General features: G+C 34.9%; 2 protein-coding genes across 4 annotated transcripts; both read left to right on the top strand.

Annotated features, from left to right (window-relative positions):
• Positions 1-1,158: 1,158 nt before the first annotated feature.
• On the top strand, positions 1,159-1,839 carry LOC113750542 (monodehydroascorbate reductase 4, peroxisomal-like). The gene has a single exon (XM_027294504.1). It carries the CDS (start codon positions 1,159-1,161, stop codon positions 1,837-1,839), a length of 681 nt encoding a protein of 226 aa, XP_027150305.1.
• Positions 1,840-30,938: 29,099 nt separating this feature from the next.
• On the top strand, positions 30,939-38,824 carry LOC113748586 (urease accessory protein G-like). Of its 3 annotated transcripts, none has more exons than XM_027292057.1 (7): positions 30,939-31,076; positions 31,175-31,363; positions 32,326-32,386; positions 33,702-33,903; positions 34,217-34,338; positions 34,488-34,561; positions 38,376-38,824. In XM_027292057.1, exons 1-7 carry the CDS (start codon positions 30,997-30,999, stop codon positions 38,389-38,391), a joined length of 744 nt encoding a protein of 247 aa, XP_027147858.1. In that variant the 5' UTR covers positions 30,939-30,996; the 3' UTR covers positions 38,392-38,824. The 3 variants fall into 3 exon arrangements, with proteins under 3 accessions (XP_027147858.1, XP_027147857.1, XP_027147856.1); XM_027292056.1 differs by having other exon boundaries at positions 34,485-34,561; XM_027292055.1 differs by having other exon boundaries at positions 30,944-31,076; positions 34,457-34,561.
• The last annotated feature ends 33,265 nt before the right edge of the window (positions 38,825-72,089 follow it).

Raw genomic sequence — 72,089 nt, 5'->3', positions numbered from 1 at the left:
CATAAGCATGCAAAACACACAAAGCAAATAAAGACCTAACTATTACATTTGGGGGCCCTAACTACAATCTAAAAGGGGAAAGGATGAAATGAAATGAAATAATAACCTAACTATTACAATTTGGCATTTAAATGCCTCTCAAATAACTAAATTAAATTAAAATGAATATACAAAATGAAAACAAGTGAAATGAATAAATAAATAGATGAAATAAAATAAAAAAACATTCAAAAAACATGTAATTACACACATAAAGTCACATAGGAGCACATAGGATCAAGTAAAATCAAAATAAAGGGTAGAGTATACCTCTCTTGAATTGGTGATCTAATGAAATGAACTTTCCCTTATTTACCCTCCAAAACAATAAAAAGGTCAAGACATCACTTTAATTAACAAATAATCACAAGAAAATGAAAATAGACACGAAATTGAATCAATCAAATCATTCAAATAAAAATAAACAACCCATATTCAACAAATTAAAACAAACAAGGATCCAATTGAAAGAATTAAAGAAGTTTGAGGGGTCAAATCATTATTATGACAAGTATTAAGGGTCTAAATTAAAATAAAATAAAATTAATGGCTTAAGATGGAACCTACCAAAACAAAATTAAAATTCACAAAAAATAAATGAAAAACCGTTCGTTACAATTAAACAACAAAAATACCCAAAATTTCACTAAAAATCCAAATCAAAATCATAAATCTCTCAAAAACTATTAAACCTCAAATTTCATCCTAAAATTCACTAAAAATCTATCCAAAAATCACATTAAATCATATCAAAGAAAAATAACATGTTAAAAGGATAAAATTGATTAATTTTCCAATTTTCTGGGTCATAGTGGCATTATAGGGAACTTGAGGGGTTAAAGTGCAATTTTTGGGAAAATCCCATGCAAAGCCACGAGCTTTCTTGTTCTTATTTCTAGGGGTGAGCAATTACGGTAAATACCGATTTACCGACCGAAATCGATTTCAATTTGGTAAATCGAATTTGGTAATTCGGTAATTCGGTCGGTAAATCGGGAATATAGTACTAGTTAAAATCGAATTAGGTTCGAAAACGGTTTTATAGTTTTTGAATTCGGATATACCGAATTCGAATTAATTTCGGAATTCGAGAAAGGTGGGATTAAGGTGAATGGGAAGATGCAATCTAGCAACACTTCAGTCTATGCAGTTGGGGATGTTGCCGCTTTTCCAGTAAAAATGTTTGCTGAAACACGCAGACTTGAGCATGTAGATTCTGCGAGGAAGTCAGCAAGGCGTGCTGTTGCTGCTATCATGGAGCCAGAAAAGACGGGTGAATTCGACTACCTGCCATTCTTCTACTCCCGCGTCTTCACATTGTCTTGGCAGTTTTATGGAGACAACGCAGGGGAAGTAATTCATTTTGGGGATTTCTCGGGAAAGACTTTTGGGGCTTATTGGATTAATAAGGGTCATCTTGTTGGTTCTTTTCTGGAGGGTGGAACCAAAGAGCAGTACGAAGCTATAGCCAAGGCCACGAGGCTTAAACCGGCAATTGAAGACCTGGGTGAGCTTGAGAGGCAGGGACTGGGATTTGCTTTGACAGCAAGCCAGAAACCATCATCATCATCACCTCCTCTTGTTGCTGGCAGTTCTAATCTCGTTATCGAGAAACCATTACACGCTTGGTACGCAACTGCGGGTGTGATTGTGGCTGCATCAGTAGCAACCTTTGCATACTGGTATGGCAGGAGGCGACGAAGCAAAACAGGCTGCGATTGCTTCAGGAATTCGGACAATTCGGTCAATTTGTGTTTACCGAATTCAATCCGAATTGAATTCGAATTCGAAATTTGGTAATTCGAATACGAATTAGGTCGAAATATCTCAACACCATTTACCGAAAATTACCGATTTCAACCTACCGAATTACCGAATTCGAATTCGATGCTCACCCCTACTTATTTCTGCAACTTCAAGCCATTTAGTAACCCAGGCAACTTACAAAAATTTGAAACAAAGCTTCAAATCCAACACATTAGATTCCATAGACCCTCATCAAACACAAGATTAAACATGCAAACAAAGGAAATCTAAGATGAGAAAACTGGCAAGTTCCGAATTCATTCACAGGTTTCCTTCTGCAATTTTTCTGCTGCAAACTTGCAGCTCAAACCCACGTAGATTTCATACAAAAAATCCAACAAAACTCATTATTTATCAATTTATCAACCAAACTCACATAAATCCCGAATCATCAATTTTAACATAACCCAAGCATGGTTGTCTATCTTTAGCAAATCCAACAGAGAGAATCTAGGCAAAGAAAGCAAGAAAAATAGACTAAAAAGGTCATGCAAATCCGAAGAGAAAAAAAAATCTGCGATCTGCTGAGTTCGCTTGTTACAAGTGTCAGCCATAAACTTCAACTGAAATTCATAGATTCACCAAATAATATCCTATAGGAGACACAAACTCCTGCCCCCCAAAACCCAAGCCAAACTCATGAAATCTTCAACCAAGACCAGAACAGAACTCAATCTTTAACAAAATCTCATGTATCAATCCGAAGCAATCTTCAAGGAGGGTATTAATCTAACGAAACTAGAAGCCATCATTACCTGTAAGCGATTGGAGACTGAACCCACGTGCGAAATCTGGAGAAATGCGTTTGGATGATAAATTTGGAGCTTCAAAATTTCCTTCAGGGGCTGACAATACCACAACTTGAAGTGTCAATTCAAATGGTTTGGAACTGTTTTCCCCAAATTTTCCCTGAAAAAAAAACTCCTCCATAGCAGTTCCAGATATTGTAGAAACGAAGAAAACTTCCTATTAGTCCGAAGCAGGGGCGGAGCCAGAAAAAAATCTTAGTGGGGGCAAAAATAACACTAAAATTTTTTATCTACTCTTTTTCTAATTTTTTAAGCAAAAAAAAAAGTCTCATGCATAAAATCACCATTTCACAAGTTAAAATATTTATCAAATAACCCATTTATTAGTTATTACATTAACTAATCAATTTTCAAATTTCTTTAAAACAGTAATAGTCTCATGCTCTAGAAATATATTTGCAAACAAATTTAAATAATAATAATAAGAAGTAATTGTTTAGAACCTGATTTTGATGGTCTCCTAAAGTTGGTGAAAAGAGCTGCAAAATGTGGCGGACCCAGGTTCTAGAAGATCAATTGATTCTGGTGCGATCTCTAAATCGGATGAAGTAATCAATAGAAAGAGTAACAAGCTTTGGTTGTGGAAGAAAAAATGGCTCTCGTATGTATGTTGGGGAGTGGCGACAACCGAGAGCCAGAGGAGAAAAGGGAAATTGGGGAGTGAGGACAAAGAAAGTAAATGATAATTGGATAAAGTGATAAAAAGAAAGAGTAGTTGGCTTGGGTGTGGAAGAAAAGGAGCCGGTTGTGAAGGGAAATGGGGGACCACAGGAGTAAAGGGAACTTGGGGAGTGGGGACCAGAAGGAATGACTGATATAATTGGTACTTGGCCCTGTTGGAGGGAAAATGGGGACTAGAGGAGGAAAGTGAATGATATAAATTTTGTGACCCATTCTTTCACATTTTTTCTAAAAAAAATTCTGGGGGCACATCTAAAATTATGTCAAAATTGTAGGTGTATTATAGGAATTTAAGGGGGGCAGTGGGGGCCCGTGCCCCTAGTGCCCCCCCTTTAAATCCGCCCCTGGTCCGAAGTATGATCGGAAATAGGAGATGAAGCGGGCTGATGAATCAGCCTGAACTCGAAATTTTTCTTGGCAAAAACCTTTCCCTTCCCTCTCTGATTTCCTCTCTCTTCCTTTCTAATTTTCTTCCTTTTTCCCTTTGATCTTTCCCAGATCCTTTCTCAGATTCCCCCTTCCTTCTTTTTCCTTCCCTTTTCCTCTTTTCTTCTTCCCCAAACCCTCTCTCGGCTTCCTTTTGGTTTCTTACTCGCAGCTTTTCTTCCTCAGCCTCCTCTTTGTTTTCCAAATTTTCTTATGCTCCCTTGATTCCTTTTCCTACCCAACCCTCCTGTTTTCTCTCCCAAAAACCTTCTCCTTTCCCCCAGCCGACCACCCCTTTCTCCTTTTTCCTCTCTTCCTATTCTCTCCACTTTTCCCTTTCTCTCTTACTCAGCCTCTCCCTCTCAATTTCCTCCCTTGCTTTTCCTTTTTCTTCCTTTTTGCTTTTGATCCCCCGTAGCCTCATCTTGCTTTCTTCCTATTTGTTTTCAGTTTTTTCCTCCCAATTTTCCTAGTCTTCCAAGTGCCCTACCACCTCACCCTCTAGAAGTTATGGTGTCAAAGGAACAAAGAAACACTTGTCCATCGTCACCCCCCCACCTAGCTAGCTTGCATGGTCTCCACTTGGCCCTATTGCATGCGTGTCACATATTATTTTGTATTTTGTATTTTTCTTTTCAAAACCAATTTATGATAAATAAAACGCTAATTTCTAATTACCTTACAAAATGTCATTTTATTTAGAAAAAACTGAGTTTGAAAAAGATAAAAATGGATTTTTATTGGGAATTTTCTTCTTCTTCTTCTTTTTTAGAAATTTGATAATAATAATAATAGTAATAATAAATAATAATAATAATAATAATAATAATGTTTTAAAAAAGAATGATGAACGTAATTTGCTTCCACCAATTTTAATCAACTAAAATAAAATAAAATAAACACAAGAGTAAATAATAATAATAAAACTAAAATTTTGGTGTCTACAACTGTAGGCCATTTTTTGTTGTCGAAAGCTAAAATAGGGGAATTGACTAGTCAAGGGTATTTTGGTCATTTATTAGACTATAGAGCTCCAAGTCAGGTGATTCTTGATGAATTGAAATGCTAACTCAAAGGGCTACAATTTTCATGTTTTGTATAAGAGTTAGTTCAGCGTCCATCATCGAGAAAATAATAGTTAAATTTGGTACAAAAACAGAGCAAAGTTGAAAATTGACAAGAAATGAAAAAACCTGCAAAGGAGGAAAACATGAGGTAAATACGCGATCTCAGCTCGCATTTTCTTCAATTGCAACTGCAACTTGTGCTCTATTCACACAAGTTTTTTGATCAATTCATCTGCAACAATTTCGGCTGGATATGAGCAAGCAAACGTAGAAACTTGTAGAAACAACCTTTGAAGATTTCAATAGGCAAATTTTCCACTAGAAACAACTCATTTTAAGCTTTAATTCCTCTATAAATAGGGCCTTTGGAGAGCTTGTTTCATACCCTTGGAAGGCTAGAGACACTATCAAAAATATAGTTTTCATTAGTTTTTCTTAATTCATTAGTATAGTATAGTTAGTATAGTTTTTCCATCTTATACTTGTAGATAGATTTGGATGAAGATTTGAATATCAAAGATGGAGAGTTGGACCTCATGTGACAACAGTGACCTCTCTCCTATCACTTTCTTTTTTGTATTTGATTTCATGTTTAGTTATAATACAAGTTTGGATTTTATCATGTATTGCTAAAGTTTATGCCTGGAGTTATGGATGAACTTTCTATATTTTGTTTGTGATATTTATTTGATTATTTGATAATATTATTTTGAACAAGTTATTTATCACTTTTGCTTTTCTAATTATGATTAACCAGCCATTAATTATGATAATCTTAAGATGTTAAGTTTGCAATGAGAATTGGAATTTAACACTAATTTAAGGAAGTGCTAAATCTACAAAGTACACTCATGAGAGTAGAGGTGCACCTTTGTGACTTTAGTGATTTATTTTATATAATTTCATAGAAGAAATGAGCTTATAGTTAATTTTGCTTATAGTTAATTTCATAACCACGAGAGTAGGTATGACTTAATTACAAGTATAGTTGATTCACTATGAGAGTAGGTTTCATGTATATTAGGAAATTACGCCATAACTAGCTAAGATAGTAATATTCAAGTAACCGGTAATTTCATTTGCAAGAGTAGTAAGGAATTTCATACCTCTAGGAGCTTTCTATTGTTATTTGTATTACTTTTATTTGATGTTCATTGTGTAGATTTAATTTCTTGTACTTGTAATAGTCTAACTAATAAAAAAGTTTGAAAACTATTGGTAATTGACAATTTTTCCTGTAGGTTTGACCCTTAATGGTACTATACTCAATCTTGACTTATATACTTATAGAAAATCGCGTGTAGGGTATTTAGGATTTTATAAATATAAAATTTGACTATGAAATGAGTTTAATTGTTATATGTATACCCCGCGCTTATCAAATTTTTGGCGCCGTTGTCGGGGAAGATTGGTTTAATATTAGTGCTAAGAACAACTTTATTAATTTAGATATTTTTATTTGCTTTTCTTGTATTTGTTGTATCAAGTGTCTCGCTTGTTGAGTTTAGTGTCTTGTTGAGTCATGTGTTTTCTGTTTAGTGTCTTGTTTTTGGTTTGTGTCTTTTAAACTATTTTTCTTGACTAATCTTGCTTTTGAAATTATTTGAAAGCATTTTTAGGTTATAAGGAGGATAGTAAACAAAAGGGGATAAAAAACTTAAGAGAAGGAAGTTCAGCAATGGACTGCAATTTTTAAAGCTTCTATAATGGAGGTAACCAAGGAAAACCCGCATGTATATATGAAAATGATGGTAGTAGTGCATTAAATTCTCAATTGGACATGTTCACATCTATGTTTGAACAAAAGAGGAATGTTAATGTTTTTCAATCTAATCATATGATTCGTGACTTGTGTGGAGATTATCATGTTACTTATGAATGTATGCAAGTACAAAATGGGGATTATTATGATGAATTTGGGCATTACAATTCTTGTTTTGATCAATAGAACCCTAGTTGGGATAGTTGTTAAATTATGGTTGGAATAATCATTGTGTATATAGTGAATCTTCAAATTCTTATGATTACCAATTCGAATGTATCCAATATGAATCTAAACCATCTTGGGTATAGAAAAGTTAGCTAATGCACCTTTATCTTTGGAGCAAACTAGTGAAAGATTAGCTAATGAATCTAAACCAACTTGGTAGATAGCTATCGAAAGGTTAACTAATCAAATTGATTCAAATTTAAAAAAAAACTAACTAATGCGACTTTCGGTCATTTTGATAGGATCGAGGAAAGATTAGATGAACTAGCTTCTCACTTTGGGATAATTCAAGATCAATTGCATGTATTGTGTGAAGTTATTTCTTCTAATAATATGCAAATTAACCCTAACATGAGTGGTAGGGATGTTGCATATAAAAGTGGATGCCTTTTTTTATGACAATGATGACTTTGGTTGTTGTTTTAATGAAAAAATATCAATTTCACAGAATAATGTCTTTGGAACTAAGCTTGAACCTCAAGAGGCAAGCATGAATGATTCATATATAACCCCTCTTAAGGATTGTGTTAAGAATGTAGGTTCCAAAATCATAGTCACCAAAAAAAGGCAAGTGGATGTTCCTTTGGTGAGTACTCAAATGATGTACATTTAAGGTAACATTTATGAATCACTTAAGATTGGTAAGCTACTTCTATCTCTCTTATCATTAGAATATGTGACTTTTACTATAGAGCAACCATTTGTTGATCTACCACGTCCAAAATTGATGGATTATTCATTAACAAAATCTCCTTGAAAAATGAGGTTAAATAATCAAACTAATGAATATAAAGAAGCGCTTATTGGGAGGCAACCTAATATTTTGGTGATTTCTATTAATTTGGTATGCTTTTATATTTAAATCATGTGTTTAAGTTGTTTTGTTGTTTTTCATTTGTACGAACGGAAAATAGAAGCAAATGTGGCCAAATGAGATGAAAAAAGTGAAGTTTGATCAAGGATCCTTGTTTTTCAGGTTGTATAATTGATTTGGTTCAACTAAAGTATGAATTCTTTTTTGCTTTCTTCAATTGTGATACCAGAGACGGTTGAACATTGCCTCTACTTCTCTCTTGACCTTAGTTTGTCTGCTACACTACTAATCTCTTGTCACATGTACATTGGCTCTGACTGTGAAATTTGTTCATTTGTAATGAAATTCTATGTGCAGGTTCATTATAAAGTATCGGTGTTAAATTTGTTGATCTGTCCGTAGAAAAGCAATTGGATTTATTTGTCTAGATTAGAGGGCAAGCTTCTGTTCAAATCTAATTTGTAGAGGTAGCAATGAATGTAGGTGGGTTATAGTTAAATGGTTAATTGCTCTTTTTGCCTGGAGTCTACTTCAGTTATGACATAAAAGCTACTTTTCGTAGGAGTCTACTTCAGTTATGAAGTAAAAGCTACATTTCGTAATCTTAGGGAGGAAAAAAACATGTGAAAGGATGTTTGTAGCATCCATCAAGATGAATTTGTAGGTTGATTTCCTTCATAAAAAGTTATTGAAAAAAGGGATTGGCTATAGATTTACTTTTATAGATGCATAGGTTGCTGAAATTAGGAAAATAAATTAATATTGTATTATCCATAGTTGTAAGCATTTTTTTCATAGTTTTTTGTAAGAGGTTGTTTTGCATAGTGGAGCTCTGAATGTATACAAAAGACAAAACTTATACAAAATCAAAAGATACACATTTCTTTCAAAAATCTTTTGGAACTTTTTGTAAGGTTTGCATTTTCCTGTTTCTTAGTCCAATGCTATCGTATAAAAACTTTGTTTGTCTTGATTGCTGATCTGTTTGAAAAAGTTCAAGCTTTTAAAGCCTAAGAGTTGCCAATCTATACCAGTTCTTGCCTCTAAGGACAAGCACTGAGCTAAGCATGAAAAATATTGGCTGGTTACGTAAACAATCAACTCTGTTGAATTGGAAGATAATACTAATCATAATTATTCAATAAGAAAGAAAGCATTAAGGCTGACAGTTACATTATTTAACAAAGGGTTACAGTTAGTTTATCTTTATTATTCTAGCAAACAATCTCGTTGCATTGATTCTTAGATCATTGATAATTTATTGTACCTATTAAATACTAATATATCGTATCGATATCTCACATTAAATAAATTAGTAGTCCAAGTCCAATAGGTACAAAAATCTCTTCAGCTTGGTAAATAATTTGAATAGGTACAAAAACAGAGGATGCCAATGGAATCCTTATAGTTGGTTAGCATCTCTATTGATGATGGACTAATTAAAGGCAACCTTGAGCCTTATTCACAGTCTGTATTCTATTCCAAGCAGTGTTTGTGGCGAGTAATGATCGCCTTTGGCATCTAATTCATTTCTTTGAGATGATTAGGCATCTGTTGTGATGCTTTCCTTTAGATAATTCTTTCGTGGTTACCTAAGAAAGCTTCCTTTTTACCTTCTAACAATGAGAATTGTGTCAGGAAAAAAAGGAACCGTGTCAGAGGGTTGAGTTGATCCAATTACTTGTACTGCTCTCACCAATTGATTTTGGAAGTTAGGTGTGTGGCTACAGTAGAGGAATTTCTTCATGAATTGGTCAAGAACTTATGCAATACTGATTCATTGATATTCTAGAAATGGGTGTTTGGAGGGACAGGCATTTAGGTTGTGCAATACTATAGTCAATTGAAAGTTGTATGGAAGAATTTTGTCAAACATGTTTGTTTGCCCACTAAACTCATCAGTTTTTTTTTTTTTTGTAGAACCAAGAATATATAAATTTACAATGTAATGTGTTTGTCAATGGACTAATTCCAGTCTGCGTAGTTATGATTCATGATTGACAGGTATTGCAAGCAAGAAAACATGGAAAATACCGTTAGAATCTTCAATGATATGAGAAAGATAGAGATAAATCCCAGTTTGGTCATTTAAATCAATATTGGATGGTCCATACTAAGACCAATCTGCAGATGCAAGGATACTATTGCTTCGCACTAGCGGGAATAGGAATAATACAATGCAGTGAATCTAAGTGTGATATATTTCTCCAGATTGTTCCTATCTATTTTTTAGTACTTCCTAAGTAATTGTCCTATTAATGCATTCCCACAAATGTATAGTAATTCTCCTGTGGAAAAACTGGTTGTTTTTTGGGCTGATCTTGTTCCCCCTTCTCAATAAAATCTTGCATTTTCTTCTATTTTTTGAAGGAATTAATCGTTTGACTTCTAAATTATCCATATTACATTCTTTTGACCTCTGAATAATATATTATTGCAAACAAACTTCTCAATTTAAAAAAAAATTATTCTGTCAAATTTAGCTATTAGTGTTAACGGAACGAGAGCTAAAAGTGTATAGAATGCCCTTAAACTATTTTCATTGTGAGGTTTTGACCCCTAATCTAAATTTTGTCTCAGAGTAACCCCTGAATATTTAGAAGCGTTTAATTGGAAGGGAGATAAAAACTAAAACGAGGAAACAGAGCAGAAATTAGCGTTTACAGCTCTTGAATAGTTATGTAGACATCTGATCTTTGCGGTGAGAATGTAAGTCTCTTTACTTCCATGTATGAATTTACATGTATCATTGATGAAATTCAAGTAGTATAATTGATTTCGTTCAACTAGAGCATGAAGTCTTTTTTTCTTTTCTTCAATTGTGATACCAGAAACGGTTGAACATTGCCTCTACTTCTCTCTTGACTTTAATTTGTCTGCTGCATTGTTGTTCTCTTGCCACATGTACATTGGCTCTAGCTATGAAATTTGTTCATTTGTATTGAGATTCTGTGTGGGGAGGGGGGTTCATTATAAACGATCGGTTAAATTTGTTGATCTGTCCTTAGAAAATCAATTGGATTTATTTGTCTGGATTAGAGGGCAAGCTTCTGTTCAAATCTAATTTGCAGACGACCCAGAGATAGCAGTGAATGTAGGTGGGTAATAGTAAAACGTTTAATTGCTCCTTTTGCCTGGAGTCTACTTCAATTATGGCATAAAAGCTACTTTTCATAATCTTAGAGGAAAAAAAACATGTGAACGGATGTTTGTAGCATCTATCAAGATGAACTTGTAGGTTTATTTCCTTCATAAAAAGTTGTAGAAAAAGGGATTGGCTATAAATTTACTTTTATGGATGCATAGGTTGCTGAAATTAATAAAATAAATTAGTATTGTATTATCCATAGTAGTAAGCATTTTTTCATAGTATTTTTAGGAGGTTTTTTTGCATAATGGAGCTTTGAATGTAAACAGAAGACACAACAAATACAAAATGAAAAGATACACATTTCTTTCAAAATCTTTTGGAACGTTTGTAAGGTTTGCGTTTTCCCATTTTTTAGTCCAACGCTATGGTAGCCTTTCTCATTCAAAGAGAGATTCAGAGAAACACTATTAGAATTCAAGTTCTACGAAGATCAGGAAGAAATGAAGAATTTCTTCAACATTACAAAGATCAAAATAAACAATTATCTAACCAACTTAAAGATGTTGTTTATTGATTTTGCAGGAATATGGATTCAAAAGCAGGAAATACTAGACCTAAGACTCCTCAAGATTATGAGATGAGTCTTACTCCTGTAACTCAAAATAGATTTCAAATATTACAAGATTTTCCAGCCTTAACTTACAGTCAAGCTATCTGCACGCCAACCTCATCTCAAATAAGACCAATTCAACAAAAGCCAAAACCCCCAGAAAAATCCATTGAAAATACATATTTTACAAAACCATTTCATCAGCATATTACCCTAACTATAATTTATAACTAATCTTGGAACTCCTCTCTTTTTCAGCTTGATTCATTACATAAAATGCAGCACAACTCCAAGGTGATTTTGAAGGTGTTATTAATCCTTTATCTATTAATGTCTTTATTTCTTTTTTACAAAATTCTAATAAATCAGAATTCATTTGTATTGGTCTTGCCTTAGTTGGAATGATTCAAATATAATACTTTCAAAGTTCTTTTTCATTTATTAATAAATTTATTAATTTATTTTTAATGTCTTCTTTTTCTGCACAAATCTCCGTAATTTTTTCTTTTAACTTACATTTGTTTGCTTTATGACCTATTTTTCCACATTTATAACAGACAATTTTAGTTTTAATAAATTTTCTCTTGTTTTCTGGTTTATCTTCTTTAGATCTTTTATATCTTATTTTCTTATTATATTTTTTAACTTTCTTTTTATATGCTGATGGTGATTTAATTCTTTTAATTCCAAATGCATCACAAAATGATCCTACTTCTTTTGTTTTAGAACCATATTTTATTTGTAATTTTAATTCTGAGCATAACATTAATCCTTCTTTTTTCACAAAATCAAATAATTGTCCAAAAGTAATATTTTCAAATGAAATTACATCTGTTCCCATTTCCTTTTGTAAATTATCCATTATTCTTTGTGAAAATAAGCTTGGTAATCCTGTTATGAATCTTTCTTTCCAAAATAAAGCATTGCAATCTGGTCTTCTTAATACATTAGTTAAAAACATATTTTTATACCATCTAAAGTCTGATAATGTTGGACATCTTAAATTTGTTAAAAATGTTTTATTAGAATTTAATTTTTCTTTTGGATTTCCTATAAAATACATTACTATTGTTACGATTAAAAATTCTGTAGCATCTGATTGTATTTGAATATTTCCTTGATCATCTTCAATTTCTTGCGTATGATCTAATATTGATAATTTATCTTGTAATGTTAAAGCATTATTCCACCAATTTTTCAATTGTCCAGTAAATCCTGAAACTAATAATGTTGTAATATTTCTTTCTTGAATATTTTTAATTTTATAAGCTAGTCTAGTTATTCCCATTTCTTGTAAATTATTTAATACTTCATATTCTGCTTTACCATCTATATTCCATTCATATATTGAATCTCCATCATATTTAGTGGTACGAAATTTTGATCTTTCTTCATATTGAATATCTGGAGAGCTGGGTCTTGAATAATAATTCTTTGTACTTACCATTTTCCATTTTCCATTCTCTATTATTATTTTTATTATAAATTCTTCTTCTTATTTTATTTATTTGATTATTTTCTTTTTCTTCAAATTGTTTTTCTATTGGTAAAATTATATCTTCTTCGATTTCTGAATTTATTGATTCTTCGGATGAATTATTTAATTCTTCAGATGAATTTTCTTCTATTATTTGGTCTAATGTATTTATCCTAGGAGTTGGAGGTTTTACTTATGTAGTTAAGTTTTGTAATGCCTGCGATATTTTATTTAATATATTATCTGTATTATTTATTTTTTGATTATTAATGTTTTGAACTAAATCTGCTTCTTTTTCTCTTGTCAAGCTTCTAGGTTGAAAATGAGGTGCTGAAATATCATTAGGGAATTTTAATTCTGGTTTTTTTATGGTATCTATTTTTGTATTTAGTACTTCCATATGTTGAGATATTGTATGAAGAATTTGATTTGTATAATTATTTTGTTGATAAATCTTTTTGATATCTTCTAAATTTATTGTATTATTATTTGTACTTGATTCAGTTTCTCTACCCTTTTTAAAAGGTGAGATTATTATTTCTCCTTGACTTATATTTATTTTTACTTCTTGTAATGGAGGATGTATAGATGTTATTATTTGATGATCTTTTAATTTTCATTTTTTGTATAAATTAGTTTGAACATTTATTTGAGGTGTATCATATATATTATTTATTCCTAATTTTGAAGTATAGAATGATAACCAAGTAAAGAAAGGAAAATCAAATTTTTGCTTTTCTAATTCATTTTTTCATTCTATAATTAATTTTCTTTTATATTCAGATTTCAATTGAAAAAATCAAATTCTTTTTTCAGTGTTTTCTTCATCTTCAAAATCTTCTTGTAAATATTTATGATTTATTTGATATGGTTTGTTTATTACATTTATTTCTCCTTTCATTTGTGAATGGGTTGGAAAATATTCTGATTGATTCTGATTTATGACTTCTGGAATAGGAGTTTTATATTTAAAATTTGAGGTACTTTCTAAGGAAAAATTAATTTCAGTTGCTTCATAATTAGAATGCCTTGCTGGTAGCCAAGAGTAATTTGAATCAGGTTTTTCTCTTAATGATGAAAATCTTATTAGAGTATTTCCATTAGGTTTTTCTATAATATCTTCTGCAGTAGTTTGTTCTATATTTCTTGTTATTTGTGGATTTTTAATTTCAAATTCACTAGGTATAGTTATTTCATTCCATTTTAGTCTTTTTGGAATATAAGTCGTTGGTCTATCTGCATCTACTTGTAGTAAGGTTGTTTCTTCTTTAAGAGTTGGAGTCATTATAGATTTAGGATTTAAGTGTGAAAATAGGGGTCTATAATATATTCTATGTATTACTGCAAAATTCTTTGTATGTTTTTCAAATTCATTTCCCTGTAGGTGAATATCTAATATGACTGAATTCAGAATGTGTGGGTCTGTTAGATCTATCGAAAAGTTTGGAGCACAGTTAAAATATATGGGTCCATTACATACATTTGTTTGAATCATAGAAAGTAAAGAAGTTTTATATCTTTTGAGTCTAGTATCTCTTAATGCTAAATATATAGGAGCATCTACTCCCAAATGGAATAAGGGTTTTACTGCAATTTGTATTAAACCTATATGAATATATCTATATCCTTTACTTAAATATCTTTGAATTGTACTATGATTTAATAATGGAATGGATTGATATTCTTTTTGAATAGATATTGTTTCTTCATGGGTTTTAACTGATAAGGCTGTTTTGAAATCTAAAGGGCCTATTATGTAAATATGTTCTATTTTTTCCTCTGGAATTGTCCAATCTGAATTGTTTATAGGCATATGATATTCATGACTTTGTACTATATTAGCTTGCTTTGAATTAGATCCTTTTTTTAATTGTCTAAAAAATGCAGCCATGTTTATTATTTAATTAAATTTTTACTTAATCAGGAACAACTGAGCGCTATGCCGGGAACATCCTACCCTGGACTTACCAACGGTCTAACAAGGCATCAAAGTCTTACCAATGATTTCAGCAAAAGTTTAATAAAATATGTAAACATAAATGCATGAATTAGCCAAATCAAAATAGAAAGTAATTCAAATAAGGTAATAGTAATTCAAAGTCTTAAATATGCATGCTATAGGTGAATGTGGCTCTGATACCACTTCTACCCAGGCTACTTCTTTCTATTGAGATGTTCATAGAAATAGAAAATTGGACTTGCTGAAAATTTAGAGTTGCCTTTGATAACGGAAGCTTGTTGATTGTTGAATTCTTGTACTTCTTATTAAAATATTTTGAGAAGGAAACAAAAGTAGTTGAATAAAGAGGGATTGAGAGATTTTTTCTAAGGAATTTTACATGAGAAGGTGTTTTCTGTTTCTTTTCACCGATGATTTGTCTTTTGATCTGGGTTCTATTTATAGAATCGTCCCGTCTTGCATTTCATCTTCATTTGAATTTCATTTGCTTTCTTTTGAGAGGTGGCCGACATCTTTCTTCAAAAGTCATTTGGGTCTTGTCCGCATGGTCCCCCGAAGGGATCAAAAGTAGATTCGGATGATCCAGCTGACTCTTCAATTTTGTCAGTTTCTTCGTTCTTATCCTGCTTTTGCAAATAGTCCAAATATTCTTTGAGCATTTCTGGATCATGCATCATCTTCTTTATCAAAAAGTAATTTGTAATTGCCTCGGATGCCATAACTTTTTCTTTGTCTTTCTTTTTTGGAGTGGTTGGCATTTGTGTGGTTGTTGGAGTGGTTGAAGTGGTTGGCTGACTTGTCCACTTGAGTTTGTCTCCGGTTGTTAGAAATCTTATCACATTTGTTTGATCTCCAAATTCTTGATTGAATCATGTCCATCATTTGATCTTGAATTCTCTGACTAATGACATTGGGAGTGGTTTTTCTAATTCTTGATGAATTTTGAAACTCCAGCAAAAAATCCATGGTACTTTGAATTCCATATGGAATAATATTGGCCTTGTATACTCTTCCCCCTTTGTTTTTTTGAGGTAAGTTTGAAATCCCATGGCCACATTTGGAGGTAGAATTTCTTTTTGAGGGCCGAACCATTGCCACCAATGATTAAACCAAATTGGAAATTCCCGGTTACAACTTTCTTTGAATGTGAAGAACCATGAATGGTTGAATGGTCTGTATAAAAAAGCACGATACCATGCCATTTTATAATCTTGATATGTAAATCCATCTGGAATGAATCTGACTGAGAACGATTTTTTAGAATAAAGAGAAGTCCATTCATTAGGTGAACAAACTTTCTTTATTATACACTTTGAATGACTAATTATATTTGGATTCTTTTTGTCTGGAATAGGGAATATTTCTACAGATTGAGTATCTGTAAGAATTAATTCATAATAATCCAAATTTTTTGAAGGATCATCAGGTTGCCAATAACACTTTTGAGGCAAGCTATTTTATCTGTTTTTGATTTTGATATAGAATTTATTAAAGGAGAAAACAATTCATTACCAGATTTTCTTACTAGAGAATTTTTACAAGGACATGGATCGTGAAATGATGGCCCAAAGAACTGATCGAGAATATACAAATTACCTAAGAACCCAAAGAGATTCTCCTAAACTCTTAAACAAAGAAGCAGTTCTTCAATCCAGAGGATATCAATATTTTATTCAGACCAGAAATGGAAGACAAAGTATTCCAACCTATCAAATTTCCAAACATGATACAGTATATATTCAGCAAAGCCATTTCACAACCCTTACACCAAAGGAGAGAGCCTTTCTCATTCAAAGAGAGATTCAGAGAAACACTATTAGAATTCAAGTTCTACGAAGATCAGGAAGAAATGAAGAATTTCTTCAACATTACAAAGATCAAAATAAACAATTATCTAACCAACTTAAAGATGTTGTTTATTGATTTTGCAGGAATATGGATTCAAAAGCAGGAAATACTAGACCTAAGACTCCTCAAGATTATGAGATGAGTCTTACTCCTGTAACTCAAAATAGATTTCAAATATTACAAGATTTTCCAGCCTTAACTTACAGTCAAGCTATCTGCACGCCAACCTCATCTCAAATAAGACCAATTCAACAAAAGCCAAACCCCCAGAAAAATCCATTGAAAATACATATTTTACAAAACCATTTCATAAGCATATTACCCTAACTAGATTCCAAGAAGTACCATTATATTCTATACTCAATCAGCTTACTCAAAGAATCTTTCCTTCATAAAAAGTTGTTGAAAAAGGGATTGGCTATAAATTTACTTTTATGGATGCATAGGTTGCTGAAATTAATAAAATAAATTAGTATTGTATTATCCATAGTAGTAAGCATTTTTTCATAGTTTTTTTAGGAGGTTTTTTTGCATAATGGAGCTTTGAATGTAAACAGAAGACACAACAAATACAAAATGAAAAGATACACATTTCTTTCAAAATCTTTTGGAACGTTTGTAAGGTTTGCGTTTTCCCATTTTTTAGTCCAACGCTATGGTATAAAAATTTTCTTTGTCTTGATTGCTAATCTATATGAAAAAGTTCAAGCTTTGCATAGTGGAGCTTTGAATGTATATAAAAGACAAAACTAATACAAAATGAAAAGATACACATTTCTTTCAAAATCTTTTGGAACGCTTGTGAGGTTTCCATTTTCCCATCTTTTAGTCCAACGCTATGGTACAAAAACTTTCTTTATCTTGATTGTTGATCTGTTTGAAAAAATTCAAGTTTTTAAAGCCTAAAAGTTGTCAATCTATCCCAATTCTTGCCTCTAAGGACAAGCACTGAGCTAAGCATGAAAAATGGTGGCTGGTTACATAAATAATCACCTCTGTTGAATTGGAAGATAATATAATTATAATTATTCGATAAGAAAGAGAACATTAAGGCTGATAGTTACATTATTTAGCAAAGGGTTATGGTTAGTTTATCTTTATTATTCTAGCAAAAAATCTCATTGCATTGATTGTTAGATCATTGATAATTTACTACAGCTATTAAATACTAATATATTGTATCAATATCTCACGTTAAGTAAACTAGTAGTCCAAGTCTCTTCAGCTTGGTAAATAAATTGAATAAACTTAAAACAGAGGATGCTAATGGAATCCTTATAGTTGGTTAGCATCTCTATTGAGATGGACTATTTAAAGGCAACATTAAGCCTTATTCACAGTTTGTATTCTATTCCAAGCAGTGTTTGTGGTAAGTAATGATCGCCTTTGGCATCTAATTCATTCCTTTGCGATCAATTATGTAAGGATCGAAGACAATCTAAGAGGGGGGTGAATTAGGTAAATTAAACATTAATCAGGTTATGAGACACTTTTTGGCTCAATATGAAATTCATCCTCTTTTTTAGATGACCACTCAATGAAACAGTTAATAAGAAAGCAAGATTGCTTATGAGTAGAAGAGATGAGCAATTTATGTTTGTAAGATAATAAGTAAAAGGGAAAAGATAGCAAACCAAATTCCAAACTCCTCTTGAGCTTGAATATTACTTTATAGAGTAAGTTTTTTCAAGTTGATCAAATACAACCAATCTTTATATACAAAAGAAGGATCACTTCCTCCTTGCCCCAAGCCACACTTGATCAAGTTAGGAAGTTTTACAATCACTCGAATAACCCTCACAAAGTTACACTATTGAAGTATTTTTCTCCCACAAGAAAAGTTTATACAAGATTTACACAACTAAGAGTACAAAAATTCCTTATAGAGTATTTTCTCACTAAAATCACTCTTGATTTTTTGTAGTCTCAATGTGCAAAAGTTATTTTTAAATTTCTGACAATGTGCTATTTATATGAGCCTAGAAAAGTGTTCATTATGACTTCCAACAGATAGAAAGTAGTTGAAGAGTCAATTAACCGTTGGGGGTGTCGGACGTCCGATACAACAATTTTCACGTCCAACAGCAGGCAGTGAGTTTAAGAAAATTTCTATAAATCTTTCGAACGTCTGGTGTCTCTGATGCTTGTGTCTGAAACCAGATGATAAATATGAGAAATCTTCTTCAATTCTTTCGGACGTCCGGTACCTCCAATGTTTTGCGTCTGAAGTTCCGCATTGATTATCGGACGTCCGGTGCTCTAATGTTTTGCGTCCGATCGAAATCAGTGAGCTAGAAGAAATGACTTAATTCCTTCGGACATCTGGTGATGGAGTTTTTCATGTGTCCGAAGTTGCGCAATGTTTATCGGACGTCCAGTCCTATCCTTACAAGCGTCCGACAGCTTTCAGCAACCTTTGACTCTTTCAATTTGCACTTGATCTTTGAATCTGATTTACTTCATAGTTGAAAGTATTTCTTGAAGAGATATTAGTATCATCCATTTGTTTTGTAATCATTAAAAGCTTGGGACTAAGATTCACAATCTCTCTCTTTTTGATGATGACAAAATAATGGATGGAAAAAAGAAAAAATGAGCAAAAACTCCCAAAAACTCATTGCATCAAAGATTTTAAGTGCCAAAATTTTTAAATGCCCCTCAGAATAACTCCCCCGTATACATTAACCATTTATACGACATCCACAAAAACCCATGGGATCCCAATATCCATTTCTCCCCTTTTTTGTCATCATAAGATGAGTGTAACAACCAACACAGTAATATCAGCAATCCAGCATCATTAATCAGTATCAATATCCAATATTCAATACACTAGAAATGCAATCCACAAACTCAGAGAATTTATACCAGAAATCAGCAATCACAAGTATACCAATCATTCAACACTCATTAGCCAAAAAATATACCAAAAGAAGTTAACCAGAAACCATCAAAGTGATATATTAGCAAATAAACTAAAAACCAACAAAGTTAACCAGAATTCAGTAGTACAGAGTACTTGAATCAACAAAAAACAGGAAGTACAAAAGATACAAATGCCTAATATGAAGTGCCATCCTAAAATGAAGTGCAGGTGCCTAAGAGTGCCTAAATGGTGATCTTGGTCGATCCAGGCCTTCTCTTGCAAGGCGAAACTGAGCAGGATCCACTTCTTCAGTTTTCTCATCATCATCATCACTAGTTTCAGTTGCTGGAGCTTTGCCCTTATGTTGTGGCTGAGAACTTGAGGCATGAACTTTAGGAGTGGACTCAGTATGGGGTCCTTTGTCTTGTGAAACAGGAGTTGACTCAGTTGGCTCAGTCTGAGACACCTTTTGATGCACATTTTCATCTTCTTGAAGGACAGAAGGCACAAGCAAATTTCTTTTGTCAATGAAAGTGGCTTATTGCTCAGGTGACATGGTCATCATCAGACCATTTTTAAGAAGGAGAATGTATTGTTTGAGTTCCTCAAGTAAGGAGATGACTTCATGAGTGGATGAGAAAGGTTGAATGGATGATTTTTTGGGATGGATGGTAAAGGGTGAAACATATTGAAACTGATCTCTGCGAGGTCTAGGGATGACAAGAGTTTCATGACGGCTCTTTGTCCTAAACTCCAAAAGATGGTGGATGTGGAGACACTCCAGTGAAAGGTATTTTGAAGTGAGCAAAGATTGGAGTTTTTTTCATAGGAGAGTTTTTTACGACTATCAGTGCTAATTTTGAGCAAAATCTTGCACATAACAAAATCGAAATCAATTCAGATCTTTTCAAGAAAACAATAAAACAAGTAAAGCTCCATTTAGTTGGTATCAGTCATATGACTATCAGTAGGAACCAACAGATTTGAAATTATTGAAAAAATAATCAAATTTTGAGGACTAAGATCTTCCAATTTTACCTCAACAGGAGTATTAAAGTGTGTTCGAAAATAGGTCATCAGTTTTGCGACATAAAAATGATAATAGGCAGAAGGAAACTCTTCATAAGAGAAAAAGTTTGCAATTTTTCCTTTAAAACCATCTTCAATTTTGGTCTTTAAGACCGTATTAACAATGTCATGATTGAATGCAATATCAACTTAATTGACACGAGAAACAAGGTCAGTGTGCGAACTACCCTTCCTAAGGTTAGCAAAAAACTGATAAAGCATATCAGGATAATAAGTGTTGAGTAAGTTCAGAATGTGAGACCATTTTGGGAATTCAAAGAGCTTAAGAACTGGTTCAAGGTCAAGTTTACGGAATTCATGGGGACAATGGTCCTTTGAATGATGAAACCTTTCTGTGAAATCCATTCAAACCTCTTCCTGGCATCATCATCAATAAACTTGGGCAATGGAGTTGGCTCTTCCTAAGTTTGAGCAGCAGGTTGCTTTCTGGCAGGACGTTTCTTTTTCCACCGCGTTGAGCATTAGTTGACACATCGGTCCTTTTTCTTGATGATTTTCTGGTAGAAGGCTCAGCAGTTGGCTGTTCATCATCACTGATATGAGGCAATACAGTTGACTATTTCTTAGTTTGAGCAGTTTGTTTCTCTTTGGCAGAATCTTTCCTTTTTCACTTCGTGTTTTAGTCCCTTTTCTGGGCGATTTCGTGGTGGAAGGTTCGACAATTTCAATGTCTTCATCTCTTAGTCTGGTAGTGTGTCCGGCACAAGCAGATCCACCTCACTCTTACCATGATGAAATGCAGAATGATTTTTTGCAGAAAGTGGTGAATGTGTGAATGAGATGGACTAAGATTGCAGTAGAGACTACAATGTATGATTGAATCTTTCAAAAAGAGTGAATTTTGAGTGACTAGGGTTTTTGCTGAGAATTGGGATCGATGGAGTGGTTGGCAGTTAGAGGAAGTTATGAGTGCTAATGAATGCGCAAAAGGGGTGTGATGGTATTAGAGAACTCAATTTCTTGGAACTTGTTCAGAGGAAAGATGAATTTGAAATTTTGAAAGTGGGAGAAAAGGAAGAGTGCGTCCGAAACAGCGGTTGAAAAATGAACTAAATGAAGGAGATGATTGCTTTATAATATGCCTCTTTTGAGTGTTGGACGGCCGAACGAAAAGAAGTGTCCGACACTAGTGTCCGACACTACTGTCCGAACCAAAATTTTCTGGAAAAATGGCTTAAAACACTGTCGGGCATCCATTCATATGGTATCAGACGTCCGATAAAGTGTGACCAGAGAATTTTTAGAAATTCTTTTTCAAAACGTCAAATTTTGTTCTAAAAAATACAAACTGATCCAGTGGTAGGGCTTTTGTAAGAATATCAGCAATTTGATCTTTTGAGCAAACATATTGTACACAAATTTCATCCTTTTGGACAAGATCACGAATAAAATGATGCTTTATGTCTATATGCTTTCTCCTAGAATATTGAATGAGATGTTTTGTCAAATTTATGGCACTTGTATTATTATAATACATAGGCACACATTCATACATTAAACCAAAATCATTCAGGGTACTTTTCATTCACAACAATTGAGTATAAATGCTCCGGCGGCAACATATTCCGCTTCGACAGTAGACAAGGAGATAGCATTTTGTTTCTTACTAAGTCATGACACTAAGCAATTATCAAGAAAGTGACATGTACCACTTGTACTTTTTCTATTTATCTTATAGCCACTAAAATCAGCATCCGAAAAGCCACATAAAGGGAATTCATGACACTTTAGATACCAAAGACCATAATTCAAGATTCCTTTTAGGTATCTAAATTCACAGCAATTAAGTGAGATTCCTTTGGACAAGATTGGAAATGAGCACACAAGCAAACAACAAATACAATATCAGGTCTACTTGCGGTTAAGTAAAACAAACTACCAATCATACCTTTAAACTTCTTCTCATCAACTTTTATACCTTCTTCATCCTTGTCAAGCTTGGTAGATATGCACATAGGTGTTCCAACTTGCTTTTAATCCTTCATTCCAAATCTTTTGAACAGCTCATTGGTGTATTTACCTTGATTGATGAACGTACCTTCTCGAATTTGAACCACTTGGAGCCCAAGGAAGAAATTCAATTCTCCCATCATACTCATCTCAAACTCTTTTTGCATAATAGTGAAAAAATCCTTGCACAAAAACTCATTAGTGGCACCAAAGATAATATCATCAATATATATTTATACAACTAGGAGATCATTGGAGATTTGTTTAGCAAAAAGAGTGGTATCCACAATATCTCTTTTAAAACCATTCTCAACCAAAAAATCACTTAACCGTTCATACCATACTCTTAGAACTTGTTTCAATCCGTACAAAATTTTTAAAAGTTTAAACACATGATTTGAAAATGTCTCATTTTCAAAACGGGGAGGTTGGTTAACATAAATCTCTTGATCAATAAAACCATTTAAGAAAACACTTTTAACATTCATTTGAAACAATTTAAAATCCTTGAAATATGCAAATGCTAAGAACATTCTAATTAATTCTAACCTAGTTACGGGAGCATATTTTTGATTAAAATCTATCCTTTCTTCTTGAGTATACCCCTTAGCAACAAGTCTAACCTTGTTTCTCACAACTTCATCTTTGTCATTCATTTTATTTCTAAAAATCCATTTTGTGCCAATAATAGGATGATTTTGAGGCTTTTCAACTAGTGTCAAAACCTTGTTCCTTTCAAATTGATTTAGTTCCTCTTCCATGGCCAAAATCTAGTTTTCATCTTTCAAAGTATCAACAATATTTTGGGTTCAAAATGAGAGAGGAGGGCAAAATTATCCATCAATTGTTTAGAGGAGAAACGAGTTTTTACCTTTTCAGATGGATCACCAATAATGAGCTCCTCGGGATGATTTTGAGTGAACTTCCAAGCTCTTGGAAGATCCTTAGGAGTGCCAACATCCTTGTCATTTTCTTCTAATGCTTGATTCTCTTGAGAATCATCTTCCTTTGAAATTCTTTCTAGTGGAGCATTGTCTTGATTATGAATTATGAGTTTTTTAAGTCCTTCTTGAACACCTACATCATCATCCTCACAACAACTCTTGAAAATATCATCATTAGATTCATCAAATGTAACATGAATAGTTTTTTCTATAACAAGAGTCCTTCTATTGTAGACTTTAAAACCTCTTTTGTTTTTACAATATCCCGAGAAAACGCCTTCGTCGAATTTCTTATCAAATTTTTCAAGATATTTCTTGATATTTAAAATAAAATGCTTGCAACAAAAATTTTTGAAATATCCAACATTGGCTTTTTATCAAAAATCAACTCATAAGAGATTTTATTCAAAATTGATCTCAAAAGAACTTTATTCATTGCATAACAAGCCGTATTTACAGTTTCGGCCCACAAATTTTTTGACAAATTGCATTCACTTAACATGGTTCTTGCGGCTTCTTAAAGAGTTCTATTTTTTCTTTCAATAATACCATTTTGTTGTAGAGTTCTTGTAATAGAAAATTCATGAGTAATTCCATTATGATCACAAAATTTCAAAAAATCACAAAATTTAAATTTCGAGCCATTATCACTTCTAATTTTAATAATTTTCAACCCAATCAGATTTTGAACATTTACAAATAGGGAAACAAAATATTTGAAAAAATCATCTTGGCGGGCAAGAAACATCACCCAAATGTATTTAGAATAATCATCAACAATAATTAAGTAATATCTTTTACCACCCAAACTAGCAATTTGTGTTGGACCAAATAAATCAAGGTGTAAAAGTTTCAAAGGTTTTGAAATAGAAACACATTTTTTGGGTTTGAAAGAAACTTTAACTTGTTTTTCAAATTGACAAGCATCACAAATCTTGTCCTTTTCAAACTTAATTTTTGGCAAATCTCTAACAAGTTTCTTTTTGAAAATTTCTTTTAACAAATTCATGTTGAAATGACAAAACTTTCTATGCCAAAATCAAGGGTCTTCATTTGAAACTTTAAGGCATTTAAAGTTAGAGAAATCAACATTTTCAAGAATAACCACATAGATGTCATTTATTTTATTTTTCCTTTGAAGATAATATTAAACTTTGAGTCAAGAACAAGACATTCATACTTTTTGAATACCACAAACAGATTTCTATCACACAATTGACTAACACTTAATAAGTTATAACTCAAATTATCAACTAAAAGGACATTGTGAACAAAAGTTTGACCATTCTTACCAACATCTCCTACTCCAACTGTTTTGGCTTTGTTATCATCTCCAAATGTTAATTTTCTACTTGATTTTGGCTTGAACTTGATGAATTGTGATGGATCACTGGTTATGTGCCTTGAACATCCACTATCTATGAACCATTTTGATTCCTTCATGATATTCACCAAGTTCACCTACACAAAATTTTACAAGATAATATTTGATACCCTTTACTTTTTGGATCCTTGAGAGTTAGCATTATGTCTAACTATCCACATGCATTTCATGCCATTTCTCATATTCTTCCTTACATAATAATTGCTTTTCATGTGATCAATTTGACAACAAAAATTATACATAGTCAGCGAGTTACTTGTATGAACAGGTTTAACAAATCTAATTTGCCTTCGCTTATAAATGGTAAATTCATTTGCACTAAAATTCAACCTTTTCTCATGAATGCCAAAATGATATTTTAATTCATTTCTTTGAAAACAGTTTTATTTTTTGTGTTGAATCAGCTCATTTAGACAATCCATTCTTCTTTTCAAATCACATTGTTTCTTTTTGAACAAATCACAAAGTTTTGTTTTTCTATCAAGTTCAAAATGTAAAGCAGTCTCACTCTTTTTGAAGTAATCATTTTCAGCTTTCAATTTCTTGTTTTGTTGAAAATGATTTGCATTATCTTGAAGTAAAAAACTAATTTTCTGTTTTAATTTTTTGTTTCTAACATAAGATTCTTTCAAACTATCATGCAATCTCTCAATGAACGATGCAATATCATCATCAGATTCATCATCACTAACAGGTTGAGAGTTGCAAGTAGTTATCTCATCATCACCAATGGCCATGAAAGTCATTTGAGCAGATTTTCTTCCTCTTCAACATCACCATCCGAGTTGCAATCATTCCATGTGATTTGAAAGTTGTTAAACTTTATTTTTCGTTCAACTTTTCTTTCTTTCTTCTTCTTCATTGGGGCACTCACTCATGTAGCGTCCAAATTGGACGCACTCAAAATATTTGTCAACTTGCTTTTTATTGGCCTCTTGCTTTCCTTTGTTTCTTGCATTGTTGAACTGATTTGGAAATGAATTGTTAGGTCCTCTTTTTCTGAATCTCCTTTTGTTGAGGATTCTCTTGAAACTTCTTGTGATGAGAGCAAAATCATTGTCATCAACTTCCACATCTTCTCCATCCAAGGAGGCCGAGTCATCTTCATCTTGAGATGCTTTTAGAGCAATACTCCTTCTTACCTTTGCATCCTCTTTCTTTTTGTACCTTAGACTTAAGTTTTAGCTCATAAGAGGTTAGAAAATTAATAAGAGATTCAATAGGCATAGAATTCAAATCTTTAGCCTCTTCAATGACAGTCACCTTACTCTCCCAATCTTTGGACAAGGCATTCAAGATCTTTCTGTTTTTCTCACCTAGGGAGTATTCCTTTTCCAGCACCTCTAAATTCTTAATGAGATCATTGAATTTACAATACATCTTATCAATATTTTCATGAGATTCCATCTTAAATGATTCATATTTGGTAACTAAGATAGATTTCTTTTGTTCTCTCACATTCTCACTCCCTTCATGAATTTCTCTTAGTTTATTCCAAATCTCTTTAGCAGACCTACAACTTTTGACCCTAATGGATTCATTTGAATCTAAAGCACTATACAACACATTCATAACTTTGACATTCAAAGTGAGGTGGGTTCTATCATCATCAGTCAACTCATTTCTGATTTTTGGTTTTGCTCTATAAGTGACTTTATCTATTATAGATGCATCATATGGACCTTCATTAACAATAAATCACAGTTCAATATCAATAGATTGTAAGAAGATAATCATTCTTTCCTTTCAACTCACATAATTGGATCCATTAAACATTGGTGGTCTAATGACAAATTGTCCTTAAAAAAATATGGCATTGTTGGTTATCATTTTTTCTCCAAAGCCGCTTGAGCTTAATCTCTAGGAGACCAAATTCTAATACCAATTGTAAGGATCGAAAACAACCTAAGAGGGGAGTGAATTAGGTAAATTAAAAACTAATCAGGTTATGAGACACTTTTTGGCTCAATATGAAATTTACCCTCTTTTCTAAATGACCACTTAATGAAACAGTTAATAAGAAAGCAAGATTGCTTGTGAGTAGAAGAGATTAGCAATTTATGTTTGCAAGATAGTAAGTAAAAGGAAAAAAATAGCAAACCAAATTCCAAACTCCTTTTGAATTTGAATATTATTTTATAGAGCAAACTTCTTCAAGTTGATCAAATACAACCAATCTTTGTGTACAAAGGAATGATCACTTTCTCCTTGCCTCAAACCACACTTGATCAAATTAGGAAGTTTTATAATCACTCGGATAACCCTCACAAAACTACACTATTGAAATATTTTTCTCACACAAGAAAAGCTTATACAAGATTTACACAATTAAGAGTACAAAACTTCCTTATAGAGTATTTTCTCACTAAAATCACTCTTGATTTTTTGTAGTCTCAATGTTCAAAAGTTATTTTTAAGTTTCTAACAATGTGCTATTTATATGAGCCTAGAAAAGTGCTCATTATAACTTCCAACGGATAGAAAGTAGCTAAAGAGTCAACTAGTCGTTGGGGGTGTCGGACGTCCGATACAGCAGATTTTCGCATCTGACAGTAGGCAGTGAATTTGAGGAAATTTCTATAATTCTTTCGGACATCCGGTGTCTCTGATGCTTGCGTCCGAAACCAAATGATAAATATGAGAAATCTTCTTCAGTTATATCGGACGTCCGGTACCTCTAATGCTTTGCGTCCGAAGTGCCGCATTGATTATCGGACGTCCGGTGCTCTAATTTTTTGCGTCCGATCGAAGTCAGTGAGCTAGAAAAAATGACTTAATTCCTTCGGACGTCTGGTGATGGAGTTTTTCATGCATCCGAAATTGCGCAATGTTTATCGGACGTCCAGTCCTGTCCTTACAAGCGTCCGACAGCTTTCAGCAACCTTTGACTCTTTTAATTTGCACTTGATCTTTGAATCTGATTTGCTTCATAACTAAAAGTATTTATTGAAGAGATATTAGTATCATCTATTTGTTTTGTAATCATTAAAAGCTTGGGACTAAGATTCACAAATTACTTGTACTAATGAGAATTGTGTTAGGGAAAAAGGGAACCATGTTAGAGGGTTGAGTTGATCCAATTACTTATACTACTCTCACCAGTTGATTTTGGAAGTTAGGTGTGTGGCTATAGCAGAGGAATTTCTTCATAAATTGGTCAAGAACCTATGCAGCACTAATTCATTGATATTCTAAAAATCGGTGTTTGGTGGGGCATTTGAATTGTGAAAGTCGTTTGGAAGAATTTTGTCGAACATGTTTGTTCGTCCATGAAACTCGTCAGTTATTTTTTGTAGAACCAAGAATATATAAATCAGCTTACAATGCAACGTGTTTATCAGTGGACTAATTCCAGTTTGCTTAGTTATGATTCATGATTGATAGGTATTGCAAGTAAAGAACCATGGAAAAGACCCTTAGAATCTTCACTGATAGGTATTGATGGGTATTGCAAGCAAGGAAACATGGAAAATACTATTAGAATCTTCAATGATACGAGACAGGTAGAGATAAATCCTAGTTTGGTTATTTATAAATCAATATTGGATGGTCCATACTAAGATCAATCTGTAGATGCAAGGATACTATTTCTTTGCATTTGCGGGAATAGGGATAATACAATGCAATGAATCTGGGTATGATATATTTCTCCAGGTTGTTCCTAGCTATTGTTTAGTATTTCCTAAGTAATTCCTATTAATGCATTCCCACAAATGTATAAGAAATTTGCAACAAGTTCAAGCAAAAATCCAGGCATTTCGTAGCAAACTCATAAAGAAATTTGGACATCCTCATGCGATTCAAATGGTAGTTAAGGTCCAACTAGTTATTAAGGTTATAAGATAAAATATACTACACATTGTATGTCTTGAGCTTACTATAATTTGTTCAAGTCCTTTTCAGAGAATGCTTGAAAAAAGAGTAGTTAAAGTTCATCGTCATCGACTAATGGTCTATACTTTTCATTTGTCTTTGCACCAAAAAAGAGATACAAAGAAAAATATGACAATCATGATCTATGTGCTACACTCAAAAAATGTTGCAAAGAGTGCAAGAAGTTTAAGAAGACATGTTCTATTGGAACTATTACTAAAAGAAACAACACTTATCAATATGATATTTTTTACTACAATTGCTAGAAGCATATGTGTTTTACTATACCGTGAATAATTCTCAATTTCTTGACATTTTTTATTCTGTAGAGATGTGATGATTGTTCTTTTAAATTATTGACACCACCATTGTATTTATTCACAATAGGTTTCAAGAAGACTTTTACTTGTTTAAATTTATTTTCATGTTTTACTAGATAGAAATAGTGCGAGCATAATTTTAAAAGTGATTAGTATCACCATATTTGTGATATTTGTATGTACTTGCACATTTCAAATGAATGCACCATTTGTTTATAGTATTAAGAATTTGCAAAGATCTTAAGCCAATAACTGACTATCTAGACAAAATTACAAACCAAATGAATAAACGAATAATGACAATAACCAATTTACCTAAAGTCAAATTCCCCTCAGTTACTAGTATCCATCATGTATTTAATATATAACCATTTTATATTAATTCACTTGCCTTCATTTGATCTTGTTTAACACAGACCCAAGGCATTCTCACACATCGCGTGAGGCTAAAAAAACTAGTTTAAGTTAAAATGGTCATTTTGGACTTAGTTCTCAAATCCATTGGATAATGTTTGGTTGTAAGAAAAGTGGAGGAAAATCTTAACAATATTTTTTTGAATTAGGAAAATCTTTTTTGAATTACAATGGGAAAATTTTAAGGGATAAATAGTTTTGGATAACAATATTTTTTGAATTATGATAATACCGTTGAATATTGTATCCTATCATATCTCTCTTTTTTGTTTGTTAAATGTTCAACAAATTTTATACTTAAAACTGTTAATAAAATCTCTCCTTAAATCTTCTTATCCATTTCAATCATCTATATATAACACTAATTAAAAGGCATGGAAACACCATCATAATAAAATCCTTCTTCTTTTCTCCTTTCAAAAAAATATCTTTCTTTTTCTTCTCTTCATCTTCATATCGATAAAAAATTTTGGTAAGTTATAGTTTAAATTTTTTATTTATATGATTTTATAAACAACTGTAAGAATAAGTGATAAGGATCAAAGAGCTTCATCCTCAAACACAACTGATAAGGATGAAACTCGTCGTATGAAAAATGCCAAAACTTATATTCAGACCATGAGGGTATTGCATCAAGTGTTAAGCAAATGGTAGAAACAATCGATAGAAAAAATGAACTAACATTTATCAATCCATCTACTTTGCTTAAGAATATAAAAGCAGTTGAAGGTTTGAAAGAAAATTGTATTTACAATTTTTGAGAGTCTTGTGGCATTTTTGACTTGCTCACCTGATAAGAAAATTATATATTTAAAAAGCATTGTAACATTGGCGGCTCGAGTGGGTTGATGATGATGACTATATTGAAGATTTTTTAAAATGTCCTGTGCAAACTTGAGTCTCGTTAGAATAGTAGTTAATAAGAATTTCTAGTTTTTATATATATATATATAGTTAATAAGAATTTCTAGTTTGTCGATGACAATGCATTTTTATGTTTTCTTTATTTTCATTGTATGACGCTGAATAAAATGCTTAGATGTAATAGTATAAAAGTTCATGTTGTTAGTTTCCATTTATTTTGATGAAATCAATATTTACTTTTGATTTATATATATATACATACACACGCTAAAAATCCTAACCTATTATTCTGCAACTTTTCTATTAATCAAACACAACAATTTAAATTTTTCTGCAACCAAACATGGGCAGGATACTCTTAATTTCATTTTTCTTTATCTTGTTTCACTCCACTTTTCTCACGATGCACTTTCTTGCACAGACTTTGTGATCAAACAAACAGGGCCTTGGGTTTCTTTAGATTTCCTGCTAGTTTTGGTCTGCAAGTTCAATAGCCATTTTTCCCCGGTTGCAACTGGTCAGACTAGTAAACCAGCCCGGTCCGTGTCCAAGGCACCGGGTTGACTTGTTCAACCACCGAGTCGGTCTGTCAGTCACAGCAGTCCTCTCTATTTGCTGTCTCCCGGACTTCAATTTGAACCTTCCGAAGACACTTCCAGTCTTCCACGTTCAAAATGGCTTCTCAAGACCACAATTTCCATGAGGTACATGACCACCACCACCATGACCATCACCACCATAACCCTCCCCATGAGTAATTTCTTTCTATTTTTTTCACTTAACTCAATATTCAATTCAAAGTTCGTCTAAATATTTCTTTGCTTTCTAAAATTTGATTGACACATGCAACAGGGATTCGGAAGCAACATCTTGGATAGGCCCAGATGGGAGGAAGTACCATAGCCATGACGGATTGGCACCTCATTCCCACGAACCCATTTACTCGCCTGGCTACTTTAGGCGAAGGGCACGCCCACTTTCTAACAGGGATTTCAATGAGAGAGCCTTCACTGTTGGTATTGGTGGCCCTGTTGGTACTGGGTGAGAACCCTCTAACTTTCCATCAAGTTTATTTCCACTTCTTTATCAAGCTATTGGTACTTCTTCGTTGTGTCTCTTAGAGGTCAATTCTTTCGCTCTCTGCTCTCTTTTGGGTGTTATGAGATTCTTTTGTTCAATTCAACTATGTGTTTTTCATTACTACTTGTTTAGAGTTAACAGCATATTCAACAGATTAATTAACTTCATATATGTTTTTATAGTAGGGATATATGGGAAGTATTGGACTTAGAAGATATTTAAAAAATATTGTTGTTGATTCAGTTTACAAAGATAAATGGCTTGGAAAGATTAAGGTATTTGGTAGATTAAGAAGCCAGCCAGATGGTAAAATTATGGAGCACCATTTCTTCTGGATATCTTATAGGAGTTATGCTGTCACATTTTTAGTTATTTTTTTATGATTATTAAGAGATTAAAGAGGGAGTATTTATTGTCCATGTCCTCAAACAGTTCCACAGAACTAAAGGGATCTAACCAGTTATGGATTGCATATGAACTGTCTACGTGAGTGTATGGAGCTCTAGTAGATGGGCATACAAATATTTGGTGTTCAAGTTCTTCCTTGTTCTGCGTCTCTGATAGTAATGCAAAAGTATCTTAATCACATTTGCATAGTTGCGTGTGGTTGCTGGACTATCCTTTTCAAGCTGTGGATTGATGAACTTTCTTGTATATACAATCTTCTTTTTTCGTATTCTCCATGCTTTGTGACATCTTATGAGTCCATGATGGATGTGAACCTTGGAATCCCCCAACCTTCAGTGCAATCATCCAAAGAAAAGGAAACAAGTGATGGTTCCGATATCTGAAGTGACTATTTCTATTTCTTGCAGTTTTTTGCCTGTACTAAATAGAGAGTATTGTGTTAGTTTGACCGTGATGTCTTGTTATGCTCTTTGGATTTAGTTTCAGTCTTGATGAATTTTTGCTTACTCTTTCAGGAAAACAGCTTTAATGCTGGCCCTCTGTAAGTTCTTGAGGGATAAGTACAGTCTTGCTGCTGTAAGTAACAATTCAAATTTTGGGATTTTAGTTTACTAACATGTAAATGATAAAGAATGATAAAGATCCCCTCAGCTTTCCTTGGAGCATTTTGATGACTTTTTTCCTTGTTTGTTGTGAATATCACAAGTATTATAATTCTTCCTGTACGGGAAAACTTTTTGAAACTTCTGCTTCAATATCATAGCACGGATAATGTAAATTTTTTCAGAGAACACACTTGTTTTTATTAACAGCAATGAAGATTTATTGGTTTTGTCTTGCAATAATTAGGCAAAGATATTCATGAACTGTTGGAAAATATACAAATAACATGTTGACAAGGCTGTATGCATTAAAACATCTTGGTTCTATGTTGCTATTATCTTGTCTTAATTACGAACCTTAAAAGTGTTGAGTTTTTGTTTACGGGTTTTTCCAATTGTTTCAGTTGGACGATGGAAAATTTATGTGGATTAAGTCTTCAAGTGTGAGACATCCAGAGACATGCAAATAAAGCGTTATGGGTTTCATTTCTAGTCCTGCACAGAAATTCTGGAAAAACCTAATCTTAGAATGGTGGATAGCTGACAAATTTTGTGCAAAATGTTTCAATCTTACAAATCTATTTATGTTTGAGCATTGAAGCTTATACATGTTAATGATTTTGCAACTTGCATATGGTATATATTTGACTTGACATACTGCAGTCAGTTACTAAAACTCAAGGTGCACGAGCAACTACTTTTCCCTGCTTGTTATTTGATTAGTTCATTTATTTTTTCAACTATGATAATGTCAAGGTTACTTTTGTATTTTTTACTGTGAAAAACTTTAGCAGTAACAACCATATTTGTCCTGAAGAAGAGTAAATCCAGTGAAGAACAGCCTAATGTTATTCAACCTCTTCTATTTAGAAGTCAAAAAAGTTAAAATGGCAACTTAGCATGTATTTCCTGTTATATTGTTAGTGCTGTAAAGTGTCCTTATGAACCATCCTATTTACTTTGCCAGAAACTACCTTCCATAGAATAAACTATAGAAGATTCATATTATGTATTTGACTCAGATTTGGTGTTTCCAAAAAGCTGAAAACCTTTGTCAGGTTCTATTTTTGTGAGGATGCTTATGACCAATTTGTTTAGGCTATTTCTCGAGTTTGCTTTTTTCTCCCTCCTATTGCTTGGGCAATTAGAGTTTCTGCTTCCTGTTTTGCTTTGATGCAATGTGGCACCCTTTCAACTGCATGTGAAAATTAATGCAAATGATCTTCTCTCATCCTCACTTTCTTGAACTGCACTGGGAAAAAAATGAAATATGGCTATGACACTTTTAGGTTACTAATGACATATTCACGAAAGAGGATGGGGAGTTTCTGATAAAGCATGGAGCACTTCCTGAAGATAGGATTCGTGCGGTAGAAACAGGAGGCTGCCCGCATGCTGCAATTCGGGAAGATATCAGCATTAATCTTGGTCCTCTTGAGGAGCTTTCTAACTTGTTCAAAGCAGACATTCTTCTTTGTGAATCTGGTGGAGGTAATTGGTATGCCAAATATCTATGATAGAGGTTTTTAATTTTATATATGTCATATAATCTGGGAAGTCACTTGAAACATAATGACCAGAAAGTCTGTAGGAAGAAATTTTCTAATTCAATTTTTGCTGAGTTTAGTAAACCATTGGTTGGCTATTTCTCTGTTGCGTAACCAACAGATAACAGTTCTATCAACAAGTCAAATATAGAGCATCTTGCCATAGAATCCAGTAATCTTAAACTGTCAGCTTTAATTTTTTTTTTGAAGCGGCATTAATCATGCTTTGCCAATTTTCTTTTATCTTTATGGTGCAGACAATCTGGCTGCCAACTTCAGCAGAGAACTGGCTGACTATATTATTTATATTATTGATGTATCTGGTGGTGATAAAATACCTCGAAAAGGAGGTCCAGGCATTACACAGGCCGACCTTCTTGTACGTAATTGAGGTTGCTATATTAGCAGCTTTCTCTTGCTGACGTTGTTGTAATTTTGTATGTCACTCCTTGTACAGAGTCCTTAAATTCTTTTTACTTTGTTATCACTGGTATTAGGTAATAAACAAAACTGACCTTGCATCAGCAGTTGGAGCTGATTTATCTGTCATGGAACGTGACGCGCTGCAGATGCGGGATGGTGGGCCATTTGTCTTTGCTCAGGTTTGTTTGCGATACTTTCAGTCGCATGCTTTGTGCATCCTACTGTCTAGTAACTCTCCTTTAATAAAAAATTGTAATCACAAGGCAGAAATATTTGTGCTGTATCTGACCTTTTGGTACAAAAGCTTTCTGTTTTTTCTTGTTTCTGCAATACTAGGAGGAAGCAATGTTATAAGATTGATATTCTCTCTGCTGAACTTGTTTTTTCTTGTAAGTAGTATAACCAATAAGAAATTCAAAATCTTAAATAGACAGTCGCATATTAATCCATACATTATGCTCGGTCGATATTTCATTTGCATCTTCTCTGTACCTAGATGGTTTAAGACTAGAGTTTTTTTGACATTCATGTAAATCTGTACCTAATTTTTAAAACGGATAGTAATGACATTTTAGAGAGCTAAAAATTTTATCTTTGACAAGTGTTATAAAGAATTCTTACTAGTATACACCCTTCAGGGGGCTGGATGTAAGTCTGTCATGTCAACTTTAGTTCTTCCCTCAATGTTCATTTCATTAAGTTGTCACTGATTTTTCCTTGCTGACATTATGTATGTTCTCAACTGTGGTTTTCCATTATTTAAGTCCTCTATTTACTCTTTCTGTACACATATCTAAGCACAAACGTCTTTCAATGATTTTCAGTACTTTTCACGGGGTTATTGTTTGATTTAAATAGCAGAGGGGGTTAAATGTATCATAAATGACATCTAACAATGGGGAATTATTGTAATCTGAAACAAGATTGCTTATTAACGTGGACCTCAGGGTTATTATTTTGCCCAGAAGTTGTTTTCCTAACTAAGATTCATATGGAGTTTGATGACCATTATTAGTTTCTGAAGTTGAAAGCATGATCCTGAAGTCAATGGTTGCATTTTTATTGTGAAAAGTAAAAACTGTGAAATGTGAAGTTCACCAAAGGATTCCTCTGGAAGTTTCAAATATGTCTATAAAAAGTATAAACCCTCAGGAGCCAACTTTGGCATTCGACTATTTTTTAGTGGAACTCGTCTTGACCCTTTTTGTCTTCCTTTGCACCATAATTCCACTCCTCCTTGTCCCCTTGATTTGCCTCTGTTTTTTATTTCAAAACTACCCTGTTGCACTTCTTGCTCACCAATAGATATTCATTAGGACTTTGATTCCTCTATTTATCAGTTCGTTCATTCTTTACTGGAATATATGGTTTGACAAGCAATAATGTGTTGAAACACATTTATGGATTCAACGAACAAGAAAAATGAAAAAAGTGTTTTTGCTTGTGGAGAAAATGCTTATTTTGCTGCACGTAAGACCAACGTTTTTAATTTGAGAGGAATGATCTCGATAGGGCTGGAATTTACTTTATTTTCGTAAAATTTTGTTGCTGTGATGAAAAGTAGGCAAAGACCTTCAAACCCGATAAATCTTCATGTCAAATCTTGTTGGTTTATTGTATGGGGCCAGTCTGTTTATCTATTGTTGATTGATCTCTTTTGTGCTAAAACTGTTCTGGGAAGTCACATTCTAAGGAATTTGATCTTCTCCATATTCTCTTTGGTTTAAGGAAACATGTTGATGAATCACCATCTTATATTTGCTGGATCTTCTTGCACCATTGGTATTGTGGGATATGATGAGATGTATGCCCATTTGCATAAATTGTTTTTTGTTGCATCTTTAATGCCTGATTTAGTTATCGAACAACAGTTAAGTTTGGAGGAAAAAAAGTTTAATCTGCGTGGAAGCACAATTTGGAGGTATACTGTAATAAAAAAGCAGGAGTTGAAACTATTAATTGATTGCATTAAAGAGTCCCAGAGATTTATTTATTAATTCTAAAAGCATACTTCTGAAAAATTGGAAAGTGAGGCAAGTCACGGGATAAACGAGGGACATTAAGCTCCCTTGGATAGAGGGCCAAAAAATCTGTGGAGGGTTGTGCAGTAACAACTAGCGGAGTGAAATATCAATGCCCTGGGCTGCTATATTTCCTTAAACTCTAAAAATAGGAAATCCTTAGCTCTGACTCCTTAAAATGGTACTTGTATATTTACTGAAACTCCCAACAATAATGATTAATAAGATTTGTGGTCATGAGTAGTAGTTAAATGCCCCGGAAACCACTGCTTACATATCTAATTTAGTAAATTATATGCATCTGCAACCTGCAACAGGACAATTACACTCAACTTGTCAATGCATTATTGGTGGAACCCTGAGTCAAATTCAGATTTGTTGGCCGTACCTGTATTCTTAACATGAATCAACTGTGTTGGTTCACTAAATGAACTGGAAAGCTTTGAGAGCTGTTGTTCTCTTAGTCGTTATTTGCATAGCTTAGTGTATAGGGCTTCTCTACAGTCCTTGATAGAATTCTCTAAACAGTACACCTACACTGAGTGACTTTTATAGAAGACATGCATAAGCCACTTACATGGTTCTATTTTTATGTCCATATCCCTATTGTTTGATTTTCTTTCTACCCATCAATCACCACACTAGACACAATGATCAACAACTAGTGCCAACACTATCATTACTCACCGCTAACACCCCCATCCCACTACAACTACCACCATTATCACTTCACTTCTACCAACTTCATTAACTATGCAACTCAGGGATACCATCACCACCGCCATCACTCCACCATCTCTGCCACAACCACCACCATCAACAACACAGAGCTTCACAAAACACTATCACAAGTCCACTAGTTGGTAAGGGAAGAGATTAGGAAGTGGAGCATGCCAAGAGGGAAAATAACTTAGATTGGGTTGTGTAAATAGGCAGGAAGCAAAGAAAAAGTGAGGAGAAAGAAGATTACGAGGAGAAATTAAAAACAAGGGCAGGAGGAGACTGGAGAGAGGGACAAGGCAGCCATGGATTTGGGGAATTCACACAGCACATTGCAAGCAAGAGGAGAAATTAATTAGGGGTAAACTAGAAAATTTATTTAGTGTCGTGTTGATGTCACTAGTTTTTTTTTCCCCGTTTTAAGTATAGCTTTATTCTTTTCCAGAATAGCTTGTCCATGTTTTCCCTCTTTCATCGAGACTGTTGCTTGTAAAAGTATTTGGCAATGTTTGACAATTTGCCATATCTGTGTGTTTTGGTATTCTAATTTTTCCTTCTGGATTATCGATGGCTCTGGTAATTATCCTTGACATTTGTCTGTCAAATTTGGAATGCCACCTTTATCCTTGTGCAAGCACTCCTTGGTCTGTGTCTTGCCCTTCACTGTGTCTTGGTTGATCCTCATCTTCACTTTCACCTATCTGAAACTTCTTACTTTTGGTTGACCAACAGAATCTTATTGGAATCAATGAAATGAGTGATACTTTTACTTGCAATAATGCAGCTTGCCTACATTGCATCTGTGAGCTTTTCATTTGTTTGACACTGTATAATTTAAGGAGGAGTTCTTTTACTACACAACATGCACTGGAGTTGGAAATCATTTGGGTTCATTAAATTTATGTTGAATTGGTGTGTAAACAACTTAACGTACTTATAGCACTAAGGTCCAGTGCAGTCTTTGTTTCAAAGCTAGTCTGGTTATCTTGTATAAGCTTACGCCATGTTCAATGGTTTGTATGTCAGATTGCCCTATGCAACTAGTGGGGATGTATGTTAGCTACGTATCTTATTACTGTATCCTATGGCACGTTAGAGAATGTCGTTCATCTATGATTTTTCTAAGCAACCATACTTCAAATCTCTAGCATATTATCTGCAGGAAATTTTCATCATAAACAGCATTTTTATCTCTAACTAGTTGACAAATTTGATAATTATCCGCTAACATTGTTGACACATGCACATGCAGGTCAAGCATGGTGTAGGTGTGGAGGAAATAGTCAACCGCATCCTGGGATCTTGGGAAGCAGCAACAGGAAAGCAGCGTCATTGAACCAGATTATGAAAGTTTGTCTGCCAATGCTCACTTCCAAGCTGCTTTTATCCTATTTCCTATTGGTGGTGGGAAATGCAGAGAGTTTTGAATAGGGGTCTAAACAGGCCAAATCAAGTCAGAGCTCTAGCATTTCAGTTTGCTGTTTATTTTTACCAGTTCAAAATAGCTTGTTTAGCTCTTGAGCTGAATTCATAAGAGTCTTAATCGAAATTAAGTTGGGAGTAATTAAGTTGGGAGTAATTTGTAAGTTTCATGTTTCATATTAATCAAGGCAAGCTTGAAACTTCAATAAACACTTTGTTGTTTTCTATGTTTGATTTGATAACCAAAGCTCAAGTGAGTCCTTACTAAGTCTTGTTTGATTCGAGTGTTGCACAACTTTATTTGTCTTAAATTAATCTCAATGGATGTATTTGCAAGCTCTCGTGTCAAAGCTTGAGAATGAGCTAAGCTTGCATAGCTTGACTAACTCAAAACTTGAGCTTTACATTTGAGGTTGACAGCTCATTAACCTTAATCGAGTCTCAGTTTTGTGTGTGCATGATCTAAAACTAAATTAGACTTTGACTCTTTTGCGTCCTTATTGGCAATCCAATCTCTTACAAAATTACATCAAATTTGAGTCTTTTTTTTTTACCTTCAAGTCAGCACCTTAAATACATGTCAGATATACTGTGACTGTATATATGTGCATTCCCAGAGAATTAGCTTAAAGTTTTTGATGAGTAGGACATGTATGTATGTGTTCCCAACGCTTTATCTAAAAGTTTTGATGAGTACGATCAGTATCATAATTATGCAGCTCATCAAATGAAAAAGAATAATCACTAATGCATTTAACTCCACTGAGGAGAATTTTTTTTTCTTATGCTTCAAATTGATTTGTCTACTCAAATAATATTGTCATATCTAACTTTAGAGTTTATTGCCAAAGTAACTCTCCTTCTAAAACATATATCCAAAGTAACCTAATTTTAAAATTTGTTACCTTTATAATTTTTTTTTGCCACATACGTTGCACATGTGTCAGGACAGAGATAGAGACACTCTCTATTTCTTTTTTCCATCTAATATTTTTCCTGATTCTCTCTCTCCTGTGTTTTTTTCCTTTCATTGCCTTTTCCTTGTCAAACGTAATTTTGAAAAGTCAATATTTATATTAACAATATATAAAAATTCATTATCATCCTTGATAATATCAAGGTAAACAAAGATTATTCTCTTATCTTTTTTATTGTGCAATTTTTGGAACATTGCTATGGCATTCAAAAATTTTTTGAATATTAATTCTCTAACAAATGATTTCTCACACCGTGTGTTTGATAAAAAGTCTAGGAGAAAATAATCTAGCAGTTTTTAGTTTGCAATTGAAAACTTGAAAATTTCAGTTTTATTACATCTTGTAAAAGTTTATTTTTCAAAGAGTAAGAAGGATAATATAAACAAATATGATAACCTTGAAGTTTTTGTAACTTTTTCTTGTTATTACTTACAATTTTTGTTGCAATTTTTGAAATTTTGAAATTTAATTTTTGAAAACAATATATGCAATAGGTTTGATTCATTTCAAGAAAAATGTAGAGACCAATCATAGTAAGGTCAATAATGGTAGAATTTGTTTTAAATAATTATAAGAAAATTATCAAGGTTATGCAATCTTATTGTGTCTCTATGATTAAAAAAAATTAAAAATTTTAACTCATGTTGGAAACTATAAACTAGATCAAAACTTTCCTTTCTTGTTATCCTACGTGGCAATCAGGATAATAAGGTGGCAATAATAACATCATTATGGGAATAAAATTTGAAAGTGAATCATATTGAAAATATTTTTTAGAAAGAGTGTTATTTTAGCAAAAAACTCACTAACTTTACTTAGGTAGAACTTTCAGCATTTTACATATTTCTTCATGTTTTTCTCTTTTTAGAAACTTTAAGTTTGCTATGAAGCATCTTTATAATGACTTCCATAAAATTGTAGGTTTTGTTTGGATTCAAGGATTTGATGAAGGATTTGAAATTCATCCAAATCGCTCTAGTTGTTTGGATTGCTTAAAAGGTATTGTCGCGCCCCACTTTTTGAATGAGTGAATGTGTTGTGGGTGTGTGAGTAGTGGAATGTGAGCGTGTGCGAAATGAAAAGTAAAAAGGCCATGGGACTTGAGAATGCGACGATTTGGCCAAACAAAGTTCAAAAGGGGGTTTTTAATGAAAAATGGAGTCGCCACTTGGTATAGAGTTAGGGTGTACCAAGTCACCCAAAAGAAATTTTCTAAAGGAAAGATAGAAAGAAACCCTTTTGAACGACTCCTAGTCCACGTAAACCAACGAAAAAGGTTCGGGAGTCACATTTGACGAAGGGGAAGGCAAGGATAAAATCCAAGGCACCCCTTCGACCTAGCCAAGGCTAGTTGCGTGATTTAGCCCCACCTTTCCTAATTTTTCTACCCAAAGTATGTATAGCGTGTTGGATAAGTCTATATGAATGCAAAAGCCTAGACCTAGGGGGACATGGGGAAATTTCTCTTCAAAGGTTGAGTGGTGCCAATCACATTAATTGTGAAGCCCAACAATGATCCTTTGGAGAGGTCACACGTAAACCTAAATGACGTAAAAAATGAGTGGAATGCATGCTATGTGAAAATGTGAGTTTGTGAAGTGGGAAGATTGGTAAAAACGATATAAGTGAAAATGTGCAAATGTCTTTGAATGCATATATATACTCTAAGTGCAAGTGGGCAAAAATGCATGTATGCAATTTAAAGAAAAGTGCGAAAGTGTCGGTGTGCAAATGAAGATGAAAGTACTCGTGTGCGAGTGAAGATAAAAGTGTTCGTGTGTAAGTGAAGATAAAGTGTTCGTGTGCAAGTGAAGATAAAAAAAGTGTTCGTGTGCAAGTGAAAGTGATAAAAAGGTGCATGTGTGCAAATGAGACAAAAGTGAAAGTGTGATGATAAAGTGGATTGAGAATGCATGAGCCTAGGGAATTCATGCATATTGGGTACGGGGAGACCTAAGTCGTGACTCAATTTACCCTTTTTAGAGAGGATACAAGCGTGCTAAGGCTTAGAAAAAGCCACACTCGTCTATATCCCATATTTAAGGGGACTTTCAAGCAAATGAACCCTATAACTAGTATGAGATGCAAAAATCCTAAAATGAGGGGAAAAGGGGTTCGAGGAGCATGCCAAATGATAAAACTAAGAAAAATGCATGACATGTAGTGAACATGCAAATATGCACTATCGAAAGGGAAATCCTAAGGGTCTAGCGTTGGACTAGCCCATCTATGAATTCCGACTAGCGTTGGACTAGCGGAAACGTACATTCATCCATCACATTCATTCATGGTTATGGAAAGCGAGTAGACATGCCAAACACTCGTAAACACATAGCACATAGCATTTAGCATGCTCGACTAGATGCAAGGCCCTAATAAAGCAAATTAACACGTAGCAACTAAGCATGCAAGACACATAAGGCAATTAAAGTCCTAACTATTACATTTGCTAGCTAGGCACACGTCTTCGATAGGTCTTCATTGAATGCTCCTCCAAGCCCTATCTATTACAAGCCAAGAGGTGTACACATACCCATAATGAATACCTTAAACAAAGGGGGGAAAGGGAAAATGGACAAGAAAGCTCGCCAAGCCCTATCTATTACAAGCCAAGAGGTGTACACATACCCCATAATGAATAACTTAAATAAATCAAAAGTAAATGAAATAGATGCAAGGAATTAAAGAAGGGCAAGGAAAGCGAAGTAGACATGTATATTCACATAACACATAGGAGCACGTAGGGTCAAATGAAGTGCAAATGAGGGATAGAGTGTACCTCCCTTGGATTGACGCCCTAATGAGGTGAAGTTACTAATTTACCCTCCAAAATAATAAAAAGGTCAAGGTACCAATTTATTTGGGAAAATAGGCAAACACAAGCTCACTTGGTCATAAAGCCCCTAAAATCATGAATTAAGTGCAATTGAAACAAAGCATAGTAATTAATTAAAACAAACAAGCAATGAAGTTGCACAAATTAAAATTATCAAGGACCAATTTGATGAAATTCTTTAATTGATTGGGTCCTAGTGGAACAAGAAGAGACTTGAGGGGTTGGAATGTAATTTGCAAAAGTCATTTTCATGCAAAAATCATGCAAGCTACGTGAGAGTTTGTTTCTGCAACTAACATCTCGGCTGATGGCTTTCTACAACAAAATGCAGCTGCTATTCTCATTTTCTTTACATGCGGACCTTAATCTTTAGACACCATTTTCATCGAAAAAACTTCTAACCAAAACATCAAACCTGAAGCTACACCAGGTCAGCAGCAACGTTGAGCATTCAACAGACAAACAATCATACAAAATGCAAATTCTCTTCAAAAGCTGTTTTCTTTTCAATTCATCATCTTAAGCAATCCACATTTCAGCATTTCAAGCAATTAATACACAATCACTGGACATTCATATCATTTTCCATCATGAAATCCTTCTTTTTAAAGATCAGAAGCTCGGACAGGGGATCATGCAAAGCACCGAAATAACATTCTGCAATTTTTCCAGCCATAGCCCTTATTCATTTCAGCATGTCAAACAGGTTTATTCATACCAAAATTCAACCTATCCGTCATCAACTAAACATACAACTTCATTGCATGCTTGAATCAAAAAGATGGAGCTGATCAAGGATAGAATGAAGACCAAAACAGCAAAAGAAGAAAGAGTGCAGCAAGCTTTTTTTTCAATTTGCTTCCTAAGCTTTGAAGTCTCGGCAACCAAGAATAGATTAGAAAATTTCTTAATCAATCTTCCAAGCTTTGAATTGACTAACAACTGCACAACTACCATAATCCAAGCAAACAAAGTCATAGAAGAAAACTATGTTAATTAATAAAGGAGTTCATGCAAGGCAACAAAGAAACATTCGGCAATCAAAGCTTGCTGCAATTTTCCAGATTTGGTTCACTACTATGGCAGAAAAATGCAATTCTCAACAGAGAAAATGTAACTTACAGCCGACATGTCCAAGATGCACTTAGCCAAAAATCCAAATGAAATTGTAAACTCCAAAATTCAAACCAGCGGAAAAAAAACAACAAAAATTTGACCCATGTTGCTGCAAGTTACGAAAGAAATAAACTTTCTGCACTCAAATCTGCTAGCAAACTCCAGAAATTTCTGTAATTTCCAGCCTTCAAACAGGCAAGAAAAGACGTGAACATGAATTCAGATGGAAATGCAATTATACTCACTACTTTCGCAAGACTCCAGTCAACACAAATCATGCGATAAACGCATTCAGCAGGTAAAATCCATTTTTCAGTCGCTATTTTCTTTTCATAATCTGACAATGGATTTCAGGACATATGCAGCCCACAAAACTCAAGAAAACAACCATCTTTTCGAAACAAAACAAACCTTACACGACCTATCCTCAAACCCAGCCATAAATTATACATTTCCCATAATTTTTCCAAACCAGATTGTCGAATGAAGTGCAAAAGGAAAGACAGAATTGACTCCAGATTTTAGAAACAAAAAATGGTAATAAAAAAAAAGTGCCATCAACCCTGGCTATGTCCGACACAGAAAACAGCAACAAGGAAACAACTTTGATTGATGAAATGGAAATGGATGCAAGAAAAACGATGAACTGCCTCCCAATACATCAAAACATCAAACTTTGTTTCAGTGATTCCACATCTAAACGCAAGTAAAAGCCTAAGATTTCTGGTTACACAGACCAGATTCCATATGAAAAGAATGAACGAAAACAAGGATTGAAGACTACCTGTTTCACCTTTGGATTTGCAACTCGGGTTCGATGAAGAAAATCGTTGCAGATTCTGGGCTGCTAGACGAAGTGGCAGAGACTCCTTCCTTTCCCTTCTCTGATTTTCAGCCGAAGTCCTTCTCACAGCTCACCCTCGTTCTTTCTTTTGCTCTCTCAAACAGACCCTTTCCAGCCGCCCCTTCTTCCTCTCCTTTCTCTTTGCCGTTCCCTCAATAAGCCGTCACTCTCTGAAACCTCCTGTTTTTTCTTCTTTTCCAGATTTCCCCGCGTCACCCTTAGCTCCCCTTGCGGCTACTGTTTTCTGTCCTATTTATATGAGCTAACCACCCCAAAACCCTGTGTTTAATGGTCAGCAATCATCCCCGTCCAGCCCCCTTTTTCTTGGCCATTTGATCAGCATCCCTTCGTCCTTTGCACGCTGCAATAAAAATGCAGCGTGCAAACGGCGACATTTTTTTTTTTTTTTTTACAACTAATTAATTAAACAAAATTGATAATAATAATATATAATAATAACAAAAACAACTTAATTAACATTAAATAAAATAAATAAACCAGAAACAACACAATGCAACTTTCCAATTTCTTTTTTTTCATTTTTTCCATTTTTCTCTTTTTTTCAAAATAACTTAATAAAAATAAAATAAAATGCCAAAAGGTTGAATTGAAAAGAAATAAACATATTTTGTGATCAATTTTCTTTTTCTTTGAGAAATTCTACGCTAAAATGGCTAAAATCACTAAAACTAAAAGTAAATACAACTAATTGTGACAAATAAAAATAGAACAAATAAAAAATAAATAGTAAATAAATAAATAATAAAACACCAAAAATTTGGTGTCTACAGTTTGCCCCTCTTTGTCTGAGTTTTGAAAAAACTTGAGACAAAGAAGTAGACACCAAATACTTACCTGTGTTATTCGGCTGCAAAATGATTCCAACGAACAAAAATTCTAAAATGGGACTGACCCAAACATAAAATTAAAAACGGGACTTGACCCGAACAGAAAATGTAAAATGGGATAGACCCGAACAGAAAATGAAAAATGGGATAAACCCACGGGATAGACCCGAACAGAAAATGTAAAATGGGATAAACCCACGGGATAGACCCTGACAGAAATGTAAAATTGGGATAGACCCACGGGATAGACCCGAACAGAAATGTAAAATTGGGATAGACCCACGGGATAGACCCGAACAGAAATTAAAATTGGGATAGACCCCACGATAACCCGAAACAGAAATTTAAAATTGGATAGCCCACGGGATAACTCGAACAGAAATGTAAATATGGGATAGACCCTAAAGAAAATGAAAATGGGATAAACCCAATCGGGATACACCCGAATAAAAGACAGAAATGTAAAATGGGATAAACCCACGGGATAGACCCGAACAGAAAATGTAAAATGGGATAAACCCACGGGATAGACCCGGACAGAAATGTAAAATTGGGATAGACCCACGGGATAGACCCGAACAGAAATGTAAAATTGGGATAGACCCACGGGATAGACCCGGAACAGAAATTTAAAATTGGGATAGGGATATGTAAATTGGGATAGACCCACGGGATAGACCCGAACAGAAATTTAAAATTGGGATAGACCCACGGGATAGACCCGAACAGAAATGTAAAATTGGGATAGACCCACGGGATAGACCCGAACAAAAATTTAAAATTGGGATAGACCCGAACAGAAATGTAAAATTGGGATAGACCCACGGGATAGACCCGAACAGAAATGTAAAATTGGGATAGACCCACGGGATTTTTAAACAATGAATTGAGTTCTTACCTGAGAGTAGTTCAAACTTTTGTACCAAGAGGGAGATTTGGATCTTTATGGCTGGAACGATAGCTGATGTTGTTCCTTATGACCCAACCTTTGCCAAATTATCATTTCGTCTTTGCTTACTGGAGAGCTTTTTCTGACGTCGATTCAGGTGCGAAAAGAAGTGTGGTTGTTTGTGTTTGTAAATGCAACGTTCCTGGAAGAAAAGAAGAAATAATGGACTTGCCACCATCATTCGATCCGGCTTGCCTTGAGAATCGTGTAAACATGAGTCTTTTGATGCCTTTGCCAACTTTTGCTGCGGCATCTGCCTTGGTTGAATTTGTAATTTTGAAACCTTTCGATTCCGGAGACCAATAAAGTGCGCATTTACCATGTCACCAAATCCATGTAGCAGCTTGGTTGCATTTTACTCACTTTAAAAGATGATTGAATCCCATATTCTTGCACAAACCTTAGGGTTTATCATTCATCCGAATCCAATGGTAAAAGAAAAAATCAATGCAAAATGATTTCCTATGTTATGCAGGAATGCCAAAGAATGTAAAACACCACCAACTGTGCTTAATCCTACAAAATGCCATGAATACAAGCAAATGAGGAAAGATGAATTTCATAAGAATGTATTTAGAAAAGAATATTTTTACAAAGCGACACAGTTTTGGCCAACAGATGTCATATTCAAATCTCTGGATATCTTTGTTCTGGAATTTAATATTGGCAGAAGTATGACAAAAATGAGAAGAAATCCAAATGAACCAAGTCACCAGCTGTTCCTCCTCGTGCTTGCTCGTTGCAAAAAACTTGCCTTGGCGCCCTTTCGGGTTTTCACCAAGGTTGCCCCCACCCTTTTTGTTTTTGTTTCGTTTTGTTTCGTTTGTTTTTTTGTTTTTTTGATTTTTTTGATTTTTTTGTCTTTTTGTTTTTTTAAGGTGCCCTTTCGGGCTTTCACCTAAGTAAGCAATGGAAGAGCTCGTCCATAATCGACTCAGAAATGTAAGTTGAAGATTGCTGGCATCAGCAAAATGCACTTCCCTTGTAAGATTAGGCGAAGGCATTATGGACATCACTTGCCAGTTGATTAGCAAACTTTCCAATAGAAATACAACAAGTGACGAAAGTCAGGACTTTGGGCTTTTGTAATGAGGTCAGGTGGGGTGTTTTCAAGAAAAGTTGAGGCTTGAAAGCAAATTTGATGAGAGGTGTGAAATAACCTGAGATTGCATCATTTTGAGATCATCTCCAAATTTTGAACAAAACTGAGGAAATTTGCCCCAGTTTAATTGAATTCTTCTCTTTGTGCTTTTCATTGCATTTTTCACTTTTGCATTTTTCTTCAAAAACTAAATTTGCCCCAGTGTGGGGTTCTCTTTTCTTTCTGATCATCTCTTTTCATAATGAATTTGCCCCAGTGTAGGGTTTTCCTTTTCTTTCCGATCATCTCTTTTCATAATGAATTTGCCCCAGTGTGGGGTTGGCAATTCTCAGGGGCTGCCAAACGAAAATTTGTCAATTCTGATGGCTCAAAGGGGACAAGTAGGGATAAAATGCTTTAAATGTAAAAGAAGAGGGCCTGACTTGCATTTCGCCATTTGCATGAATTTCTAAGGAAAATTTGCATGATCAAAATGAAAATCTTCTTGCACATATCTGATTTGATGGGTTGAGGGAATGTTTGACCATCTATTTCCGCCAAAATGAGTATTCCGCCAGGTAATACCTTTTGGACAACGAACGGCCCTTTCTTGATTTTGGGCGAATTTGTCTCTGCCTTCGTCTTGTATTGGCAAAGTTCGCTTGAGTGCTTTGTCGCCTTCCTCAAAATGTATGCTGATGAAACTTCTTGTCGTAGGCTCAGACCAGGCGTGTTTGTAACATTTCATGACAAACGGCATTCTTGGCTGAACTCCCATTAGAGTGTGCAAAGATTGAATTTCTGCTACTGCAAACGAGACTGCCTCCAACCATCTGTACACCTTGACACATGGTCAAACTCTTAATCATCTCCTTTTCTGCTTTTGTCCAAACGAATGCTGATTTATGTCCTTTTGACCTTATTCTCAGTGCCAATGTGAACAATTGCTATGGCTTCTAGGTTTGGTTCGAATTTCTCCTCGTTTTGTTCAAGATTTTTTGAAAAGAATCAAATACTTTCTCATTATCACTCTCGCTTTGAAATTTGGGTTCCAAAATTCTCAAGTCGTGAGTGAGATAGAGATTGCCATTATTGAATTCCAGAAAAGTGATATCCAAAGGGTCAAATAATTTTATCTTTGGTCATTTGAAAGAATTAACGAATTTGGAATAATAAGCAAACAAATATACAACAAACAAATGAACAAGCAATATGACCGAAATATAAACAAACGAATAAACAAAATAACCTGACAAGAATGACTTGCATTTTCATAAAACTTTTGATTGAAAGCAAATGAACTAAAAACTTAAAAAATATTTACATGCGCAAATTTTAGTCAAAAGTAAAGATGTTTTCATTAGCTAATTACAGATGCAAAAGTTTTTTCCTCATGAATTCGCATGAATGACAAACCCCCTGTAGGTTTACCGAAACTCCTTCTGAATGGGTAGAAATTCGGCTGTCCAATTGGAAATTGATCCCTCAGGGATATCGGGAAATTCTGCATCATTTCCAAACACTTCAGCCTCACTTGATGAGTTTTTAGCAGGCTCCTTAAATTCCGTATGGTCCATAATAACCCCAATGGTGTTATCGTACTCTGGCAGGGGGTTCTTATCCACATTTGGTCCTTGTTCTGGCCCTTCTCTAATCACTATTTCCCCTGCCTCGATCATGTCTTGCACTTTATGCTTAAGTGCTCTACAATCAGTGGTTGGGTGGCCGGGTGTTCCCGAATGATAGGCGCAAGTGTACTGAGGATTGTATCCGGCAGGGACGCCATGAGAGTAAGTTGGAGGGGGAATTATGCCAATTCTACCGGCAGCCTTTAATTGTTCATACAATTGGTCCAGAGGCCTGCCTAGGTTGGTGAATGTTCGGGTACGGCTTTGATTGTAGGTTTTAGTGTGTTGGGGATAGTTGTAGGTATGTCTATTTGGTGGAGAAAATTGTTGATTGTAAGGAGGTCGGAGTCGAACTTGTTGGAAGTTAGGCTGAGATATTTGAAAAGGGGCTATAGACGAGTTGGTGTATTTAGGGCGAGGTCGAGGTTGAGTGGTATTAGTGTGATGAACAGGATGAATGTTTGAATAATAAGGGTAGGAGTTTGAGTAGGTAGGGTGCTGTCTAGGCCTGGAGCTTGGGACACGGTTTCGATCACAAACAAAAACGATTTCCCCCTTTTCCTTTTGGAATTGTTGCTTTTTCCCACTGCTCCCTTGTCCTTGCAAAGCATCCAACTGCGATTTGAGAGCAGGGACATTACCCGTCCTGTCATACTTGTTACATTTAGGGGTTTTGAACCTCTCAGGCAACCGCACATTCGGAAAAAGGCAAAGCTCATCGTAATCCAAAACTCCTTGCTTGTTCAACCCTTGACTTTTCCCCATAAACTCATCAAAGCGGTCAAGACGCTTGAGCAGCTTCATACCAATGGGAGCGGAAGATTCCCCCATTTCTGGCTTGGTTTGAATGGTATGGTCTGGTAAGAAAGGCTCAGCTGTATTGTGATAAAAGGTATGCGGCTTAGGTGGTATATTTGAAGTAGCTTGGGGTTGTGGGCCTTGCCTGCGAGTAAGAAAAGATGAAGGATTAGGAGGGTAAGCGTATGGCAAATTTGCGGTGGGATAGGCGAAAGTTTCCTCGGGTGGAATAGGGAATGATGGAGTAACAGTGACTTGAGTTGAAGGGATGACAAACGATTCTAGCTCAGCCTGCTTGACGGGTATAGGTTCAGGTTGAACCCCACTGCTAATTAGCTCATCAATCAATTTCCTTTGGGCCGCCATCTCAGATGCCATTTCCCCAAATTTGGCGAGTAATTCAGTCAACTGAACCCCGGGACTTGTGGCTTCCGGCTGGGTAGTTACAGCGGTCTTATCAGACGATCCTGGCCGAGTACTCATGTCTACACGATTCTTTTGGGCTTTACTACGGGATCGCGTTATGATGGGGCTTCGACGAGAAGCTATGTTTGAAAATTACCTGAGAATTTTTGAAAAATTGCCTTTAGATTTAACCCTCGCTTAGTTATTCCAAAAATAAAGAAGCGGAAAAGAAAAAGACAAGAGTTAGTAAATATCCAAAAAATTCGGATGCATGTCCTATGGGGGAGCCCTTTTTGTGCCAAGGGTAGGCCTAGAATGAGGATGCAATCCTCTGAGGTAGGCACTATACCATACCTGATGGATCTGATCAATTGATTGAGTGAAAAATGATTTGAAAAATTTGGCCAATTTGGAGTGAGAAGAAACGTTTGTCAAAATGAGGACCTCGTCCGAAGGGATTGATCACTTTTGATCGATACAAGAACTTGCAAAAATGCACGGGTTTGACCTTGACGAACTTCCTATCGAAGAGATTGGAATTCGTTTTGACAGCTTTTCTCAGTAAAGCACGGGTCAAAACTCCAACTGATCAAATGGCTGGATGCAGTGGATGCTTTTCTCAAAATCGACCAGGTTTTCCATTTTGAAATTCGACATTGAAATCCTAATTGGTCAAATGCAATTGACAATTTATTAAAAATCGACCGGATTACCCCAAAAAGGGAAACGAGTCAAATGAATTGAATGGAATTTAATTTATCCAAAATTAATCAGATCACCCTAAAAAGGGTAAATTGATCAAATAGATTGAACGAAACTTGATTTATTTAAAATCGGCTCGATTGCCCTAAAAACGGGTAAATTGGCCAAATGAATGATTTATTCAAAAGTCGGCCGAATGACCCTAAAAAGGGTAAATCGGTCAAATGAATTGACGATTTATTCAAAATCGATCGGATGACCCTAAAAAGGGTAAATTGGTCAAATGAATTGACGATTTATTCAAAATCGATCAGATGACCCTAAAAAGGGTAAATTGGTCAAATGAATTGACGATTTATTCAAAATCGATCGGATGACCCTAAAAAGGGTAAATTGGTCAAATGAATTGACGATTTATTCAAAATCGATCAGATGACCCTAAAAAGGGTAAATTGGTCAAATGAATTGATGATTTATTCAAAATCGATCAGATGACCCTAAAAAGGGTAAATTGGTCAAATGAATTGATGATTTATTGAATGAATTGGCAAAAATGGATTGGTTGAATTGTCCGGCCATTGGTTATTTCAAAATTATTGAGGTGCATTAGTCTATGACCTTCTAAAAATCAAATTTTGGCCTCAATTTATTTATCGTCTCAATAGGAGGAATCATTTGTGAATTTCTTCAAATTAATGTCCTTCACGCAAGGGATTTTTACCAATTTTGATAAAATGGCCAAAAAGTGATTATTAGATGCTCATATTCCAAAGATCACTCTATGAAAACGATCGGATCCTACCTTACCTTGTGCACTACCCCTTTGGATGGTACAAAAATGTAAACGTGCAAGTCTCACTGGATTAAGTATCCGAGACACAATGTGGCTTATTCCTAAACACGGGATTCCCTAAATGGCATTCCCTTTCTAAGGCTTATGCATGATGCCATTCTTATCAAAGCAGGGAAAAATGTGATTTGAAATGAGACGTGACCTAAGGAGCCCTTTATTTGCCAGGGTAAGCCTAAAATGGTATGACATTAATTTATGAACAAGATATATCACAATTTTCACACGTGCAATAGCCTATCTACAAGGGTAGGTTTCTAAAAAGTCATGCCAGACCTCTTATTTGCTAGGGTTTGTGAATGCAATTGGGACACAAAACCAAGAAAAGTTAGCTCAGTCCGATAAATACACATAACACATTGTAGCAACGAAATCAACACAAGGACATAAAGCAATAAAAAGAAGAAAGGGGTTGGACCCCTCCCCTCGTGAATAGTGTCCCTAATAGGGTAAGGTTGACTCTACCCTAGGCAAGCTAAAATGGATGCATGAGGTTAGGGTTCACTAATGCATCTAGACTCGATAAGTCATAGGTCCCCGAGCCTTCAGACTTGGAAACCAAGGGTCATCACTCCCAAGGTTCCTTGTCGGTGGCTCGAGCGATTCCCCAGACGTTGCTACGCACACGTCGTGTTACGGCTACCCGTCTGGGCGAATCTAAAAAAAATCCTCAACCTTCGACTAAAAACTAATAGGTTATCAACCTAAAGTTTAAAGCGGAAGATCGAGTGACCCCTCGGATCATGCTACGCACACGTCGTGATACGATCACATGTCCAAGTGGGTCGCCTAAAATCCTAATAGGGTGGAGTGGCGTGACAAGCCACTAAAAGAAAAATAATGAGGGGTAAAAATAATTAAAGCGTATGCGCGTATGCTAGTGCTCGTTTGGAGGGGAGGGATCAAGAACCAACGCGAGGCTCTAGGGTACATCCCCCACCCAAATGCAATGCAAAGCGCGAGATAAAACGAGTAAAATATACATCCAAACAACCAATCATACATACGTGAGTGGGGAGTAGTTTGGTACGTGCGCGAGGCAAAAAGTCCTAAAAAGGAAAAATGCAACCCTAATATCCAAATGCTATGCATAAAAAGGGTAGAAAAGGGAAAAGAATGGCCAAATCAAATGCTTGGACCCACTTAGGAAGTCCCCAGTGGAGTCGCCAACTGTCGCGCCCCACTTTTTGAATGAGTGAATGTGTTGTGGTGTGTGAGTAGTGGAATGTGAGCGTGTGCGAAATGAAAAGTAAAAAGGCCATGGGACTTGAGAATGCGACGATTTGGCCAAACAAAGTTCAAAAGGGGGTTTTTAATGAAAAATGGAGTCGCCACTTGGTATAGAGTTAGGGTGTACCAAGTCACCCAAAAAGAAATTTTCTAAAGGAAAGATAGAAAGAAACCCCTTTTGAACGACTCCTAGTCCACGTAAACCAACGAAAAAGGTTCGGGAGTCACATTTGACGAAGGGGAAGGCAAGGATAAAATCCAAGGCACCCCTTCGACCTAGCCAAGGCTAGTTGCGTGATTTAGCCCCACCTTTCCTAATTTTTCTACCCAAAGTATGTATAGCGTGTTGGATAAGTCTATATGAATGCAAAAGCCTAGACCTAGGGGGACATGGGGAAATTTCTCTTCAAAGGTTGAGTGGTGCCAATCACATTAATTGTGAAGCCCAACAATGATCCTTTGGAGAGGTCACACGTAAACCTAAATGACGTAAAAAATGAGTGGAATGCATGCTATGTGAAAATGTGAGTTTGTGAAGTGGGAAGATTGGTAAAAACGATATAAGTGAAAATGTGCAAATGTCTTTGAATGCATATATATACTCTAAGTGCAAGTGGGCAAAAATGCATGTATGCAATTTAAAGAAAAGTGCGAAAGTGTCGGTGTGCAAATGAAGATGAAAGTACTCGTGTGCGAGTGAAGATAAAAGTGTTCGTGTGTAAGTGAAGATAAAAGTGTTCGTGTGCAAGTGAAGATAAAAAAAGTGTTCGTGTGCAAGTGAAAGTGATAAAAAGGTGCATGTGTGCAAATGAGACAAAAGTGAAAGTGTGATGATAAAGTGGATTGAGAATGCATGAGCCTAGGGAATTCATGCATATTGGGTACGGGGAGACCTAAGTCGTGACTCAATTTACCCTTTTATAGAGAGGATACAAGCGTGCTAAGGCTTAGAAAAAGCCACACTCGTCTATATCCCATATTTAAGGGGACTTTCAAGCAAATGAACCCTATAACTAGTATGAGATGCAAAAATCCTAAAATGAGGGGAAAAGGGGTTCGAGGAGCATGCCAAATGATAAAACTAAGAAAAATGCATGACATGTAGTGAACATGCAAATATGCACTATCGAAAGGGAAATCCTAAGGGTCTAGCGTTGGACTAGCCCATCTATGAATTCCGACTAGCGTTGGACTAGCGGAAACGTACATTCATCCATCACATTCATTCATGGTTATGGAAAGCGAGTAGACATGCCAAACACTCGTAAACACATAGCACATAGCATTTAGCATGCTCGACTAGATGCAAGGCCCTAATAAAGCAAATTAACACGTAGCAACTAAGCATGCAAGACACATAAGGCAATTAAAGTCCTAACTATTACATTTGCTAGCTAGGCACACGTCTTCGATAGGTCTTCATTGAATGCTCCTCCAAGCCCTATCTATTACAAGCCAAGAGGTGTACACATACCCCATAATGAATAACTTAAATAAATCAAAAGTAAATGAAATAGATGCAAGGAATTAAAGAAGGGCAAGGAAAGCGAAGTAGACATGTATATTCACATAACACATAGGAGCACGTAGGGTCAAATGAAGTGCAAATGAGGGATAGAGTGTACCTCCCTTGGATTGACGCCCTAATGAGGTGAAGTTACTAATTTACCCTCCAAAATAATAAAAAGGTCAAGGTACCAATTTATTTGGGAAAATAGGCAAACACAAGCTCACTTGGTCATAAAGCCCCTAAAATCATGAATTAAGTGCAATTGAAACAAAGCATAGTAATTAATTAAAACAAACAAGCAATGAAGTTGCACAAATTAAAATTATCAAGGACCAATTTGATGAAATTCTTTAATTGATTGGGTCCTAGTGGAACAAGAAGAGACTTGAGGGGTTGGAATGTAATTTGCAAAAGTCATTTTCATGCAAAAATCATGCAAGCTACGTGAGAGTTTGTTTCTGCAACTAACATCTCGGCTGATGGCTTTCTACAACAAAATGCAGCTGCTATTCTCATTTTCTTTACATGCGGACCTTAATCTTTAGACACCATTTTCATCGAAAAAACTTCTAACCAAAACATCAAACCTGAAGCTACACCAAGTCAGCAGCAACGTTGAGCATTCAACAGACAAACAATCATACAAAATGCAAATTCTCTTCAAAAGCTGTTTTCTTTTCAATTCATCATCTTAAGCAATCCACATTTCAGCATTTCAAGCAATTAATACACAATCACTGGACATTCATATCATTTTCCATCATGAAATCCTTCTTTTTAAAGATCAGAAGCTCGGACAGGGGATCATGCAAAGCACCGAAATAACATTCTGCAATTTTTCCAGCCATAGCCCTCTATTCATTTCAGCATGTCAAACAGGTTTATTCATACCAAAATTCAACCTATCCGTCATCAACTAAACATACAACTTCATTGCATGCTTGAATAAAAAAGATGGAGCTGATCAAGGATAGAATGAAGACCAAAACAGCAAAAGAAGAAAGAGTGCAGCAAGCTTTTTTTCAATTTGCTTCCTAAGCTTTGAAGTCTCGGCAACCAAGAATAGATTAGAAAATTTCTTAATCAATCTTCCAAGCTTTGAATTGACTAACAACTGCACAACTACCATAATCCAAGCAAACAAAGTCATAGAAGAAAACTATGTTAATTAATAAAGGAGTTCATGCAAGGCAACAAAGAAACATTCGGCAATCAAAGCTTGCTGCAATTTTCCAGATTTGGTTCACTACTATGGCAGAAAAATGCAATTCTCAACAGAGAAAATGTAACTTACAGCCGACATGTCCAAGATGCACTTAGCCAAAAATCCAAATGAAATTGTAAACTCCAAAATTCAAACCAGCGGAAAAAAAACAACAAAAATTTGACCCATGTTGCTGCAAGTTACGAAAGAAACAAACTTTCTGCACTCAAATCTGCTAGCAAACTCCAGAAATTTCTGTAATTTCCAGCCTTCAAACAGGCAAGAAAACAGACGTGAACATGAATTCAGATGGAAATGCAATTATACTCACTACTTTCGCAAGACTCCAGTCAACACAAATCATGCGATAAACGCATTCAGCAGGTAAAATCCATTTTTCAGTCGCTATTTTCTTTTCATAATCTGACAATGGATTTCAGGACATATGCAGCCCACAAAACTCAAGAAAACAGCCATCTTTTCGAAACAAAACAAGACCTTACACGACCTATCCTCAAACCCAGCCATAAATTATACATTTCCCATAATTTTTTCCAAACCAGATTGTCGAATGAAGTGCAAAAGGAAAGACAGAATTGACTCCAGATTTTAGAAACAAAAAATGGTAATAAAAAAAACAAGTGCCATCAACCCTGGCTATGTCCGACACAGAAAACAGCAACAAGGAAACAACTTTGATTGATGAAATGGAAATGGATGCAAGAAAAACGATGAACTGCCTCCCAATACATCAAAACATCAAACTTTGTTTCAGTGATTCCACATCTAAACGCAAGTAAAAGCCTAAGATTTCTGGTTACACAGACCAGATTCCATATGAAAAGAATGAACGAAAACAAGGATTGAAGACTACCTGTTTCACCTTTGGATTTGCAACTCGGGTTCGATGAAGAAAATCGTTGCAGATTCTGGGCTGCTAGACGAAGTGGCAGAGACTCCTTCCTTTCCCTTCTCTGATTTTCAGCCGAAGTCCTTCTCACAGCTTACCCTCGTTCTTTCTTTTGCTCTCTCAAACAGACCCTTTCCAGCCGCCCCTTCTTCCTCTCCTTTCTCTTTTGCCGTTCCCTCAATAAGCCGTCACTCTCTGAAACCTCCTGTTTTTTCTTCTTTTCCAGATTTCCCCGCGTCACCCTTAGCTCCCCTTGCGGCTACTGTTTTCTGTCCTATTTATATGAGCTAACCACCCCCAAAACCCTGTGTTTAATGGTCAGCAATCATCCCCGTCCAGCCCCCTTTTTCTTGGCCATTTGATCAGCATCCCTTCGTCCTTTGCACGCTGCAATAAAAATGCAGCGTGCAAACGGCGACATTTTTTTTTTTTTTTTACAACTAATTAATTAAACAAAATTGATAATAATAATAATAATAATAATAACAAAAACAACTTAATTAACATTAAATAAAAATAAATAAACCAGAAACAACACAATGCAACTTTCCAATTTCTTTTTTTCATTTTTCCATTTTTCTCTTTTTTTCAAAATAACTTAATAAAAATAAAATAAAATGCCAAAAGGTTGAATTTAAAAGAAATAAACATATTTTGTGATCAATTTTCTTTTTCTTTGAGAAATTCTACGCTAAAATGGCTAAAATCACTAAAACTAAAAGTAAATACAACTAATTGTGACAAATAAAAATAGAACAAATAAAAAACAAATAGTAAATAAATAAATAATAAAACACCAAAAATTTGGTGTCTACAGCCATTGTACACTTAGCCATAAGCTTTAGCAAGCGTAGCAGCACTATCACAATGTATGGCGATTAGTGAAATTGGTTTTGGCCACATTGGTATCTCGTGTAGCAATTTCTTAACCATTCAGCTTCTTTGCTAGTTGAAGCTAAAGCTATAAATTCAGCTGCCATGGTGGAGTCAGTTATGCATGTTTGCTTCTTAGACGCCCAAGAAATTGCTCCTCCACTTAACATAAAGACCCAACCACTTGTAGAAGAATGATCATCTTTATTTGTCATCCAACTAGCATCTGAATAACCGTCTAATACTGAAGGATAGCCACTATAGCAAATGTTATACTCTTTGGTATGTTTTAAATACCTCAAGACCCTAATTATGCCTAACCAATGCTGTTTGCTTGGATTGCTTGTGTATCTACTTAGCACACTTATAGCAAAAGTTATATCTAGCTTTGTACATGTCATTGCATGCATCAAACATCCAATCACTTTGGCATAATCCAATTGAGACACAAGATCACCAATATGTTAAACAAAGTCAATTTTTGGATCAATGGGAGTTAAGGTAGGTTTACAATCTTAATGATTGAAACGACTAAGAATCTTCTCAATGTAATGAGACTGTGAAAGAAAAATTTGTCCTTGCTTTCTCTTAATTCTTATTCCTAGGATAACATCGGCCTCTCCCATATCCTTCATTTCAAACTTGCATGATAGCAACGTTTTGGTCTCATTGACTTGTTTGAAATCAGTACCAAAGATAAACATATCATCCACATACAAGCAAATAATGACACCTTTACAACTCGTATACTTGCTATATATACATTTGTCTGATTCGTTAATCTTGAACCCACTAGCAAGCATTATTTGGTCAAATTTTTGGTACCATTGTTTTGGAGCTTGTTTTAATCCGTACAAGGACTTTACAAGTCTACACACTTTATGCTCTTGCTCAGGTATTACAAACCCTTCAGGTTGTTCATGTACACTTCTTCATCCAATTCACCATTAAGAAATCCTATCTTAATATCCATTTGGTGAATTACCCATTTTTGGACTGAAGCTATTGCAAGTAGCACCCATATGGTAGCTATTCTCGCTACTAGTCAGTAAGTATCAAAATAATCAATGCCATTTTTTTAGTAAACCCCTTGGTAAATAATCTAGCCTTAAACTTGTCTATGGTTCCATCCACCTTCAATTTCTTTTTGAAGATCCATTTGCAATCAATTGGCTTGTAACTTGGTGGTAAATCCACTAAATCTCAAGTTTTATTGGGCATAATTGAGTCCATCTCATCACTTATTGCCTTTTTCCAGAATGAAGTGTCATGTGACTTCACTGCTTTATCAAATGTTTTAGGATCGGCTTCAGTATTAAAGCAATAAGGAATAGTGTTACTTATTTCATCCCTCACCCCTTCAACAAGGTAAACGACAAAATCCGAACCAAAAGACTTCGTCGTTTTAGCTCTTTTGCCCCTTCTTGGTTCAATGATATTATTTTCATCATTGAAGCTATCTTTAAGTGATTCATTCTAGTTTAGTTAGTGCATTATCAATTTCTTTAGATATAGAAGTGAATCTTTTCTCATCAGAAATAGCATCTTTTGATTCAATAATCATGTTAACTGATATTGAATCATAAGGCTCTATTACCATGAATCTATAGGCCTTGGTATTTTGTGCGTATCCTAAGAAAATGCACTCAGCACCTCTTTCACCTAATTTCCTTTTCTTGGATTCAGGAATTTTGATAATGGCTTTACGGCCCAAACTCTCAAATGTTTGAGATTCAAGTTTCATTTGGACCAAAGTTCATAAGGAGTTATAGAACTCCTTTTGTTTGAAACTCTATTTAATATGTAACAAGCTGTAAGTACAACTTCTCGCCAAAAACCTTAACTTAAATCATAATTTGATAGCATTGCATTCTCCATTTCCATAAGCACTCTATTTTGTCTTTTGGCCACACCATTTTGTTGAGATGTGTATGGAGTGGTGACTTTATGCTTAATACCACTGGACTTAAACAATTCCTTTTGATAGTACTCACCACCACAATCGATTCTTAAACATTTAATCAAATTGCCACATAAAAGTTCTACTTCTGCTTTGTATATCTTAAACATATGCATAACTTCATCTTTTGAATGTAACAAATATACAAAATAAAATTTAGTGCAATCATCAATAAAAATGGCAAAATACTTGTTTCTCCCTAAAGATATGGTACCATGCAATCACAAATATCACTATGAACAAGATCTAACTTGTTTGTTTTCCTTTCAATCTTTGGAAATGGCTTTCTAGTTATTTTGTTAACAAGCTTGTTCTACATTTACCATTCTCCTTTTGGACACATTTAGGCAACAAATCAAGTTTGATCATATCATGTATCCTCCTATAATTAACATGCCCAAGCCTATTATGCCATAAAGTAGTAGTAGATTCATACACATATACAAAAGAAATATTCTTATTCATCTTCTTAATAGGCATGACATTTAGTTTGAACATGCCATTACATAGATAGCCCTTGCCTACAAACTTACTACCTTTGGAGAGTACAATCTTATCAGTCTCAAATACAAGTTTAAATCCAAACTTATTCATCAAACTACACAAAACTAAATTTTTTTTACTTCCGGAACAAACAGTACATTTGTAAGTGTTACAACATGTCCAGATGTAAACTTTAAATCTACTTCCCCAACCCCTTTAATAGGAGTAGTCACTACATTACCCATGTATACAACAAATTGTTCATCATCCACTTCTTTCAAAGACTTGAAGAAGTCCTTGTTCTTGCATACATAGCGGGTAACACCAAAATCAACCACCAAGAAAAATCTTCCTCAACTATGTTGAGTTCAGAAATTATAGCCATAAGACTCTTGACTTCATTATTTGAAGAATCGGGGTTCTCCTTCTTCTTCTTTTTAAGAAGTTTGCATTCATATTTGTAATGCTCTTCCTTCTTGCAATGGTAGCATTTCCTTTTTTTCTTTCTTTTCTTGTTCTTGTTGGATTGACTCTTCAATTGATTGGATTTCTTGTTATCCTTGGACTTGCTTGTTTGTCCCTCTTCAATCATGTTCACTTTGGAAGTAGGATCTGCATCATTTTCTTCCTCCTTCGATTGAACATCTTTGTTATCCTACATTCTAAACTCTTCCTTAACACGAAAAAAGTTAGCAAGAATTTCAAGGGTAATCTCTTCTTTTTTTTTGTTTGAGATCTCTCTTGAAATCCTTCCAAGAGGGTGGCAGTTTATCAATTATGGAACTAACAACAATTGTTTTATCCATGAACATATTGTGTTGAGAAAAATGATTAAGCATTTTTTCAAGTTCAGCAAATTGATCCATAATAGGTCTCTTGTCTACCATTTTATAGTTAAAGAAACTAAAGACAATAAATTTTTTACTTGTTGCATTCTCTCTCATGTACCTTGCTTCTAACTTGTTCCAAAGTTTCTTGGTTGTTGTCACCGAATGATAGACATCAAAAAACCCATCACTCATTGCATTGAGAATATGTCCCCTACAAATCTCATCATCCGTGTCCTATTTTTGCCTATTATGGATGTCATCCAATGTCTCTTCTTCATCATTTGTTGCAGGTCTTGGAGTGGTTAGTGTTATTCTTGGTTTTGATGATCACAAAAGTTCTTTGAAATGTCTATCTAACCTTCTTCAAATATAAGTGTTTTTGCCTATCAAAGAATCAGGTACTAAAATGTCATGAATTGCAAATCAACCAAAAAGAAGAAGCAAAAACAGGACACTCATGTCGGACGTCCGAAAGGAAACTGTCGAACGTTCGAAGGGATGAAGAACATCAGGAAGGAGTCTCTGTCGGACGCACATCGATCATGTCGGACGTCCTAAAAATTCCATAAAGTTTTGATGACTCTCTGCCAAGACTCTGTCGGACGCTCGCAAGGAATCATCGGACGTCCTAAAGGATCGGACGCATGCTTCGGACGAACATCGATATCATCGGACGTCCTAAAAATTCTTCGAAGATTTGATAACTCTCTGGACGTCGTTCGGACACTGAAGCTCGGACGATAAAATTCCATCGGACGTCCGAACAACAACTTGACTGTTTTTCGGACGATGAATACTCCATCGGACGTCCGACAGCCCCAACGGCTAGCTGACTCTTCATATGCCTTCTAGCCGTTGGAAGTATTAATGAAGCCCATTTTTGGTTCCCTTCAAATACAAACGACTCTAAGTCAGATAGGGACTTTTGCACACTTGGTCTACAAGATCTCAAGAGATATTTTAGCTAGAAAATAGTCTCCAAAGTTAGATTTGTTTTCTAAGGAGTGTGAACTTCTGGTGAGCTTTTCTCTTGTGGTTGAAAGTTTCTTTAGTGTAGCTTTGTTGAGGGTTATCTGAGTGTTTGTAAAACTTCTTAGCTTGACTAAGTGAGGCTTAGGGCAAGGAGGAAGTGCTCCCTCCATTGTACATCTAGTTGATCATCTTTCATCAAAGAGAAGTTGCTCAACCTTGTGATTGGTCTTCAAGTTTGAGGAAAGCTTGGTAGACAATTGGTTTGATTTCCTATTTTACTTTTTGTTTAATAAAATTCTCATTGCTTATCTATACTTGTTTTTCTGATCAATATTGCTATTGTCTTCTAATCTACTTGGTTGATCTTTACTAGAAAAGAAGGTAAATTTTTATTAAAGAAAAAGTGCATAAATTTGGTTAAGATTTTAATCAACCCAATTCACCCCCCCTCTTGGTTGTGTTTGGGACTTACAATTGGTATCAGAGCTTGGTCTCCTTGAGATTAAGCTCTAACGGCTTGGAGTAAAGATGACAACCAGTCATGCTATGTTTGTTGAGGGGCAATCTGTTACTAGGCCTCCCATGTTCAGTGGATCCAACTATGTTAGCTGGAAAGAACGGATGATTATCTTTTTGCAATCTATTGATATTGAACTATGATTTATTGTGAGTGAAGGACCACATGAAGCTAACTTTCTTGATGCAGATACAGGGTTGCTTCGGCCAAAAATGAGAGCTGAAATGAATGCTCAAGATAGGACTAACCTCACATTGAATGCCAAGGCCATGAATGTTCTTTATAGTGCCCTAGATTCAAATGAATCAATTAGAGTAAAAGGCTGCAAATCGGCCAAAGAAATGTGGGATAAACTAAGAGAAATCCATGAGGGTGGTGACAACGTTAAAGAACAGAAAAAGGCTATCTTGGTCACAAAATATGAATCATTTAGAATTGAACCTCTTGAGGATATTGACAAAATGTATTGCAGGTTCACTGACTTGATCAAAGATCTCGAGGTGTTGGGCAAAGAGTACACCTTGGGAGAGAAGAACAGGAAAATTCTCAATGCGTTGGGCAAAGAATGGGAAAATAAAGTGACTGCAATAGAGGAGGCTAAGGATTTAAGTTCTGTGCCTATTGAATCTATCATTAACTCACTAACCTCTTATGAGTTGAAACTGAAATCTAAAGTGCAGGAGGAAGAGGAAGCTAGAGCAAAGAGAAACATTGCTCTAAAGACTACTCAAGGTGAAGATGATACAGCTCACTTGGATGATGAAGACTCGGATGGTGATGATAATGATCTTGCTCTCATCACCAGAGGCTTCAAGAGAATCTTGAATAAAAGAAAGTTTAGAAGGGGAGGACCTAGCAATCAATTCCAGAATCAGCCATCTATCACAAAGTACAAAGGAAAACAGGATTTCAACAAGAAACAGTTGGACAAATGCTTCGAATGTGGACAGATTGGACACTATGCAAACGAATGCCCCATGAAGAAGATGAAAGATGGAAAAGCTGATCGGAAGCCAAGATTCAACAACTTTCAGATTACTTGGAATGAATGCAACTCCGAAGGGGAAGTAGAAGAAGAAGAAGAATCAGCTCAAATGGCCTTCATGGCTATTGGAAATAATGAGGTAACTTCCACACACTCTCAATCTGAAAGTGATGATAATGAAGATGATGATCTTGAATCCTTTGTTGAAAAACTGCATAATGCCTTGAAGGAATCTTATGATAAAAACAAGCAGTTAAAACAGAAAATGGCTTTTCTCATTCAAGAAAATGCAAGTCTTTTTCAACAAAATAAACAACTAAAGACTGACAATGAAAGTCTTGTAAGAGCCGGATGTAATGTTCAAAATGAGCTTGATAGAAAGATAAAATATGTGATGCATGTCAATTTGGGAAGCAAACAAAAAATTCCTTTAAACCTAAGATGTGTGTATCTACTTCTAAACCTTTGGAACTCTTGCATCTTGATTTATTTGGTCCCACTCAAATTACTAGCTTGGGAGGTAAAAGATATTGTTTTGTAATTGTTGATGATTATTCTAGATACACTTGGGTGATATTTCTTGCTCATAAAGATGATGCCTTCAAGAATTTTACTTCATTGTTTGCTAAAGTGCAAAATCTGCTTGGGTTAAAAATTGTTAGGATTAGAAGTGATAATGGGACAGAATTCAAGTATTGTGGTTTTCCAGAATTTTGTGATCATAATGGTATAACACATGAGTTCTCTATTGCAAGGACTCCACAGCAAAATGGTGTTGTAGAAAGGAAAAACAGGACTCTTCAAGAGGCTGCTAGAACTATGTTGAATGAATGTAGGTTGCCTAAATATCTTTGGGCTGAAGCGGTAAACACTGCATGTTATGTGATGAATAGAATACTCTTGAGACCTATTTTAAAGAAAACTCCTTATGAGCTGATTTTTGATAAGAAACCTACGGTTGGTTATTTCAAAGTATTTGGTTGTAAATGCTTTATTTTGAATCTAAAGGAACATCTTGGTAAGTTTGATAAAAAATCTGATGTAGGAATATTTTTGGGGTATTGTGAAAATAAAAGAGGATATAGAGTTTTTAATAGAAGGACTCTTGTGATTGAAGAAGCTATACATATAACATTTGATGAAACCAATGATGATAATTCCAAAAGTTCGTGTGAGGATGATGATGTAGGTGTTCAAGAAGGAATGGAAAAGCTATCAATTGGAAAAGAAGGAAGCTCTAAACCAGCAGCAACTGAAATGGAAAATGAAGTTCATAATGATCAAGAAGAGGAAGATGAAGACAAAAATGATGATTCACTCAAAGATCTTCCCAAGGCTTGGAAATTCAGCCAAAATCATCCAAAAGAGCTTATAATTGGTGATCCATCCGAGAAGGTAAACACTCGTTCCTCATCTAGGAAATTGATTGACAATTTTGCTTTAGTTTCTCTTTTTGAACCTAAAAATATCAATGATGCTTTAAAGGATGATAACTGGATTTTGGCAATGCAAGAGGAACTTAATCAATTTGAGAGAAATGAAGTTTGGACACTTGTTAATAGACCTCAAAATCAACCTATCATTGGCACAAAGTGGATTTTTAGAAATAAGTTGGATGATAAAGGTGTTGTTGTAAGAAATAAAGCCAGATTAGTTGCTAAAGGATATGCACAAGAAGAAGGAATTGATTTTGATGAAACATTTGCTCCCGTAGCTAGATTAGAATCTATTAGAATGCTTCTTGCTTTTGCATGCTTTAAAGGCTTCAAATTGTTTCAAATGGATGTTAAAAGTGCTTTTTTAAATGGTTTTATTGATCAAGAAGTATATGTGGATCAACCCCCCGGTTTTGAAAATACAAAATTTCCAAGTCATGTGTTTAAACTATCTAAAGCTTTATATGGTCTAAAACAGGCTCCAAGAGCTTGGTATGAAAGACTAAGTGGTTTTTTGATTGAAAATGGTTTCAAAAGGGGTGTTGTGGACACCACACTTTTTACTAAGCAAGTGTTGAATGACCTTCTTATTGTGCAAATATATGTTGATGATATTATTTTTGGTGCTACTAATGAGTATCTATGTAAGGAGTTTTCCACCACTATGCAAAGTGAATTTGAAATGAGTATGATGGGAGAATTAAATTTCTTCCTTGGACTTCAAATACATCAAGCTCTTGAGGGAATTTTTATAAATCAAGCAAAATATACCAAGGAATTGCTGAAAAGGTTTGGTATGGAGGACTCAAAGCAAGTTGGAACTCCAATGTGCACTTCTACAAAGCTTGACAAAGATGAAGAAGGTAATCATGTGGATGAAAAGCATTATAGAGGTATGATCGGAAGCCTACTCTATTTAACCACAAGTAGACCTGATATTATGTTTGCTGTTTGCTTGTGTGCTAGATTTCAATCTTGTCCAAAAGAATCACATTTGAATGCTGTAAAAAGGATTTTTAGGTATTTGAAAGGTACATTAGACTATGGTCTTTGGTATACTAGATCTAATGAGTTTGCACTATATGGTTATTCGGATGCTGATTTTGGAGGTTGTCGTATGGATAGAAAGAGTACTAGTGGAACTTGTCATTTTCTTGGAAATTGTTTAGTCTCTTGGTTTAGTAAGAAACAAAATGCAATCTCTTTGTCTACAACCGAAGCGGAATATATTGCCGCTAGTGCATGTTGTGCTCAACTTTTATGGATGAAGCATACCTTGAATGATTTTGGATTGTTGTATGATTGCATGCCTGTATTCTGTGATAATACTAGTGCCATAAATCTGACCAAAAATCCCATTCAACATTCTAGGACTAAGCATATAGATATAAAGCACCACTTTATTCGTGATCTTGTTCAAAAAGGTGAAATTTGTGTAAATTATGTTTGTTCTAAAGATCAATTTGCTGATATTTTTACAAAAGCTTTGCCATTAGATCAGTTCATGCATCTAAGATCAAAATTAGGAATAATCGAAAAATCATCTTAAATTGTTCATAGACTTCGGACGTCCGAAAGAAGATAAACGGACGTCCGATGATGTTCTTCAGCCATTTTCCAGAATTGCGTCTGTTCGGACGCAACTGTCGGACGCACAACTTCGTTCGGCCGTCCGACAGTGCAACGGCTCATTTTTTAAGTCAACTTTCTTCCTCATTTGCTTTAGACTCTTCCTATTCTATTTCCTCTCAGACGAAAACTCTCTCCTCTCTCACTCTCAAATTCATACTTCTCTGAAACCCTCAATCCCAAATTGACCCAACCAAAACTTTTCCTGACTGATTGCGATTCATTTCTCCTGATCATTTCATCGAATCGCATAAGATTTCACAAATTCCCAAATTTCCCTCCAAACCCTACTCTTTCATAACTGCTCTGACAACTCTTGATCAAGGCCTTTTTGTCCCAAAATTTCAGTGCGATTCACTTCCATACAACTGTGTGCATCATTTACATTCCTCATTCCACACATTTCACACAATGGTGAATCTAAGGGGAGGAAAGGTTACTGCCGGACGCAAGCATTCACTCAGGGATGAGGATGAGGATCTTCCTACTGTCAAACGGACATCCAAACGCTTCAAAAGAGGAGCCATCAAGAGTCAAGTGTCACGGCCTACACCACAACCATCCTCTCAGCCTGAATCTGGACAGGGAACATCTTCTCAACCACCTCCAAAATCAGCCCCACTCCCTGCATTCTTTGATGATGCTGCAAAAGACAAACACTCCTGGATATCCCAGAAAGGTGTCATCCCTCAACGCACTGTCAATTCTTCTGAATTTCGCCAAATAGGTTTAGAATCCCTTCTGAATCTGTTTTCTTTTCAGAAATGGTCACATATCATTTCTATGCCCAATGTTTATTACCCTGAAATGCTGTATCAATTCTTTGCTAATCTTAGGAAAGACACTGACCAAACTGAGATTATGTCCAGGGTTAATGGGGTAGACTTAATCTTTGATTCTGAAATTGTGAATGAGATTTTAAAAACTTCTATTGAACCTGGATGCAAGAGTAAAATTACAAATTTCTTTTCCTATGAAGAGCATCCAAATGCTGATAATCATTTTGATGGGGCTAAGATGATGACTTATTTTAAAAGAAGCTTTTCTTCTCCTGCTGATGCTAAACTAAATGATCTTGCCCCTGTGAATCTAATTGCCTTTTCAATCATTTCAAACCTGCTTGTGCCTACTGATGGCCATAGAACTGATGCAAACAAAATGGAGTTGTATCTCTTTTACTGTTTTCAAGAAAAAATTCGTATTGATTTTGGTTTTGTCATGTGCAAGTTTTTGCTTCGCTATGCCACTGATTCTCGCAGAAAATTATCTTATGGAAAGTTTCTTCAAAAGATTTTTGAGTATTACAAAGTTCCAATTCTAGGTGTTTGTCCCAAAGAAGCATCTTCTTATGCCTTTTCCAAAGGATATTTTGAAAGGAAAAATCTTGTTTTTAAAGATAATATATGGGCTTATAAGGGGGCATCGTCCAGTGAACATAGGTCTAAGGCTGCACATGATCCTTCATCTATTCCACTCACTCCCATTCATCCTAGGAAATCTGCCACTTAGGCATCTTCCTCCTCCAATGATGAAGTGATTGAGCTTCTTCATGAACTCAAACAGCATGTTCTTCTTCTAGAACATGGACTAATGCTCACCATGTCCTCTGAGCAACAAACTGCCTTTCTAGACAAAAAGAACCTTCTTTTTCCCCCACCTGTGGTTGAGGAAGTCTCACATGACAAAGAACCTCGAACCACTGATCCAGTTTCATCAGTTCCAGATCCGAATTCATCAACTCCTGTGACTCCTCATGGCCCTTCCACATCAGACAAAGGCAAGGCACCAATTGAAGAAGCTGCTGTAGATGATGAAGAAACTGATGAGGAAGACCTCTCTCAATATCAGCTCTCTCGAAGAACACCTGGATCCACATAGTTCACTACTTAGGACATTTGCATTCTGTTTGTCTATTTTATGTGTTTGTAATGTTCAACAGTTGTAATGTTTTTCTTTGTTGGTACTGTATGTTTATGTTAAGTACTTTGAATGATGACTGTGTTTATGGATGTTAAGTATTTTATGTGTTTATGGATGTTTATGGATGTTTAAGTATTTCATTGATGAATGTGTTTGTGGATGAGTTATGTGATTGGTTGCCCTTTTGTGATGACAAAAAGGGGGAGAGGACTGGATTGATTTGATGATTGGTGTTGATTAATGATTAGTGTTGATTGATGATTGATGATATTGGATTGATTGCCTGTTGGCTGCTTAAATTGTCACATTTTGGATAATTGTTTAATTCGGTTGGGCAGCCAAGTGAGGGGGAGCCTTTCAAATTTTTTTTATGATTCATTAAGTAAGGGGGAGTTCTTGTCTATTGAGAAAGGGGGAGTTTTTATTGTAATCATCAGATCTCATTTCAAACTTTTGTTTTGTCATCATCAAAAAGGGGGAGAATGTTATTCTTGGTTTTGATGATCACAAAAGTTCTTTGAAATGTCTATCTAACCTTCTTCAAATATAAGTGTTTTTGCCTATCAAAGAATCAGGTACTAAAATGTCATGAATTGCAAATCAACCAAAAAGAAGAAGCAAAAACAGGACACTCATGTCGGACGTCCGAAAGGAAACTGTCGGACGTCCGAAGGGATGAAGAACATCAGGAAGGAGTCTCTGTCGGACGCACATCGATCATGTCGGACGTCCTAAAAATTCCACAAAGTTTTGATGACTCTCTGCCAAGACTCTGTCGGACGCTCGCAAGGAATCATCGGACGTCCTAAAGGATCGGACGCATGCTTCGGACGAACATCGATATCATCGGACGTCCTAAAAATTCTTCGAAGATTTGATAACTCTCTGGACGTCGTTCGGACACTGAAGCTCGGACGATAAAATTCCATCGGACGTCCGAACAACAACTTGACTGTTTTTCGGACGATGTGTTCGGACGATGAATACTCCATCGGACGTCCGACAGCCCCAACGGCTAGCTGACTCTTCATATGCCTTCTAGCCGTTGGAAGTATTAATGAAGCCCATTTTTGGTTCCCTTCAAATACAAACGACTCTAAGTCAGATAGGGACTTTTGCACACTTGGTCTACAAGATCTCAAGAGATATTTTAGCTAGAAAATAGTCTCCAAAGTTAGATTTGTTTTCTAAGGAGTGTGAACTTCTGGTGAGCTTTTCTCTTGTGGTTGAAAGTTTCTTTAGTGTAGCTTTGTTGAGGGTTATCTGAGTGTTTGTAAAACTTCTTAGCTTGACTAAGTGAGGCTTAGGGCAAGGAGGAAGTGCTCCCTCCATTGTACATCTAGTTGATCATCTTTCATCAAAGAGAAGTTGCTCAACCTTGTGATTGGTCTTCAAGTTTGAGGAAAGCTTGGTAGACAATTGGTTTGATTTCCTATTTTACTTTTTGTTTAATAAAATTCTCATTGCTTATCTATACTTATTTTTCTGATCAATATTGCTATTGTCTTCTAATCTACTTGGTTGATCTTTACTAGAAAAGAAGGTAAATTTTTATTAAAGAAAAAGTGCATAAATTTGGTTAAGATTTTAATCAACCCAATTCACCCCCCCTCTTGGTTGTGTTTGGGACTTACAGTTAGAATGTACACCATTTCAAGGGCCACAAGAAGGTAATGCACTAGCTTCTTTCAACGAATGAAATTCCCTCCATCAGAATGGTCAAGTTTAACAATATTGAAAACCATTTTATAGTACTTGCCATTTCAAGGGAGGAATAAATCCTTAAAATTGTTGGAACAACAACAAAGAGAATATTATGAAATGGCTGCAAAACTAACTAGAAAAAAAGGTTTCAAATCGTGATTGCAAATCACTTTCCTTAATGTTTTATTCATCCACTATAGTGTGCAAAAGATCAAGGATGAATATCCTCTAGGATAAGATGAAGTTTGATTACAAAAACTCTGCACTAACTTATTACAACCCCCAAGGAACAAAGAAGAGAAAAGCACAAATTTTTCTAAAGTTTGTAGATCTTTTTGTCTGCAGCCAAAGGACCACAATTGATCCATATGAATAAGATACCATGTCCCTTTAATAGTTATTAACTGTTAGAAACATGTCTGGAGTTGTATCTCTTCAAATGACAGTTGAAACTTGAAAGATTGTGAATGAAATGCAAAAAGCTACTTCTAGAATTCTGTCCAGATTTTCAATAGTTGAATATATTCTAACATAGACTCCCTATCTTGTACCCTTTGAAAATTTTAATAAGTAGGTTGGGGTCTATGCCTAAACCCCCACCATTTCTCGATGATTTCTTAAGAAAAGAAAGAAACTAAAGTTATGTACTAGATGAGAAAGAGGAGGCCAAGGAGAAAGTGTGAAGGAAGAAGAAGGGGCAGGCTATAAAGGAGGAAAATAACAAGGCCCTATAGTTTTTAAATGCTCTTATTTTGATGATCAACAAGTAGTGATATGAAGGACTTATATGTTTATGTATAACTATTAGATACTTGATTGTAGGGAAAAAAGGTAAAAGGCAGAGTTGAAAAAAGAATAAGATTAACATTTAGTAATTTGATGAGTGAGTGGTCTAAGGTGTTAAGCAAGATTCTAAACTATAAAGAAATCCTAATGAAAGTTCAAAACACTTTATATCTCTCCTTTTTCCTTACACTTTTATTCATTCCTGGTTGTGGTTGTTTCTTTTCTTTTGGTCTTTCTCTTCTTTTTCCTCTTAATATCTCTCGGGTAGCTAGACTAAAGAATGAACTATAGCTAGCTTCTTCCTATTGCCTCTTAACCGACCAAAATTACCTTTGCATGCTACTTGGCTAGCTAATGAGGACAAGTATCCTCCAAATTGCATGCTGTCTTGTTTGCTATCGTTTGAAGTTGGAGAAATAAAAAGCTTTACTCTCGGTTTTATCCCTGTTTTTGCTTCTAACAATTTGCTACCAAATGATATCAGCCGAGTCCCTTCTCTATTTAGTTTTATGCTTGATCAAAATTGGTTAATTGGTTGCATGGTAAAAGATTCAAGCCTTGAGGTTAAAACGGTCCTTTGACATTAGTTTATTTACTTGCTAAGGAGTTGTAATTTTTATTACCTTCACATATTGCGTCAAACTTTAGTTTGTTCCACTTTGCATACCCCTATAATAATTTTCTCTTACCATCCTAGGATATTTCTAAATCCTCAATTTTTATAAAAATTCAATTAGGCATTTAATTTAACCACTTATTCGTTATATATAATATTCCTAATAGCAAGTTAAATATAATGAAATAAATTCTAAGTATGCACATAAATTTTCGAGTTCTCACACACACTATCTCTCTCTCTCTCTATATATATATATCTCCTCTTTATTTTGAGCAATATATGTTAAATTTTAATATTGTTTTGTATTTTACAATAATTCTCATTGTAGTAGATAGTAGAATAATCATTTTATTACTCTTTTTAATGTATGCTCATCTAAAAGGGTAGTGATTTGATCGATTGAGCCAAATTTTGAATTGGTTACAATAGAATGTTAACATTAACAAATTTTAGCCAACCTAATTTACTTTTGTCTTAGATTGTCTTTAAAGACAATTATTTGTACCAAAATTTGGTCCCCATTTTTTACTAGGCTTAACACTCTAGAAGTAAAGATTACGGCAATGAATAATATAACTTTTTTTTAAAATGACAATTCATTTCTAGAACTCCTATGTTTAATAGTTTTTGAAGGATATAATAGGAATATGTCTTTAATCTAGCGATATCAACTTGTAGTATATTGTCTTTGGAGGCCCTTATGAGGGTAAAATTATAGATGAGGATAATGAAAACACTAGAGTTAGAAGAAAATGAATTAAACTAAAAGAATAGAAGAAATTTGACATTAATTAAATGCCAAATTTATAACATAGTGTATAATGTATTAGATGCTAATGCATATACCAAATTAAACAGTTTGAGAAGTGCATAACAAATTTGGATTACATTTGAAGTCATTCATGAGAGAACAATTGATGTAGAGAAAAAAAGTCACTCTTT

Source organism: Coffea eugenioides, chromosome 10 (assembly GCF_003713205.1).
Source record: "Coffea eugenioides isolate CCC68of chromosome 10, Ceug_1.0, whole genome shotgun sequence".
Lineage (NCBI taxonomy): Eukaryota > Viridiplantae > Streptophyta > Magnoliopsida > Gentianales > Rubiaceae > Coffea > Coffea eugenioides.
The sequence above is the reverse complement of the archived record's forward strand: the minus strand, read 5'-3'. Positions and strand labels throughout refer to the sequence as shown.

Bases quoted from the DNA above. Each gene is read 5' to 3' on its own strand.
- LOC113750542 (XM_027294504.1), top strand. From the start codon at position 1,159: ATGCAATCTAGCAACACTTCAGTCTATGCAGTTGGGGATGTTGCCGCT.
- LOC113748586 (XM_027292055.1), top strand. From the start codon at position 30,997: ATGGCTTCTCAAGACCACAATTTCCATGAGGTACATGACCACCACCAC. The intron at 32,387-33,701 runs GTAAGTAACAAT...TGACACTTTTAG, and splicing joins ATAAGTACAGTCTTGCTGCT to GTTACTAATGACATATTCAC. The intron at 34,562-38,375 runs GTTTGTTTGCGA...ATGCACATGCAG, and splicing joins GGCCATTTGTCTTTGCTCAG to GTCAAGCATGGTGTAGGTGT.